At 40.7% G+C, this 72089-nt stretch overlaps 1 protein-coding gene across 3 annotated transcripts; it reads right to left on the bottom strand.

The window, feature by feature from the left end:
- Positions 1–22285: 22285 nt before the first annotated feature.
- Positions 22286–71064, bottom strand: syde2 (synapse defective 1, Rho GTPase, homolog 2 (C. elegans)). Of its 3 annotated transcripts, none has more exons than XM_058637992.1 (8): positions 68816–71063; positions 59459–59769; positions 58887–59262; positions 48760–49874; positions 44145–44271; positions 33146–33327; positions 31901–32132; positions 22286–25876 (listed from the first exon to the last, which is right to left on the bottom strand). In XM_058637992.1, the coding sequence occupies exons 1-8, from the start codon at positions 70860–70862 to the stop codon at positions 25131–25133; spliced, it is 5136 nt and encodes a 1711-aa protein (XP_058493975.1). In that variant the 5' UTR covers positions 70863–71063; the 3' UTR covers positions 22286–25130. The 3 variants fall into 3 exon arrangements, with proteins under 3 accessions (XP_058493975.1, XP_058493978.1, XP_058493976.1); XM_058637995.1 differs by having other exon boundaries at positions 70733–71061; XM_058637993.1 differs by lacking the exon at positions 22286–25876 and adding an exon at positions 25888–27464 and having other exon boundaries at positions 68816–71064.
- Positions 71065–72089: the final 1025 nt, after the last annotated feature.

Raw genomic sequence — 72089 nt, 5'->3', positions numbered from 1 at the left:
GTTTTAAAACCAAATCCTGGGCAACAATGTGAGCAGGTGCTGGGCAGGAGGGGCTGTAAATCTGGCTTGGCGAATTAAGCCATCGCCTCTGCATTGTTGTGGCTGGCCTCTTAGCTGATCCTGCTGGGGAGGGTGTAAGGTCGGGTTGGGTGGAGTGAGGGCCCACTGCGTCAATCTCCCTACATGGGGGCGTCGTCCACTCTGTACACAAACATGCAGCGTCACAAATCATGTGCAAGACTGATATTTAAGAGAGAGACGACAGCACAAGAGGGAAATAGAGAGTTTTTGGTTTGGTTGTTCAGACGTCTCCTCTTTACTTGTCAGAACAACACATTGGCATCTACAGTTTAGGATATTATAAAGTGGAGGAGGCCACACTGAATATTTCCTTTTTCTCAGGAAAGTATTAACACCAGCATCCTTTACACTCTGTGTAAGCAGCTGTGACGCTAAATATTTCCGCCAGTTAAATCGTCAGGCTACATTTCTTCACGAACCACCAACAGGCTGGTGGTTGGTGGTTTCATTAGTTGACCCTTGAACTCATAATAGATCAGGTGACCAGGGCAATGCTGTGGAATGTTCCCTCCAGACTCCTTTTCATTTTCTAATTTCAAAGCTCTTAGCAATTTGGATTCTTAGCATTTTACTAGTGTGTGTGTGTGTGTGTCTGTGCATTCTTGTATTTGTTACAGGACCAGTAGTCCTCATGGAGACCAAAACCTGGTCCCAATGAGGCAGAATCTCATTTCTCAGGATCTGGTTATAGTTAAGGGCTAAGATTTGAATTGTGGCTAGGTTCTGGTTAGGGTGTGTATACTTTTATTTTTATCTTTGTGAGGTCCAAAAGATCTGCAAACCTATGTTTGTGAGGACATTTTGTTGGGGCCCCACAACTTAAGTCAAGACCTGGTTTTAGATTTAGGGTTAGACTTGGGTTTTAGGGTAGGGTTAGGGTTAGGTTTAGTTACTTAGTTGTGATGGTTAAGGTTCTGGTAAGGGGTGAGGCAATGCATTATGTCTATGATGTGTCCTCAAGTGTGTGAGTGAAAATTACTTATACTTCAGCTTCCCAAATCTTGTAAAGTAGCTGTAGTTGTGTCAATTATTCAAAGAAGAGCATTGAGCACATGCTCTAAACCCAGTAAATTCCAAAAACTGGGTCGGGATTAAGGAACATGTCCAAACAAGTAAGTTACAATTCATTTATCAGACATATATCTCTTAGTTTGTTTCTTTAAAAGTGTATTAGAGATAGTATTAAAATTTGCTCTTGATGTCATGATTTCAATTGTGAACTGGGTTGCCTTACAATAGGTTCATATAAAAATGGTTTTGAAACACTAAATAATCACCTGAAGATGGTTCAATCTGAACATTATTTAGTTGGTGTTAACATCTTCGTGCTGACACAGTTACAATAGCATTACAGGCAATATGAGCCAAACTATTGCTGATTATCATCTATTATCATCACCAAAGTCATTAGGAACTATTTTGAAATAGTCCTAATTTAATTATATCCTATAATGTGTAATACTGTACTATACTGTACCATAAGCATTTTAAACAAGATAAAATAGGACATTGTAATTACAGAGAGTATGCTAATTCTAACAGAGGGAGAGATATTTCAATATTTGGGTACGTTGTAAGCTCTTACAGAAACATTTTTTTTAGCATTCTCAATTAATAAAGTGAGATTTCCTCTCACTTTAACTTGTGCCTGCAAGCATGAGCGAGACGGATCAAATGCAAGCCCATCAGTTAAGAAATGTTTCACAATATTTTTTTAACAACGGAATACGTATGGAAGTGATGAAATTTCACTCCATCATCACCGAGGCTTGATAAGTGTTTCATTAAGTATCTTGGCATAAATCCAGACCAGGATGCAGACCCATATTCAGCATCAGAGTGGGATCTGTCATCTAAACCATCAGTCAATGGTATGTATGGAAAAACCCTGCAGGGTTTTTTTCTTTTCTATGAACACAGAAACCAGAAGCTGTAGTAATGTTTATAGTAAAAACATCACCAGCATGGATTTGATTGTCAGGAGTAACAAATGCAGTTAATTCATTCAGTAACATGCTGTTTGTCGGGGGATACGTTTCTATTTATCCAGTACATTTGTGTGTGTGCGACCCTTAAACAAAAAATATTTGTTACATTCAAAAATTTGGAGAATGACTTAACACAATAATGATTTAACCAATCAGCTCCACGTGACTCTCTGTCTGTGTTTCTCAGTATAGAGCTTTGTTGAGATGAAGTCATGTAACAGAGACAATGCCATTTTGGCAGGAATTCTTGACTGCCGACTGGGAAGCTACGAATCTGGATGCCAAACTCCAACACTCACTCACCTTCTCCTGCTTTATCCTCCACATGAGGGTCCCAGGGGGCGCTTGTGCCAATCCCATCTGACATAGGGCGAAAAGTGGTACGGACAGGTAGAGGCAAATAACCATTCACTCTCACATTCACACCTGTGGTCCATTTAGAGTGTCCAAGTTGCCTAATCCCCAAATCTGCATGTTTTTGGACTGTGGTAAGAAACCGGAGGACCTGGAGGAAAGTCACACACACACGAGGAGAACATGCAAACTCCATGCAGAAAGGCCCTTGTTCCACTTGGGTCACGAACCTGGGTCTTCTTGCTGCAAAGGTAAGAGTGCTAACCACTCTGGAATAATAATAATGTCCAGGATAAGTCTGTCAGGTTCTGTGATGTGTTCCTCAGTCTCTGTAGATTTAAAGTGCACAGTGAACTCTTAATCCTTGAAACAAGCACTGGTGCCAACATTTTTCAACATGACGGTGTTATGTGTTCTGTCACGTGAAGTCTGGAATTCTATAGCTGCATGGGTTAATGTCACGACGGCAACATTCATACACCACAACAACAACAAGTTCATTCTTTAATCATCACCCGATCACACGTTAACCTTTTTGTTTGATTTCATGACTCCTTGTATTTTTAGTCATACTTTAGTCGTCTCGCTTTACTATTATAATGTTATTTATAACTCTGTCTGTCCCGACATCAAACTAATCACTTCCTGTGAGCAGCACTGGAATGTAATAGACCTTTGTTTATATTAAAAAAGTTGTGTTTGTTTTAAAGCAGTGTCATTGCTGAACCCCCTGTCTTCAGATTACATAAACTCTTTTATTTATTCTTCATTGTGCCCATTACTTCGAAGCAAAGTCAGTGGTAGTCGGCATCAAGAATAAAAGCCTCCAGCAGCAGGCAAACTAAGTTTTACTGCTGACAGCTGGAGAGTGCTCTGCTGACAGGAGGCGGGCAATAGCGCACACTAAAATACCAACTGTATCACTCCACTTCCTCTCTGGAGGACAAAGTTATCACCGCGCTTCATATCGGCATAATGTTAAAAGCTGGATGAATCGGCACTAAAGGTGTGCCACCTGCAAGTTTATCAAACCATTGATGCCCAAACCTTCCAAACTGAGCTCGACCACAGCTGCTGTCAAGTCCTCTTTTCAGTCTCACCTTTCACATTTTTCTCTCCTATCAAGCAGAGCGGCCTTCACCCTCATCCTGTCCTCCTGCTGAAAGGAGATTGCTCTCTTCTGGAGGAGCAGGGAGGGAGACACAGAGAGAGAGAGAGAGAGGGGTGATGAGCAGCTTACCTCTAGGAGGGATTAGCCTTATTAAATTGAAATAGTCTAGTCCTGAGTGACAGAGCAATGGAGGTGGAGGAGGAAAGAAGCAGGGTGGACAGAGGAGAGGACCTACGTTTGCGTGAGGCCCGGCCCCCTCAGGATCTGAAGTGCCGCTCGTCTGTGTTTGCCCTCCCTCCATTCTTCACTTTCACCTCTCGCTCTCTCCTCATCATCTCCCCCCCTTTTTTCCTCTGCTCCGCTCTCTCATCATCACTGCTGATCTGTCAGCAGTGCGTCAAGAGATCTGCCCCGAGGCTCTCAGATGAGCTGCCAAGTACAGAGGCTGGACCGTAGGGGAACAAAAGGTCCCCCCCACAAAAAAACAAAAAAAAAAACACCAGAGAGGCTGAGACCTTGGTAAAATGTGTTTCATAGCCCTCACTGCATGTATGGAATGTGTGCCCAGGGTCAGTGCATTAACTTTCCCATCAATTATCTAAGCTTATCTCTCCCATGTCCATAAGGAGTGAGTGAATGTATATATACTATAGGCCGCCTACATACCATTAACCAACCGGAGCCTCTTGGACAAGTCCAGGGAAGGATGTCAAAAAGACAAGAAATGTTTTTACACACACATTACCGTAACCTCTGTTGAAAGTATAAACTGAATGAAGTGAGAAATGATGGGTGCATTCCACATTTTATCATTTTATCTGCTTGAGTCCCAACACGACCGTCTCATCGTTGTCTTATCACAAGATAAAAATCTTCTAGAGTAAACAGAAGAAAATTGGGTCCTAAATCTTGTTCTATTTTTATGCGGCGTTCGGTATTAATAACATATTGGTGATCAAAGATAAAAATCAGTGTATAAAAAAAATCTGTAAAGGTTTGTGTGGTTGTGTTTTAATCACAGGATTGACGGCGGCCGACCAACATAAGCAAACAACCACGTCGTCCAACGTAATCAATCAAAAGTTCAAATCAGGCGCTGGTAAAGTCTGATCTGTGCTCAGAAGTATGCGACATACGTTTATGTCAAGTGAGCTTCTCCGTCTTGACAAGACGAAGAGAACAGAAGTAATAACACAGACTCGAGGGGAACTCATCTGTTTGGCAGAATGTTGTACGACCACAATTATGTTGTGGTGGGAAACAAAATTGCTGGCTGGATACAGGTTAGAGGTTGAGATTGAAATTGTACATTTAGTTCAGTTTCAGTGGAACAGAGACATTGGCGTTAACATACTGTCTCCTAAGTTACTGTGGAAGTTGTATAATAAATGTTTTTAGGACAAATTCAGAAACTTTGGCTGGGAATGATGAGGACAGGTGAATGATGATGAGGACAGGTGAACGATGATGACAGGTGAATGAATGATTAGGACAGGTGAATGAATGATTAGGACAGGTGAATGATGAGGACAGGTGAATGAATGATTAGGACATGTGAATGATGAGGACAGGTGAATGAATGATTAGGACATGTGAATGATGAGGACAGGTGAATGATGATGAGGACAGGTGAACGATGAGGACAGGTGAATGATGATGAGGACAGGTGAACGATGATGACAGGTGAATGAATGATTAGGACAGGTGAATGAATGATTAGGACATGTGAATGATGAGGACAGGTGAATGATGAAGACAGGTGAATTGGCGCTAATTAAGGTCCCTGAGTGAATGAGAAAGTAAAAACATTTGTGACCTTTTACCCATTTTGATTCATACCTTATGTGTTTACATATATTATTTTCAGCACTTTAATTTGTAAAGGTTTGCCTTTAATCAAAAACAATTCATGGAAGATTGGTGTTCCCTTGTCCTTTTTGCATGATACAAGAAAGAACCCCAACCTTGTTAAAAGAAAAGTAACTGAGTAACTTTAACTTGAGTAAATTTTTAGACCAGTGCTTTTACTTGTACTTAAGTTAAATGTTACCAAAATAGTGGTATTTCTACTTGAGTAGACTATTTCTGTGTTCTTTCCACCTCTGATGTTATACCAAATTTAAAAAAAACAGTCTGAAGCAAAGATGGTGTGTCTGTGCTGGTCATGTTACTTGCTCAAAGGCCAGCAGTGGAGATTAAGGGAACAGAAGAGAAGGAGGAGGAGTAAAAAAGTTCTAGTTTCACATGCAGGTGGCTGTCAAGGATGTTTACCTAAAGAGACCTGTATCTCTTCTCTCCCAAATTAGAAATGAACAAAAGTTCAGTCGGGTTCACTCAGCCAGACGACCTGATATCGAGTGGTGACCCTGACTGTCCAAACAGACTGTGTTACTCTGTCTGCCTCTGTCTTCATATGGGATTTCACGCTTTGATTTTATTGGCACTGAGAGATCTGCTCTGCAAGTCAAACGTGAACGATTTTAAATGGATGTTCAATACCCGTTTCCGTGCCTGAATGCAAAAATAAACATTGTTCCAGTGGTTTGGAGATACAATTAACTCAGATAGAAATGCATACGGGAGATTGAGAGAGTTATTTATCAGTTAGGTTCAGTGAAGTACCCAAAATAAATGAGTTTGAAATTTTATACACTGTGAAATGTACCTGTGAATCCAGAGGTGGAAATAGCACTGAAAAAGTAAAAGTACCACTATTTTAACATTTTACTTAAGGACAAGTAAAAGTACTGCTCTGAAAATTTACTTAGGTTAAAGTAAAAGTTAGTAAACTCACAAATATCACATTAATTGTTGTTAATTAAAGGCAAACCTTTACAAATTAAAGTGCTGATTTTTTTTTTGCTTATTTTAACGATAAAAGGGCCAGAAAATGTGCTGTGACTAAGTGCTTTTGCCCATTTTTCCATAATAACTTTCAATATCTGGCAGTTTACAATTTACTGCATGTTAACATACCGTTTTCACAATTTAAAATGAAGAAAAACAAAGTTTTTGTGCATGAACACCAGATTTTGTGTGTTCAATTTGAAATTTGAACAGTATAAAACATGTTTAAAATAACATTTGTTTGAGGTTTTTTTTGTCTCAATGTACAAAAACAAAAAAGGACACGATGAACAGGCGTTTTTCCAACTCTCTCATCTCTGGTGACTAAGATGCTGATTTGCCCTGCTTCCTGCAACACTGAGTTTTTCTGATAGCACAAAGCGTTGCGTAATTTCGATAATGCAAAGTGGACTAGTGCAAACGTGTTAAAGGGTTAAGTTAAAGTAAAATTACAAATGACTTTAAAAAGTACAAGTGAATGTAACTCATTACTTTCCACCTCTGCGTAAATTCCCATCTAAGTGTAGCAGGGTTATAATAGAGGAGTGCAGACAGGTATGTGTACATTCTGTTCCCTAAAGTTTCCTCATATCTGTGAAAACAGCTATAATACATGATATGAAGCTACAGTCGTGACATCAAACAGGCCTGAAAACCATTTAGTGCTGAAAGGCCTGTGGCTGCTCTGACTTCTTCTCATGCCGAGCGCCAGAGATGCCTATCACCTCAGCTGGAGCCACTCGGGCACAGATTTTTATAGTCGTCTTTGACTTGTTTTGGAAAATACTTGAATGACACGTCGCTGTTTTGAGTACACGCTGTCCTACGTTTAGAAATGTCTCGTATATGAATCATGAATGTAATGTTGGCCACAGTGAAATGTAAAAAAAAAAAAAACATCAACCTTCCAGCAGTGGATTTTTTACTAGTTGGCTGAATGCAGCTGTATCCTGGGAATGTCCCTGAAGCAGAACACTGCTCTGGGAGATTCCCACAAGCCATCAAGGGCAATTCCCCTACTTATTTATCTCTGCACTGCTGTGGTTTGATGACTGTGCTCCACAGAAAACGAGATCAATGTAGAAAAACCAAAACAACAGTCCCTCTTTCCTGAAGTTTAGATAAACTTTTCCCACAAGGTTTCAATAAAACAAAGATAGTCTTTGGAGCTGTGTGACACCAGCATCGAGCCGATACAACAGTGAGCCTGAACTGGATTAAACTAAACATAAATGATAACAAGACTTTCCATCACTTGCAGGAACAGACATGGTCCACGTACAGATGTAAAATCTTGTACCTTATTATGATTGTACATTTCTCTGGATCGATACAAAGCAGTTCTTCTCTTTTGTTAAGTGATGTGGCTTCTTTTTTCTTTTCTTTTATCTCTCCAAATGACCAAGAGAACATACAGACGAGTATCAGGGCCACATGGAAAAATAAATCGCATAATTCTGACTTTAATCTCAGAATTCAGACTTTTTCTTTAATCTCAGAATTCTGATTTTTTTCTTTAATCTCAGAATGCTGACTTGTTCTTTAATCTCGGAACTATGACTTTTTTCTCAGAATTCCCTGACTGAAGCAAAAGTCAGAATTCTGACTTTAATGTCAGATTATTATTAATATTATTATTTTTTTAAATTACACTAGGCCCTAATACTCTTCCGTACGGACACGACCGACTGATGTAACATGAAAAATAAATGCAGGTGTTTCATATTGGTTTATTTATTTATTTATTTATCATCACAGAACATGAGCCAGATGAACTGACCGATAATGAAAATGTATGTTGCTCTCATATTAAACGTCGTAACAGTTTCTCTACACAAAGTGATGTTGTGGCTCAACACTGAGCAGCTGATTTAAAAGGAATGTTCTGACTAAAACAGACTTTATGCTGCAGTTAGAACTGTTTCAACCTTTTTTTTTTATGTATTATTGAGGACAAAACAATGAACTTTAATTTTTAGATGTATCCTTTGCTACATCTCAATCCCTTTGGAAAAGATCCATTATTTCCATTTATCCATTTATTTAAATAAGGTAAAATGATGCAGCAAATGCTCCACTCTCCACTCTGACTTATTGAAATGAGGCCCTTGTTTGTTTTTGTGTTGTCTAGACAGACAGATGGTGCGACAGGAAACCCTGCTGAAATCAATTTCACCAAACACTCTCTGTTGTGTCAGCAGCAGGCACATACACTATCACCATGGAGCAGCACTATCACAAACTTGCACCATGAAATAAGTATGAAACAGAAGCAGGAAAATGAATTGGGGGAAAGGAAGAGGTTAAGTTTTACTAGGTTTATAGCTTTGTCAGAGTGAAACAGTTTAGGAGCATACAAAACTCTGATTTTGGACGACATACTATACTATGACTTTTTTGACTGTTTTTGGACAATATACTAACTATGACTTTTTGTCTCATTTTGGACGACATACTATACTATGACTTTCTTCTATGCTATAGACAATATGCTATACTATATATGACTATATATATATATGAATATACTATGACTTTTTTGAATGATTTTTGTAAAAATACTATACTATGACTTTTTTGATTAATTTTTTACTCATTTTGGATGACATACTATATACTTTTTTTGTCTAATTTTGGACCACATACTATACTATGACTTTTTTTAATGATTTTGGAAGACATACTATACTATGACTTCTTTGAGTGATTTTGGACGACATACTATACTATGACTTTTTTGTCTAATTTTGTTAGACATACTATACTATGACTTTTTTGTCTAATTTTGTTAGACATACTATACTATGACTTTTTTTCATGATTTTGGAAGACATACTATACTATGACTTCTTTGAGTGATTTTGGACGACATACTATACTATGACTTTTTGACTGATTTTGGACGACATACTATACTATGACTTTTTTGTCTAATTTTGTTAGACATACTATACTATGACTTTTCTGTCTTATTTTGAACGACATACTATACTATGACCTTTTTGAGTGATTTTGGACGTCATACTATACTGTGACTTTTTTGAGTGATTTTGTCAGACATAATATACTATGACTTTTGTCTCATTTTGGATGACATGCTATACTATGACTTTTTGACTGATTTTGGACGACATACTAAACTATGACTTTTCTGTCTCATTTTGGACGACATACTATACTATGACTTTTTTTGGGTGAGTTTGGACGACATACTATACTATGACTTTTTTGGATGATTTTGGGCGACATACTATACTATGACTTTTTTGGATGATTTTGGACCACATACTATACTATGACTTTTTTTGGGTGAGTTTGGACCACATACTATACTATGACTTTTTTGGATGATTTTGGGCGACATACTATACTATGACTTTTTTTGGGTGAGTTTGGACCACATACTATACTATGACTTTTTTGGGTGATTTTGGACCACATACTATACTATGACTTTTTTGGATGATTTTGGACCGCATACTATACTATGACTTTTTTGGGTGATTTCGGACAACATACTATACTATGACTTTTTTGGATGATTTTGGACCACATACTATACTATGACTTTTTTGGATGATTTTGGACCACATACTATACTATGACTTTTTTTGGGTGAGTTTGGACCACATACTATACTATGACTTTTTTGGATGATTTTGGGCGACATACTATACTATGACTTTTTTGGGTGATTTTGGACCACATACTATACTATGACTTTTTTGGATGATTTTGGACCGCATACTATACTATGACTTTTTTGGGTGATTTCGGACAACATACTATACTATGACTTTTTTGGATGATTTTGGACGACATACTATACTATGACTTTTTTGGGTGATTTTGGAACACATACTATACTATGACTTTTTTGGATGATTTTGGACGACATACTATCCTATGACTTTTTTGAGTGAATATGGATGACATACTATACTATGACTTTTTTGAGTGATTTTGGAACGACATGCTATACTATGACGTTTATGGGTGATTTTGGACCACATACTATACCTTGACTTTTTTTGATGATTTTGGACCACATACTATACTGTGACTTTTTTGGGTGATTTTGGACCACATACTATACTATGACTTTTTTGGGTGATTTTGGACCACATACTATCCTATGACTTTTTTGACTGATTTTGGACGACATGCTATACTATGACTTTTTTGAGTGATTTTTGGCAACATACTATACTATGACGTTTATGGGTGATTTTGGACCGCATACTATACTATGAATTTTTTGGATGATTTTGGACCACATACTATACTATGACTTTTTTGGGTGATTTTTGACCACATACTAAACTATAATACTTTTGGCTAACAATGGAGTTGCGATTAATGGTTAGTGTGGCGGTTAACACTCCTGACTTTGAATCAAAACACCAGGGATCAAGCCCCACTTGAAGCTGAAGCTGTTAATAATGATTTGGTGTGTTCTATGACATTTTGGACGACATACATGCCTTTTTTGGGTCATTTTGGAGCACAAACTATACTATGACTTTTTTGGGTGATTTTGGACAACATACTATACTATGACTTTTTGGATGATTTTGGACCACATACTATACTATGACTTTTTTGGGTGATTTTGGAAGACATACTATACTATGACTTTTTTGGGTGATTTTGGACCACATACTATACTATGACTTTTTTGGGTGATTTTGGACCACATACTATACTATGACGTTTTTGGGTGATTTTGGACGACATACTATACTATGACTTTTTTGTTCAATTTTGCACGACATGCTATACTATGACTTTTTTGTCTAATTTTGGATGACATACTATACTATGACATTTTTGGATGATTTTGGACAACATACTATACTATGACGTTTTTGGGTTATTTTGGACCACATACTATACTATGACTTTTTTGGATGATTTTGGAAGACATCTATACTATGACTTTTTTGGGTGATTTTGGACAATATACTATACTATGACGTTTTTGGGTTATTTTGGACCACATACTATACTATGACTTTTTTGGGTGATTTTGGACCACATACTAAACTATAATACTTTTGGCTAACAATGGAATTGCAGTTAATGGTTAGTGTGGCGGTTAACACTCCTGACTTTGAATCAAAACACCAGGGATCAAGCCCCACTTGGAGCTGAAGCTGTTAATAATGATTTGGTGTGTTCTATGACGTTTTGGACGACATACATGCCTTTTTTGGGTCATTTTGGAGCACAAACTATACTATGACTTTTTTGGGTGAGTTTGGATCACATACTATACTGTGACTTTTTTGGGTGATGTTGGACCACATACTATACTATGACTTTTTTGGATGATTTTGGACAACATACTATACTATGACTTTTTTGGATGATTTTGGACGACATACTATACTATGACGTTTTTGGGTGATTTTGGACCACATACTATACAATGACTTTTTTGGGTGATTTTGGATGACATACTATACTATGACGTTTTTGGGTGATTTTTGACCACATACTATACTATGACTTTTTTGGATGATTTTGGGCGACATACTATACTATGACTTTTTTGGGTGATTTTGGACCACATACTATACTATGACTTTTTTGGGTGATTTTGGACCACATACTATACTATGACTTTTTTGGATGATTTTGGAGGACATACTATACTATGACTTTTTTGGGTGATTTTGGACCACATACTATACTATGACGTTTTTGGGTGATTTTGGACCACATACTATACTATGACTTTTTTGTTTAATTTTGGATGACATACTATACTATGACGTTTTTGGATGATTTTGGACAACATACTATACTATGACTTTTTTGGATGATTTTGGAAGACATACTATGCTATGACTTTTTTAGGTGATTTTGGACCACATACTATACTATGACTTTTTTGGGTGATTTTGGACCACATACTATACTATGACGTTTTTGGGTGATTTTGGATGACATACTATACTATGACTTTTTTGTTCAATTTTGCACGACATGCTATACTATGACTTTTTTTGAGTGATTTTTGGCAACATACTATACTATGACGTTTTTGGATGATTTTGGACCACATACTATACTATGACTTTTTTGGGTTATTTTGGACCACATACTATACTATGACTTTTTTGGATGATTTTGGAAGACATACTATACTATGACTTTTTTGGGTGATTTTGGACCATATACTATACTATGACTTTTTTGGGTGATTTTGGACCACATACTATACTATGACTTTTTTGGATGATTTTGGAAGACATACTATACTATGACTTTTTTGGGTGATTTTGGACCATATACTATACTATGACTTTTTTGGGTGATTTTGGACCACATACTATACTATGACGTTTTTGGGTGATTTTGGACGACATACTTTACTGTGACTTTTTTGTTCAATTTTGCACGACATGCTATACTATGACTTTTTTGTCTAATTTTGGATGACATACTATACTATGACGTTTTTGGATGATTTTGGACAACATACTATACTATGACGTTTTTGGGTTATTTTGGACCACATACTATACTATGACGTTTTTGGGTGATTTTGGACCACATACTATACTATAACTTTTTTGGGTGATTTTGGACGACATACTATACTATGACGTTTTTGGGTGATTTTGGACGACAAACTATCCTATGACTTTTTTGTTCAATTTTGCAAGACATGCTATACTATGACTTTTTTGTCTAATTTTGGATGACATACTTACTATGACGTTTTTGGATGATTTTGGACCACATACTATACTATGACTTTTTTGGATGATTTTGGACAACCTACTATACTATGACTTTTTTGGGTGATTTTGGACCACATACTATACTATGACTTTTTTGGATGATTTTGGGCGACATACTATACTATGACTTTTAGGTGATTTTGGACCACATACTATACTATGACTTTTTTGGGTGATTTTGGACCACATACTATACTATGACTTTTTTGGGTTATTTTGGACAACATACCATACTATGACTTTTTTAGGTGATTTTGGACCACATACTATACCACGACGTTTTTGGATGATTTTGGACCACATACTATACTATGACGTTTTTGGGTGATTGTGGAACACATACTGTACTATAACTTTTTTGGGTGATTTTGGAAGACATACTATACTATGACTTTTTTGTTCAATTTTGCAAGACATGCTATACTATAACTTTTTTGTCTAATTTTGGATGACATAATTACTATGACGTTTTTGGATGATTTTGGACCACATACTATACTATGACGTTTTTGGATGATTTTGGACAACATACTATACTATGACTTTTTTGTTCAATTTTGCACGACATGCTATACTATGACTTTTTTGTCTAATTTTGGATGACATACTATACTATGACTTTTCTGGGTGATTTTGGACCACATACTATACAATGAAGTTTTTCGGTGATTTTGGACGACATACTATACTATGACTTTTTTGTTCAATTTTGCACGACATGCTATACTATGACTTTTTTGTCTAATTTTGGACGACATACTATACTATGACTTTTTTGTTCAATTTTGCACAACATGCTATACTATGACTTTTTTGTCTAATTTTGGATGACATACTATACTATGACGTTTTTGGATGATTTTGGACCACATACTATACTATGACATTTTTGGGTTATTTCGGACCACATACTATACTATGACTTTTTTGTTCAATTTTGCACGACATGCTATACTATGACTTTTTTGTCTAATTTTGGATGACATACTATACTATGACGTTTTTGGATGATTTTGGACAACATACTATACTATGACGTTTTTGGGTTATTTTGGACCACATACTATACTATGACTTTTTTGGGTGATATTGGACCACATACTATACTATGAATTTTTTGGATGATTTTGGACCACATACTATACTATGACTTTTTTGGATGATTTTGGAAGACATACTATACTATGACTTTTTTGGGTGATTTTGGACCACATACTATCCTATGACTTTTTTGGGTGATTTTGGACCACATACTATACTCTGACGTTTTTGGGTGATTTTGGACCACATACTATCCTATGACTTTTTTGTTCAATTTTGCAAGACATGCTATACTATGACTTTTTTGTCTAATTTTGGATGACATACTATACTATGACGTTTTTGGATGATTTTGGACCCGAACTATACTATGACGTTTTTGGATGATTTTGGACAACATACTATACTATGACGTTTTTGGGTGATTTTGGACCACATACTATACTATAACTTTTTTGGGTGATTTTGGACGACATACTATACTATGACGTTTTTGGGTGATTTTGGACGACATACTATCCTATGACTTTTTTGTTCAATTTTGCAAGACATGCTATACTATGACTTTTTTGTCTAATTTTGGATGACATACTTACTATGACGTTTTTGGATGATTTTGGACCACATACTATACTATGACTTTTTTGGATGATTTTGGACAACCTACTATACTATGACTTTTTTGGGTGATTTTGGACCACATACTATACTATGACTTTTTTGGATGATTTTGGGCGACATACTATACTATGACTTTTAGGTGATTTTGGACCACATACTATACTATGACTTTTTTGGGTGATTTTGGACCACATACTATACTATGACTTTTTTGGGTTATTTTGGACAACATACCATACTATGACTTTTTTAGGTGATTTTGGACCACATACTATACCACGACGTTTTTGGATGATTTTGGACCACATACTATACTATGACGTTTTTGGGTGATTGTGGAACACATACTGTACTATAACTTTTTTGGGTGATTTTGGAAGACATACTATACTATGACTTTTTTGTTCAATTTTGCAAGACATGCTATACTATAACTTTTTTGTCTAATTTTGGATGACATAATTACTATGACGTTTTTGGATGATTTTGGACCACATACTATACTATGACGTTTTTGGATGATTTTGGACAACATACTATACTATGACTTTTTTGTTCAATTTTGCACGACATGCTATACTATGACTTTTTTGTCTAATTTTGGATGACATACTATACTATGACTTTTCTGGGTGATTTTGGACCACATACTATACAATGAAGTTTTTCGGTGATTTTGGACGACATACTATACTATGACTTTTTTGTTCAATTTTGCACGACATGCTATACTATGACTTTTTTGTCTAATTTTGGACGACATACTATACTATGACTTTTTTGTTCAATTTTGCACAACATGCTATACTATGACTTTTTTGTCTAATTTTGGATGACATACTATACTATGACGTTTTTGGATGATTTTGGACCACATACTATACTATGACATTTTTGGGTTATTTCGGACCACATACTATACTATGACTTTTTTGTTCAATTTTGCACGACATGCTATACTATGACTTTTTTGTCTAATTTTGGATGACATACTATACTATGACGTTTTTGGATGATTTTGGACAACATACTATACTATGACGTTTTTGGGTTATTTTGGACCACATACTATACTATGACTTTTTTGGGTGATATTGGACCACATACTATACTATGAATTTTTTGGATGATTTTGGACCACATACTATACTATGACTTTTTTGGATGATTTTGGAAGACATACTATACTATGACTTTTTTGGGTGATTTTGGACCACATACTATCCTATGACTTTTTTGTTCAATTTTGCAAGACATGCTATACTATGACTTTTTTGTCTAATTTTGGATGACATACTATACTATGACGTTTTTGGATGATTTTGGACCCGAACTATACTATGACGTTTTTGGATGATTTTGGACAACATACTATACTATGAAGTTTTTGGGTGATTTCGGACCACTTACTATACTATGACTTTTTTGGATGATTTTGGAAGACATCTATACTATGACTTTTTTGGGTGATTTTGGACCATATACTATGACTTTTTTGGGTGATTTTGGACCACATACTATACTATGAAGTTTTTCGGTGATTTTGGACGACATACTATACTATGACTTTTTTGTTCAATTTTGCACGACATGCTATACTATGACTTTTTTGTCTAATTTTGGACGACAAACTATACTATGACTTTTTTGTTCAATTTTGCACAACATGCTATACTATGACTTTTTTGTCTAATTTTGGATGACATACTATACTATGACGTTTTTGGATGATTTTGGACCACATACTATACTATGACGTTTTTGGGTTATTTCGGACCACATACTATACTATGACTTTTTTGTTCAATTTTGCACGACATGCTATACTATGACTTTTTTGTCTAATTTTGGATGACATACTATACTATGACGTTTTTGGATGATTTTGGACAACATACTATACTATGACGTTTTTGGGTTATTTTGGACCACATACTATACTATGACTTTTTTGGGTGATATTGGACCACATACTATACTATGAATTTTTTGGATGATTTTGGACCACATACTATACTATGACTTTTTTGGATGTTTTTGAAAGACATACTATACTATGACTTTTTTGGGTGATTTTGGACCACATACTATCCTATGACTTTTTTGGGTGATTTTGGACCACATACTATACTATGATGTTTTTGGGTGATTTTGGACCACATACTATCCTATGACTTTTTTGTTCAATTTTGCACAACATGCTATACTATGACTTTTTTGTCTAATTTTGGATGACACACTATACTATGACGTTTTTGGATGATTTTGGACCACATACTATACTATGACGTTTTTGGGTTATTTCGGACCACATACTATACTATGACTTTTTTGTTCAATTTTGCACGACATGCTATACTATGACTTTTTTGTCTAATTTTGGATGACATACTATACTATGACGTTTTTGGATGATTTTGGACAACATACTATACTATAACGTTTTTGGGTTATTTTGGACCACCACATACTATACTATGACTTTTTTGGGTGATATTGGACCACATACTATACTATGAATTTTTTGGATGATTTTGGACCACATACTATACTATGACTTTTTTGGATTATTTTGGAAGACATACTATACTATGACTTTTTTGGGTGATTTTGGACCACATACTATACTATGACGTTTTTGGGTGATTTTGGACCACATACTATCCTATGACTTTTTTGTTCAATTTTGCAAGACATGCTATACTATGACTTTTTTGTCTAATTTTGGATGACATACTATACTATGACGTTTTTGGATGATTTTGGACCACATACTATACTATGACGTTTTTGGATGATTTTGGACAACATACTATACTATGAAGTTTTTGGGTGATTTCGGACCACTTACTATACTATGACTTTTTTGGGTGATTTTGGACCACATACTATACTATGACTTTTTTGGATGATTTTGGAAGACATCTATACTATGACTTTTTTGGGTGATTTTGGACCATATACTATGACTTTTTTGGGTGATTTTGGACCACATACTATACTATGAAGTTTTTCGGTGATTTTGGACGACATACTATACTATGACTTTTTTGTTCAATTTTGCACGACATGCTATACTATGACTTTTTTGTCTAATTTTGGATGACATACTATACTATGATGTTTTTGGATGATTTTGGACCACATACTATACTATGACGTTTTTGGGTTATTTTGGACCACATACTATACTATGACTTTTTTGGGTTATTTTGGACCACATACTCTGCTATGACGTTTATGGGTGATTTTGGACCACATACTATACTATGAATTTTTTGGATGATTTTGGACCACATACTATACTGTGACTTTTTTGGGTGATTTTGGACCATATACTATACTATGACTTTTTTGGGTGATTTTGGACCACATACTATACTATGACTTTTTTGGATGATTTTGGAAGACATACTATACTATGACTTTTTTGGGTGATTTTGGACCATATTCTGTACTATGACTTTTTTGGGTGATTTTGGACCACATACTATACTATGACTTTTTTGTCTAATTTTGGATGACATACTATACTATGACTTTTTTGGATGATTTTGGACCACATACTATACTATGACTTTTTTTGGATGATTTTGGACCACATACTATACCACGACGTTTTTGGATGATTTTGGACCACATACTATACTATGACGTTTTTGGGTGATTGTGGAACACATACTGTACTATAACTTTTTTGGGTGATTAAGGAAGACATACTATACTATGACTTTTTTGTTCAATTTTGCAAGACATGCTATACTATGACTTTTTTGTCTAATTTTGGATGACATAATTACTATGACGTTTTTGGATGATTTTGGACAACATACTATACTATGACGTTTTTGGGTTATTTTGGACCACATACTATACTATGACTTTTTTGGGTGATATTGGACCACATACTATACTATGAATTTTTTGGATGATTTTGGACCACATACTATACTATGACTTTTTTGGATGATTTTGGAAGACATACTATACTATGACTTTTTTGGGTGATTTTGGACCACATACTATCCTATGACTTTTTTGGGTGATTTTGGACCACATACTATACTATGACGTTTTTTGGTGATTTTGGACCACATACTATCCTATGACTTTTTTGTTCAATTTTGCAAGACATGCTATACTATGACTTTTTTGTCTAATTTTGGATGACATACTATACTATGACGTTTTTGGATGATTTTGGACCACACACTATACTATGACGTTTTTGGATGATTTTGGACAACATACTATACTATGAAGTTTTTGGGTGATTTCGGACCACTTACTATACTATGACTTTTTTGGATGATTTTGGAAGACATCTATACTATGACTTTTTTGGGTGATTTTGGACCATATACTATGACTTTTTTGGGTGATTTTGGACCACATACTATACTATGAAGTTTTTCGGTGATTTTGGACGACATACTATACTATGACTTTTTTGTTCAATTTTGCACGACATGCTATACTATGACTTTTTTGTCTAATTTTGGACGACATACTATACTATGACTTTTTTGTTCAATTTTGCACAACATGCTATACTATGACTTTTTTGTCTAATTTTGGATGACATACTATACTATGACGTTTTTGGATGATTTTGGACCACATACTATACTATGACGTTTTTGGGTTATTTCGGACCACATGCTATACTATGACTTTTTTGTCCAATTTTGCACGACATGCTATACTATGACTTTTTTGTCTAATTTTGGATGACATACTATACTATGACGTTTTTGGATGAATTTGGACAACATACTATACTATGACGGGCCACACGGTGGTGTAGTGGTTAGCACTCTCGCCTTGCAGCGAGAAGACCCGGGTTCGAGCCCCGGTTGGAACAAGGGCCTTTCTGCATGGAGTTTGCATGTTCTCCCCGTGTGTGCGTGGGTTCTCTCCGGGTTCTCCGGCTTCCTCCCACAGTCCAAAAACATGCAATGTGGGGATAGGTAAATTGGACACTCCAAATTGACCATAGGAGTGAGTGTGAGAGTGAATGGTTGTTTGTCTCTATCTGTGTGTGGCCCTGCGATGGACTGGCGAACTGTCCAGGGTGTACCCCGCCTATCGCCCGATGTAGCTGAGATTGGCACAGCACCCCCCGCGACCCTCTGGCAGAGGATAAAGCGGTAGATGATGACTGACTGACTGACTATACTATGACGTTTTTGGGTTATTTTGGACCACATACTATACTATGACTTTTTTGGGTGATATTGGACCACATACTATACTATGAATTTTTTGGATGATTTTGGACCACATACTATACTATGACTTTTTTGGATGATTTTGGAAGACATACTATACTATGACTTTTTTGGGTGATTTTGGACCACATACTATCCTATGACTTTTTTGGGTGATTTTGGACCACATACTATACTATGACGTTTTTGGGTGATTTTGGACCACATACTATCCTATGACTTTTTTGTTCAATTTTGCAAGACATGCTATACTATGACTTTTTTGTCTAATTTTGGATGACATACTATACTATGACGTTTTTGGATGATTTTGGACCACATACTATACTATGACGTTTTTGGATGATTTTGGACAACATACTATACTATGAAGTTTTTGGGTGATTTCGGACCACTTACTATACTATGACTTTTTTGGGTGATTTTGGACCACATACTATACTATGACTATTTGGATGATTTTGGAAGACATCTATACTATGACTTTTTTGGGTGATTTTGGACCATATACTATGACTTTTTTGGGTGATTTTGGACCACATACTATACTATGAAGTTTTTCGGTGATTTTGGACGACATACTATACTATGACTTTTTTGTTCAATTTTGCACGACATGCTATACTATGACTTTTTTGTCTAATTTTGGATGACATACTATACTATGACGTTTTTGGATGATTTTGGACCACATACTATACTATGACGTTTTTGGGTTATTTTGGACCACATACTATACTATGACTTTTTTGGGTTATTTTGGACCACATACTATACTATGACGTTTATGGGTGATTTTGGACCACATACTATACTATGAATTTTTTGGATGATTTTGGACCACATACTATACTGTGACTTTTTTGGGTGATTTTGGACCATATACTATACTATGACTTTTTTGGGTGATTTTGGACCACATACTATACTATGACTTTTTTGGATGATTTTGGAAGACATACTATACTATGACTTTTTTGGGTGATTTTGGACCATATACTATACTATGACTTTTTTGGGTGATTTTGGACCACATACTATACTATGACTTTTTTGTCTAATTTTGGATGACATACTATACTATGACTTTTTTGGATGATTTTGGACCACATACTATACTATGACTTTTTTTGGATGATTTTGGACCACATACTATACCATGACTTTTTTGGTGTGATTTTGGACCACATAATATACTAAGACTTTTTGTTCAATTTTGCACGACATGCTATACTATGACTTTTTTGTCTAATTTTGGATGACATACTATACTATGACGTTTTTGGATGATTTTGGACCACATACTATACTATGACGTTTTTGGGTTATTTTGGACCACATACTATACTATGACTTTTTTGGGTTATTTTGGACCACATACTATACTATGACGTTTATGGGTGATTTTGGACCACATACTATACTATGAATTTTTTGGATGATTTTGGACCACATACTATACTGTGACTTTTTTGGGTGATTTTGGACCATATACTATACTATGACTTTTTTGGGTGATTTTGGACCACATACTATACTATGACTTTTTTGGATGATTTTGGAAGACATACTATACTATGACTTTTTTGGGTGATTTTGGACCATATACTATACTATGACTTTTTTGGGTGATTTTGGACCACATACTATACTATGACTTTTTTGTCTAATTTTGGATGACATACTATACTATGACTTTTTTGGATGATTTTGGACCACATACTATACTATGACTTTTTTTGGATGATTTTGGACCACATACTATACCATGACTTTTTTGGTGTGATTTTGGACCACATAATATACTAAGACTTTTTGTTCAATTTTGGATGACATGCTATACTATGACTTTTTTGTCAAATTTTGACAAAAAATTAGACATGACTATGACTTTTTTGAGTGATTTTGGACAACATGCTATACTATGACGTTTTTGAGTGATTTTGGACGACATACTAAACTATGACTTTTTTGAGTGATTTTGGATGACAAACTATACCATGACTTTTTTGTCTAATTTTGGACGACATACTATACTATGACCTTTTTGAGTGATTTCGGACACCTAACTAAACTCACTATTGTCACATTTTGGACACCTTACTATTCTATGACTTTTTGGAACGTTTTATCTTACTTTTTTTGTCACATTTTCTTTAAATTTTTTGTTTTTTACATGTGCCCCTCATACTCTTGCGTACAGCTGCACCAAAGTGAGTCACTGAGCATGGTAAGTCCTCTGGAGAAAAGCTTGCACAATGCAGTTATCTGTTTATTGGAGGAAACAGGGTGACACATGAGCATACATTACAAAATAGTCTTTTTACACATAAATATGAAATACAAAGGCAGATGAGAAAGAGCCTCATTTATACCGGTAAAGCTTTTGACCATGCGACGTTCAGTACCTTTCAAAAAAACATAAACAAACATACATAAACATAGCTTAGTCCACCAGCAACGCTAAACAATGTCAAATATACACGTATACACAATATAACAAAAATAACAATATCACTTTTTTTTTTATCTGCACAGAGCACGATTTCATCACATATTATACAGCTTAAGTTGTACCATTAGTCCAGCACATTAAGATGTGTACAGGTAGCTTGAAGGGGGAAAGGAAAGCGAACTATTGCTACAGATCAACATGACAAGGTCATCAGAAGTATTTAAATATACACCGTCGGGAAAACAGAATGTGTAAAAAATAATACACTCCAAATACAATTATATAATTTTATACATATACATAAAAGGTTAAATACTGATCGTTCTGAATCCCTGGATTGATGAAGACATCCTTTGTCGTTTTTTTAAGAGGTTCTGTAACTCGGTTTTGTTTTTGTTTCACGGTTTGAGGGAAGCAGGGATTTCAAAGAGGGAAGAGTTTGATACTTTTATTTAATAGTTTATTTTCTTGCCAAGAATTAAATGAGAGGTTCAATAACAGTCCGATGTGAGTAGATCAGCCTGTAATATTTTGAATTACACAAACACACTTTAACATGTGAGGCTTCAAGAATTCAATTTTCTTCTTTGGACTTGATAAACCTACAGGTTTTATTCAATCATTTTATTTCTATATAAATGATGTCATGTCCACATGCCACAAGGAACGTAGCGGTGATACTTAGGAAATAAAGTTATTTCAAATTGACTTAAGGCAACAACTAACACCTTATCCTGTGTCTATTATCCAGACGACATTATTTCTGTGTCGGAAATAAAAAATAATCACTTTATTTAAGTAAAACTTGTGATATCAAACCAAAGATGCAAGATGTTAATTATACTACTCAAATATTACACTTTAAAATACAAATCATGTGCTTTTTCATAGCCCTGGAATAAATAAACTGTTACTTTTTATGAGCCATCTTGGGACGGCAGCCAAAAGAGACAAAAAAAAAAATGACATACCAACACCAATCTTCTCGAATCAGTTCGAGCACAGTTATTGTCTCATTGCAGCATCGGCTTGTATTACTGTCCACTGTGGAGACATGAGAGTGATATTGAGCTTTTCATCCGAGTCTCAGCAAAAAAGGGGGAGAAACAAACGATGTTGAACTATTCTTGTAGAGCTTAAAATGAATATGTTTCACTGATATAATGAATAAATCTTGACTGTACATTGAGAGATCATATCAGGTCTGACAGGTGAGTGTAGTTATGGAGTCTTAACATTGACATTGACAAATATGCACAAAGTTCAACCCAGATTGGATCATTTCAGTGGCAGCTGTTTGAAATTCAGTCCACAGCCACAATATTATTATTTTTTTAAATGCATGTTCAACAATGACAGCCTGTACTACCACACATACCTCATAAGTGCATTATTGTTGTACAACATTGAGTGTTTCATACCTCGACAGAAAATGCAGCTCTCTGCTGCCTTAACACAGAAAAAAGAAAAGAAATCCACCCTGAAACAGGACAAACACACAAGTTCCTACTCAAGACAATTGTTTGCACTAAGCGAACAACACTGATGACTTTACTCACCAGAAGGCATTACTTTAGAAAACAGTTCTAGGAGGGAGGTTAAAAGAAAAGGGTTAAAAAATAAAATAAAAACCTCAAACATGCTTGTAAACATCTATTTTTTTGAGCTTCTGACGCTGCAGTTTCAACCACACTGTTTTTTCAGTCTGCTCAAGGTTTTCTGGGAAAAGCGATTTGAAATCCCTCGAGTATTTTAATTTAATATTTAATAAATAGCACGAGCACGAGCCACAGAGTGGATAAAACCAGAATCTTGAAACAAATCCATCGCGTCCAAAAAACATCAGAGCAGTTCTCCTCTATTTCCAATCATAATAATAAAGACGCTGCCTTGACCAACACATTTCTTTTTTTCATTAATTCAATTATTTAATCACATACTTTCACTGGGAACCAATTCTTAATCAAGACGCCTAATGATTCCCAGATTTTTCCTGTGTCTGCTCTGTCAGATTCTGCCAAGAAGGTGGGGAAACTCCTGAATAAGGATGTTTTGGTTTGAAAATGAGAAGATTTAAATACAATTTGTATTACATTTACAAGTGCTGCCATCAGTATCACTTATTACTCACTCACAAGTCGTACCTGCTAAAAGAATAATATACTTTTTTTTCTAAGTCTTCACTAATCTGAGAGGTTATACTGTAATAGAGGAGGGGATGCGTTTATATCCAGGGTGGATTTTCATCTCGGGCGTACCACCTTCGCACAATTAAGGCACCTTTTTAAACCCCTCAATGAGGGTCAATGGGTTCTTCTAATAAGAAGAGAAGCAACAATAACAACAACAACAACAACAACACGGAACACAGAACTGTGGACTGTGACAGACCTACAACGACATGAAGTCGGAGAGTTGACAAAATAAAAAGGAAAACAAAACATTAGGAATGTCTATGGGTACAAACAGACCAGAGGTGCCCTGTTTACATTTCCTCTCATCTCATCCTTTAGGTTCTTAAGAGCAGCAACGGCAGGTCACGCAGCCACGGTGACCTCACAGGATCTCCATGGAAACACTGTGACTGTACGAGTGTGTGTGTGTGTGTGTGTGTGTGTTAGTCTGTGTGTGAGTGTGTAGTAGTAGTAGTCAATATCCGATGTTGAGCTTGTTCTTGTTGAGCTCCCTTTCCAGGTTTCCTATCAGAGTGTCGATGCTCTCCTGCAGGTCTCTCAGGTTCACCCTGTTGCTCAACACTGGGCTGATGTCCTGGATCTTCATGTACGCCTGGTACGTGTGCTCCTTGGGCAGCCGAGGCAGCAGGATATGGTCGCACACCCTCTCCTCCTGCTCCTCGTCTTCTAATCCCTGCCTGCTGCTGTTGCCCGAACTATCGCTTTCTCCTTGCTTGTCCTCTTCTTCTTCTTCCCTCCCTTTCTCGTCCTCTACGTTCACCGCATCCTCTCTCGGAGGTTGCTCCTGCTCGGAGGGATCACACAGAGCAGGAGAAGATGTGACCTGCTCCTGCTCTGCTTTATCATCCTCATCTTCAGACTTGTGCTGCTGCTGCTGCTGCTGCTCCTCCTCCTCAGCTGTCTCCGTGTCCTCTGAGGGAACGTCATCATAGTCCGCCTCCTCTTTGCTGGGAGGCAGCAGCATCATCATCTCAGAGGGGAAGTAGCTCTCGCCGCAGCCGCTCCAGTCACCGGCGTAGCGGTTGCTGGGGCTGTCCAGGCGTCCCGGTTTAGGTCGCAAAACACCGGCTATCTCGGCTTCGCTGAGGTTCAGCACCTGGGGGCGCTCTTTTCTCCGACGTAGAGGAGGAGCCGAGAGCTGATCTGGTGACACTGAGGCTGCAGGAGGCTGAGCTGATGACGGCCTGTGTGGGTCCACGACTGCAGGAGCAGAGAGAAAGAGACAAAAAAGACAGACAGAGTTAATAAAACTTACAATATAGTGGGTATTTGAACTAGAAGCCTTACAGGAATACTTCAACATTTTGGGAAATGGGAGACCTGTCTTGCCAAGAGTTGGATGAGAACACTGAAACCTCTCTCATGTTACTAGGCCAAAATGATGAATTTAATTGATTTAGCTTATCTTGGATATTAGACGAGATTGTACGGAACTCCACGAAATGGGTATAACATGAAATTATTGACATTTAGTACTAATAAATAATCAAGAACATATGACTGAGTGGTGTAGTATCATGAACAGTACCACTGTGACATTTACAGAATGTTTAATGACACTACACTGTATTAAAGTGAAGTTGTTGACAATTGTTACTAATAAATATCCAAAAAATCATTTAAAAGAATATTTTTTTGTAGTACAATCCAAAGGAAACATGTGAGGTGAGTTTAATGGCAGTACGCTGTATCACGATGTAGTTACTGAATTATTATTATTTTATTTTTTTCAGGTGTTGCACTTTGTAGACGGTCCCTGAGCTCTAGCCTTAAGTAGAGATTAATGTAGTTTCTCTGACTCTTTTTGAGAAAAACAATGTTGTAGCTTGTTGTCTACATCACTATGATTCAAAATATGTATAACACGTGTTTCAACAAAGTTTTGTTGTTTGTAAATGTTATTGATCGTGCATGTTTGAAATCTGTGAATATCTTTCTAACTTTACTTACTGTCACAGTTTCAAGCGAGGGTGCGCTCCATTTGCTCACCCAGCTGTTGGTGGGAATGATACTAAACCCACAAATTAGTATATCGTGGCCACAATTTAGCATTTTGTGCCCAAAAATTAGAAATGACAAATGGGAGAAACTGATATATTTGGAGTGAATGTTTCCCAAAATGACAAAGTACCCAGATACTTAACCCAAAAAATGAATCACAATTTGTCACTATGGTAACGTCTAGCCATGCAGATATTTTTAGGTATTGCCTGGACACATTTTTAGACGTCAGTCAGTTTGAAGTAGGTAATGAAAAGTGTGGAGGAGTGAGGATTGTCTGAATTAAATTCTTTTTCATGGGACAGTCAACAACACGTTTTCCCAGCGAGCACAAACGAGGCACTTATAAGCCCCTTTCTTGACAACATAATACTGCGTATCATTTACAGAAGGATAAACATTTCTTCTAACATTCCTCTCTAAGTACGCAGCAAACTCACTAACCCTGATTTACCGTTGTCACACACACACACACACACACACACACACACACACGAAAAACAATCCAAACGGGAACATGCCATGCCATGCCTCGCTCCGAGTCAAACACGTGCTGAAGTCACACCAACCAAACAACAACCTGCGACTGTGGTGCCAGCTGCTTTGACTGCTTTTGACTGAATTAAAAAATGGAAATGGGAACACTACTTTTATGACGTCTGCCACAGACACAAAACTCTCTTCGGAAACAGCACTGCAACACAACCAGCACAGTCTGGTTACCTGTCTCTCTTTGTCTCTGTGTACCTACACTTGTTGACACCGCTAGCCCTCCCTCACTCCCTCGCTGGATTGGGAAGGAACAAAAAAACAACAACAGGAAGTGTTAAAGGTTAGGGCTTTGAGTCACAGAGAGCAGATACAAGATTAAACCTAAATGAAAGATATTCTGATTTGTCCATTTAAGATTTTTCCTGATCTGTGACTTTTTGTGTGTTTGCCCTTGATGGCTGAACTGTGCTGCTAATGTTTTTACTCTTAATGTGATTTAACATTTGAGTTTTCAACAGAAAGCTGCATTTGTCCAGGTTTCACATGCAGAGGTTAATTGTAAACTTTAACACCTTCTAACACCTAACCGTCAAAATGTATGTCTGGGCTTTTTTTTTTAAAAAAAAACCATAAAAGGGTCAGAGAATGTCCTGTAACTAAATGCTTTTGTCCATTTTTCCAGACTAACTTTCAATATCTAGCAGTTATTTACAATTGACTGCATGTTAAAATACTGTTGTATGTGATTTATTTAGAAAAACACTGCAGTTGTAAATGAGTTCAATTTGAAGCGTATTTACAATAACATTTTTGTTTGTTATGTGCAAAAACAGGCCAAACTAAATTCCCACTCTCTCCCACCGTCGTGTAACTACTAGAGCTGAAACAATTACTCGATCCATCAATTATTAATCGATTACTGAATTAAGTAACAAAGAAATCGACCCCGCGACCCTCATGTGGAGGCTAAAGAATTGAATTGTACGCACTGTACCTTAAACTCATTACTTTCCTGATGTTTTCAATTTCTCTACAAACATGAGCGAAGGTATTTTGTCTCCAGGGATTTCAAGGAGGACCTTGATACTTTTCCTTTTTTAAACTAACAGCGATCACGTGTGATGTATAGAATGTTGGATTATCAGACGCGTCGGCTGCAGCTCACTCATCAGGAGCTGCGGTCGTTGATGGAGTATATTTACATGCAGCAGTAGCAGTAGCTCTGTATCTCTCCCGAGGCGCTAAAGACTCGAGCTATTACCGACGAGAACAAACACAAATTATCCTCCTCAAAGAGACACCGTGTTATTTAAAATTCAGACATGATTCACCGAGGACGGGATTAAACGATTACCCGCCAGCCGAGGAAAGGGAGGCTGAGAGAAGAGAACAAATACTGCAAATTGTGTTACAGTACAAAAACATATACTTAATGTGCATGTCTTCTTTGTTTTTTTGAGGGTCTGTGGGTTAATTCATGCTGAAGATTGTGCACGTGGTGACGAGACGCTAACAAAGACAAACTTCTTCTTCTTTTCCTTTTGGCTGCTCCCTTCAGGGGTCGCCACAGCTAATCAACCTCCTCCACCTCTTTCACTACATCCATAAACCTTCTCTTTGGTCTTTCTCTAGACCTCCTGCCTGGCAGTTCCAACCCCGGCATCCTTCTACCAATATACTCACTATCCCTCCTCTGTACATGACCAAACCATCTCATTCTGGCCTCTCTGACCTTATCTCCAGAACATCTAACATGTGCTGTTCCTCTGATTGACTCATTGCTCATCGCGCTAACAAAGACAAACAAAACTCATAAAAATTTACTAAAATGAGGCGACAATTAAGTTCCGAGGACTGTGCTTTATCCTTGGCTTGGATACTATTACATTAACTCAACGAGAAAACACACAATATCCTTCACTTTCACATCTCACCTTTACTTGAGGGATACTTGCGTAAAAGCAAAGGTATCTTAACAGAAAATAACTTAAGTAGAAGTTGAAGTCACCTTTTACAATATTACTCGAGTAAAAGTCTTAAATTATATGACATTTACTGTACTTGAGTATCAACAAAAACGATTTTCTGATATAAAATGTACTCAAGTACACATGTAAATGTTGTACAGGTGACAGACCTGACATAATTCACACTTAAAGCCCCCCCCCCAACACACATGCTCTCTCCCACTTCCTGTAAGAAGTGTTAGTTTGTGTTGTACCTGCACTTCCCCGAAGGTATGCACATTTGAAGCGTGAGTAACAATGCCTCGGAGGGTTAAGAGTGTGTGTGTGTGTGTGTGTGTGTGAGGTGTGAAGAGGCGGCTGAAAATATCCCATAATGATTGTGAAATGTTAGGGTGAAGCTTCAGGGGCTGAGGGCTAAGGTTAAGCCTGGAATGTATTTAATTATAGTCCAGGCGTCCCACGCTGTGTGAGCGCGGGACGAGGACAGGCAGTAAACAAAGGCATGAAGTTAAAGTTGAACCTGGACCTGAGCGGTTTGTTGTTTTTTCAAGGTTATTACAGGTCGTTCAGGCGCGAGCCGGGAACATCAGGTGCAGACAGGACACACGCGATTGAGTCTTTGCATAAAAGAAAACACCACGACTTTCGACTTTCACTCTCCACACATTTAACGGTCGACTGTTAAATGTAAAAATACCCTTTCTTCCCCCAGTTGCCCCGACAGTCGGAATGTCAACATGCCATTTGAATAAACAAACAAACAAATTACTGTGTTAGTCCAACTAAAACTGGACTTTTAAAAATACATGAAAACGTGACTGAAATTGCGCTAAATTAAAGTTCTCAAAGTCGGACCTCGAGTCGAGGACGATGATAAGACAACATGGTCATTTTACGCTTTATCACATTTAAGAATTGGGTATTTTTACGTTCATTGACGGCCTTATAAAAACAAGCTGGAAACAGGACGTGATCAAAATGTCTGCATTGTCTTTTACTGGTTGTTTTAATAGTTAGCCCTGAGGAAGGGATGCACAATATTGGACTTTTTGTCAATATCAGATATGCCAAATAATCAATCTATACATATATACAGTATATGTTTTGTAGTTTGGTCTCCTTTGTAGTGAAATGAACATAATATTAATATTAACATAATATAAACATAATATTCACATACGCATGTCACAGCAGATGTAGACATACATTTCCTTCATTGAGCCAACTAAATAAACAGAAGTAACTGCCTATTTAGCCTAATGTTGCAGTCATTAGTCAGATCTTGGTGTGTTTGACGACATCTGATACAATACAATACAATACATTTTAAGGCCAATATCTGCCGATATCGTGAGGGATTCAACATGGCCTGATATGAAACTTTAAATTTCAGCTTCAGGGACCAGCCCTGTGCACTGCAGCCTCTGCTAAATTCTATAACTTGTCAACAAACATTCTTGGTAACTTCTGCAGACACCGACTGCAGAACAAGTGACCGTGCACGTAGTAAACTGAACCGCGCGGCTCGACTATAGTACAACTGTAACCTCAACTTGACTGTGCAAGGAAAAAAAAATGCTGACACTGTCACTTTCTACTCAGACATTCATCAGCAGATCTGGTTAAATCTGCAGGTCACACACACCTTAATGATGTAAGAGAGGAGATGTGAGAGGTGTGTGCTGTTTAAAAAGTGTGAGCCTGAATCTTTTAACCACTATCATAATCCTAAAATTTGTAAAACTCGAGGAACCCAACTCTTGCCTTTACAGCAAGGAGACCCGGGTTCGAGCACCGGTTGGAACGAGGGCCTCTCAGCATGGAGTTTGCATGTTCTCCACGTGTGTGCGTCGCTTTTCTACGCGTTCTCCGGTTTCCTCCCACTGTCCAAAAACATGCATATGGGGATTAGGTAAATTGGACACTAGGTGTGAGAGTGAGAGTGAATGGTTGTTTGTCTCTATATGTGTCTCTGTGATGGACCCCGCCTATCGCCCTATGTCAGCTGACATTGGCCCAGCTCCCCCCGCGACGGAGGATAAAGTGGTAGAAAATGGATGCATGGATGAAGTAACACACCCTTATTCAAACTAGGGAAGAAAAGGTAAATATAAAGAACTGCAGTGTGGGTATTTTTTTCCAAAATGGTAATGGTGCAACTTTCTGAAATGAAATTAGACTAAAAGTGCACTAAGGCAGCGGCTCACACACACAGATTTTTAACCGACAAGTTCAGAACGTTTGAAAATGAGTTGCCGTGACCAACAGTTATTTTACACCGCCGCAGCTCGTTTCATCACTCTCAGCTCTCTCTCTTGAATAATCCTTGGATTCCTTCATGCCTCACGCCGAGCGGACAGCTGCAGCCGGTGCAGAGAGCGGCTGTGCAGGCAGACAGACAAGCTGTGCTGGGAGAAGCTGGTACTAGCCAACTGTCCTCGGTGTCGGTGATTTATCTTGAGATGGGAGGCGCACACGCCTCCAATGTTTGGTTTACATTACTGGCTTGACTGCGATTGGCTCGGCGCTCCGCGGTGAAGCACTCTGCGGAGTTTCATCCCTGGGGAGTTAACAGATGGTGGCCAATGGCTATCAGCTGTACTTGAGCCAGGAGCGGATAACCCTCAACCATCAAAGCAGCTCAGGCCTTTGTAGAGCCTCAACCACAAGAGCTGGTGCTCATCAGTAAAAGACGGTCAGGATAAAAGGCTGGTGTATACAGTACAGACCTGACACCTGACAGAAGAGACAAAGAGCTCATTACCTGGCCATAGCTGCAGGAGGTAATGCAGGACTTCGATGTGCTTCTTGAAGTGCAGGGCACTGGCCAGCTCCTCGGAGTCGATGAAGACTCGGTTGGTGTGACACGACGCCTCCTGACGCTGGCTGAGCAGCACCGGCCCGAAACACACCGCCAGGTTCTGACAAGTCATCTTGTTCACGTCCTGGTAGGAAGCCACCAGCTTCAGGTGGTCCAGGAGCTTCCGCAGTGTCATCTGATTTGTGTACGCACACACAGAGACAAACACAGATAGGATGATTTAGCTGCAGCTGGAGTAAAACACAAAATCTACTTCTAAAAATGAGTTAGTGTAAGAATACGATTCTAAACTAATGCTCCACTGACATATTTTGGTTGGCCCCATTATAGTAAGAACTGTGATAGTAGTAACAACAAAACTGTGTCTCCCAGATATCTCTTCCATCCTATTTTACATCAAATTTCATTCCAAAACACTGATAATAGCATTGATCAATAAGTTCAGATCAGTCATCTATCATTAACCCTTAGAACTGCTTTTTTTCCATTACTATGTTTAAGCGTACAGTATAAACAGAGGCTATAAGAATGTGCAACATAGAGTCTTATATCCTTTTTTTAGGCAATCTGATGAAAAAAAAAACTAAATAAACACACATGAGCAGTTAAAATCGGATTGAATTTGTGAAATTTGGAAATATGTCACAGTTCAAATTTCACTTTCACTCGTTTCTTTATGAACAAAAAGAAAATAAAACGCTCTATTTTGCAACTTCTGCACAATTATTTGCTACTTTACATCACTACCAGAAAAATGCGATATAAAATGAATCGTAACTTTGACTCAACAACACATAAGAACTCATTTCTTAAAAAGCCTGAAGATGTGACCTATAAACACCCCCCCCCAGGATGTCCATATAAGGAGTTGTGTATTATTCCCACGGCAATTTACCATGGATGAGCACTAATGGTTAATCTGAAATTTCTTAAAATTTGAAAATAATATTGGAAGGACGTGCAGACACACGGTGGTGCAGCGATGCGGGCGAGTGCACAACCACTAATATCCCCTGATGTAACAGCGTACGTAACAGAAATTTAACAGTAGTAATCTTTGTATCACCACCATTATTATCTACACCACAATTATCCCTTTCACCACCACTTCTGTTCTGTGACACTATTTAGGCTCGATAATAACCATTAGATCCATGGGGGGGGAGGGGGTTAGTTTATCTTCCTCACCCTCTCCACCTCCGGCAGGTTCTCCAGCAGGCCGACGGTGTGCTCCGAGTCGGCCTGGTCGTTCTCGCAGCCCGCCGCTCCGATACGCAGAGGCCGCGTGGCCATGGACTCCAGCACGGCCTCGTAGAGGTGCTTGGTGATCAGAGGGTACGGCAGCTCTCGTAGATAGTCCTTCAACACGCCTGCAGAGAGGGAGACAACGGGAGAGCGGAAACATGCAGCATGAGAGAGGGAAGGAAGGCGTGGAGGTTTCATTTTAGGACATCTGTTATTCAAAATCAAAAAATAGAACTTCTTTTTTCTCTTTCTTTCCTTGAACGACACATAATCTTGATTTATACTCGCCACAGCACGCCTGGTGCGAGAGTGTGTGTGTGTGTGTGCACCAGAAATGACATCATCTCTGCTGGCGTGCTGGGTGCCAGGACTCCAGAAAGATGTCATGGTGCTACGTGTGCGTCGCGCACCGCTGAGTTTTTGCAACCGCACACAACACAGGAAAGACGTGACCTGTGAGCTACAAAACAAAGACTTCCCACATTTGTCTCTTTTGGTGCATTAATGTAGCTTATTTAGGTGTGGACGTGGTGAATATGAAACTCAAATGAGCGACTGTTGTGTCTCTTCTTGTTTGTGTGTCTTTTTTGTGCTGCCCCTTGGCCAGGTCATCGCTGTAAATGAGAACTGGTTCTCCACTGACTTACCTGGTTAAATAAAGGTAAAATAAATAAATGTGTAAATAAAATGCTATAATTCTAACTATATACATCGACATAGGACTGTGCAATGAATCCAAACTTGTGTTTCGATTACAATAATGGCCCCCGGATGATTACAAAAACAAAATGTTTATTACAAAACTAACAAATAACGCTTTTAATTTGACGGTGTCCGACTTCCATTGAAGTGGAATCCCCGGGTTAAACACACAATGTGAGTAAAGATAGATACAATAGATAATAATCAAGTTATATTAAGGTAAATTCAAAAGGTGCATACAAAATTTTGTGCAATAAATTCCAGTAATCGTTTGATATAATCGTGATTTAAATTGTTTCCGTATTCGAGCAGCCCCACATCAACAGACGTTATCTCACTCACTGACTTCCTGTCCATCCTTATGATTTTCTACGATTTTCCGCCCATAAACGCCTCCGTGGCTGCTCGTCATACATGAGCCGCCTTTGTGCCGCAGTGCCTCGCACGAGTGTAAACAAGAATTTCTTATCTTCCCCGCTGGCAGCTGCTCCTGACAGATCACTGACAACATCTTTTTTTAAGGGGCGGGGGGGGGGGGGAGTCTTCAACTTGTGCCTCTCTCTTGAACCTGGTGCAGAGGAGGTGCCATTGTTTCCCACAGGCGACCCTGTGGCGTCTGCTGGGATGCCAGGTTGGAGTCTGCAGAGCCAGAAGTGTTTGCAGGCCTTGTGTCAGTGACGGCACATTCACACCTGTGACCTGTCACGCCCACAGTTCAGACAAAAGCGACGGGAAAACATGAAACCCACGCTGTCTGTCTCTGCTAAGCCCCTCAAATATCGCTGGCATGTCTTTTCATCAAAGGCAAAGAGGGTTTTTAAAAAAAAAAAAAAAAAGGATAAATAGGGGGAATAAAAAAGGCTCTTGGCAGTGTGACAGCTCTTTGTGGTGAGTGTCTGCTCTCTTTTCCTTCTGCGTGAAGACAGATCAGTTTTCAGTCAAGGCTGCAGGCAGTGTTATCAACTAAATTGGTTATGCTCCAGCGTAACACACACTGCGCTTATGAAGAGTCACAAAGCCAGTGAGTTTGTCTCTTTGGAATTACCATTATCAAATGACCCTGAAATGGAAGGATGTGGATTGTTTAAAGCATTTAGAAAGTGCAAACATCACACTGTGAGATACAAAAAAATATATATTTTAAAGTGACACTGATGTTTTGTTGAGAATTGTAATCACTCTTTAAATCCATTTCTTTTTAGGAGGAAAAGAACATTGCAGTTTGCATAATCCACTTTACCATTCTCTACTAGAAGGAGATATTCTGTCCTACTTTTGTTTTTGTTTATTTCATTTTATTGTGTGTATTTGTCACTAATTCATCTAACTCATCTACGCATTGCCATTCGGCCACTGTGTGTCTCCTCATAAAGCGTAAACACACAGAGGAACTAAACAACACAACTCCCATGACCCTCTGCTCCTTACAAATCATCATTTTGTCATTTTGTCATTCTTTGACTGACAAACAACCCCCAGTTGCAGAAATTACACACTGTGTATAAACCTGTAGCATTTTTATCATCCCAAATGTAAGTTTAATGTCAGTTTTTATCAAAGGTTTAAGGTTTAACAGAAGAGATATGTATACATTAGGGAAGCAACTAATGATTATTTTTCACCATCAATTGATTTGTCTCTTATTTTCCAGAATAATCGATTACTATGTCAGAAAAAGTTGAAAAATATTGATTATTGTTTACCAAATTTGGAAATGGTGATTTTCTCCACCAGTTTTGATGAATTCTTTATTATATGGAGCAAAGAAACCAGGAAAACATTCACATTTAAGAAGCTGAATAATCAGAAAGCTTGTTGTAATATTTGAAAATATACTCAAACAGAACTGGACACACCAGGATAGAGGATAACCATATTATCCTACATAGTGAAGAAATGCATTGTACCCAACTGTAATCAACAAAGACGCCCCTACATCTAAGCTGTTATTGTCCGAAATCCGAGTCATATCTGTATGAGTATATCTTCACAATTACAGGGTCTGTGTGTGTAAAGTCTTGGTCTCAAACCAAAGCGAAGACATGTGAGATTATTACAGAATGATCAGAATCAAGATATGTGTTACAGTAAATTAATCTGGCACACGATATAGATATTTTAAAATTGTATCTCCACCTAAAAAAACACACATTAACTGGAGTGAAAATCACCTTTGAATGATATGACAGAAGCCAATTTTTTACAATGACTGGAACAACATATATATATATATCTTAAAAAATAAAGGGGAACCGCTGACAACCATCTAACGTGGTTGGACATGCTTGAATTCCATCTACAAAAGAGAGATATGATTTGTAACCAGTGCCCGATTTGAGTTAATTTGATATTTACTGTGTCTTTTGTTTTCTGTTTTATTCTACACTCGATCGCCCTGACACTCAATAATCAAAATAGTTCATGGACTAATGGTTGCAGCCCGAGTATAAATAGATAAATAGATTTGACTTCTGCCAGTTTATGTCCATGACAATGAGCTCCAAACAGAAGACACCCGTCAGCCAGTTGTGACAGATAACTTTGCAACGCTGCAGCGTACAGTGCAGTTACAGCAGAGCACAGCATGTGTTGTGCTCGGCAGTGCAGCTGCTCCCCTGCTCCGTCGCAAATGCTCCCAAACTGCTGATGCTTGAACAGCGGTCAAATCTCTCTCTGCCTCAGGACCGTCTTTGTTTGAGGAGAGTAATCGCGCCGCTACAGCTGCCGATGTTCCCCCAACTTCATGTTTCACTCACTTATCTTATCCGCGCTTATGTTCAAACAAAAACCTGAGGCCAGAAGAAGAAAAAAAAAAAGAGATTTTCTTTCCACTGGCGACTCTGGACCGTGACGACCGCTGAGATTTCTTGTTCCTTTTTTTTTTTTTTTGTTACATGGGTTGCTTGTGCGAGCACGCTTATCATGACATGACACACCGCCCCGTTTCCCTGGAATTCCCAAAGTAGTCATAAAATCCCTTAAGCTTGTATAGAAGATGCTGATTAGGATGCTGTAAATAAAGGCACCCACATCACCGCTTCTGCATTGCCAGATACTTGTGGTGTTATTTTTTTTACTTGCCTGCTATTTACAGAGACACACAGGAAAGACTCGTCATAAATCCACTCAGATCCACTTTGGCCCAGGAAGGAGAACAGAAAGCACAGTTTAACACGCTAACTTTTTAATCCCTGTAAGTCCCCACTCTGCTCTTAAGTGAGACCGAGGCTTAACACTTTTTACTCGAGAGGCGTCAGTCCATCAATCATCGGCCTCTGAAAAGTAAAGTGAAAAATCTCAAGAGAACTCAGATGATGGCACACTTTCATTCCTCGTTTTCTTATTCTTCAACAGTAAAAAAAAGACTCTTTGAGTGTGTGATTAGGATCTAAATTTAGTTTGGTGTGACACTACAAAGTCTCAGATAAGCGTTAGGTTCAGTGTCTTCACAGCGACAGTCAAAGCTCTAACAGGACGTCGCCACTTATCAGGAAAGGGACGGGTCGTTCTTATGGAGTATGAAACCACTTCACAGTCCATAATACCACGGATACTTTTTCAGGTGGAAAATACAATTTGTAGCTTGTAGATTAAAGCTAAAAGTCAAGATACACTGGGTTTACATTCTGAATATGGACTTAAAAACTGGGAATTGGGATTTTTTAACAACGTTATGGTGATCTGCAGATGGTAAATCCTTATTATAATAACAATAACATTAATAATACTGACAAGTGTGACTTTTCATGTCACTGTACTTGTCATTTGTGTAATTTTTTGATTATGGTAAAAAAAAAAAAACAGCTTGCGAAACATTGTTCGCCCTATGTCAGCTGGGATTTGGCACCAGCTGACATAGGCAGGGTACATCCCGGACAGGTCGCCAGTCCATCACAGGGCCACATAGAGACAAACAACCATCCACTCTCACACCTATGGTCAATTAAGAGTGTCCTATTTGCCCAATCCCCAAATCTGCATGTTTCTGGACGGTGGGAGGAAACCGGAGAAGCTGGAGAAAACCCACTCACAGGGACAACATACAAACTCCATGAAGAAAGGCCGTTGTTCCAACCACATCTCAAACCTGGGTCTTGACTTAAAGCACTTGGTCGCGTTACGATTTTGATTATTTTTCACATAACTGTGCAGCTTTAGTACGGCTCTACACACGCACGTACTCTGGAGAAAAACAACAGCATAGCCATATAATGCCAGCCCTCTCACCTCAGGTAGACAAACATAAAGACAGCTCTGTGTGAGTGGGATCAGACTTTTAACAGTTTCAGGCAAACATGCTCTTAAAAACACTGATAAAAATGTCACAGCAGTGACACACGTCCCCACGTGCTGGTGCCATGTCAGCCAGCGCAGCTCCTGCGTTCTGCTCAGATTCTCATTATCAAATGCTTGTCTTATCTTTCATCTCCACCAGGTTTGGAATGAACTGTGCTCCCGGATTTGTGATTAAAAGCCCATAAACGCATGATACATTCATTCTACACGAAGCCTTTCCCAGACGCTGATTCCCAAAACAGATTACGCAGGAATGCTTTGTGAACATCCTCCTGCTTCCTGTTGTCAATCTTTCCCCAGATAATAATAATCTGCTTGTTTCATCGCAAGGGGAACACAATTTAACACAATCTTTTACAAAGTTGCACAGAGATAGCGTTTATTTGTTGTTTTTTTCCTCAAAATGGAAACTCATACCCGGCGGACCCTCTGACCTTCCCTGTGCTGTGAGGCACATCAACCTAGACACAACAACACATCTGTTCCACGTAAGCAGCGCCTCCTGAAACACGCCCACCCCATTTTTAACTCACACCCCAGTTTATGAAAACGTCACATGATGAACATGTTAAGACTTTTTCTGTTGTCATCATTTAAAATAAAAATAAAAAAAAGAACTCCGTCCACTCAGTCCCCGCTCACATACGTGCCTGTGCACATGTGCTTGTGTTAGTCTGTAGTGAGGATAATACAGCCATTCAAGTAAATCATTAGCCTGCTATGAGTCAGTGTTAGTGTTTACTTTTGTGTCTTAGCTGCTGATCAGGACACACACACACACACACACACACACGCAGGCTCACACAGCTATCCTTTAAGGACTCTCATTGACCTCCACTCATTTCTAAACAAAGCCTCATCCTTAACTAAAGCATTATTCCAAATGTTAGCCCTAAATTTACCAATTTCTTTAGAAATTAGCTGCTGCCTCATTAGGACTTTTGGTCTGTATGAGGACAGTGTTTATGCCAGAACACAAACACACACACACACACACAAGGTCATGGGATGAGGAGTGAACAGGTGTGCTTCCTCTTCAGGTGCCGAGCTGACAACAAGCCCCCGCTGAGCGTCCGTCCTCTCACATTTAAAGTGCTGGAGGTTTGGAGGATTGAAATCATAAGCAGTTTCAAGGACAAACAAACAAACAAACAAACAAAGACTACAGCTACAGACGACAGCCGCTTTTTCGTTTTCCCTTAATCGATTCAGACCGTTTGATTCAGTCTCCAATGTGCCACCAAAGACTACATGGCACACAATGCACCGGTGCACGGCTCTACCTTTGACCTGTTGTTCAAACAAAGCGGAAGGTCATTCCTCCTGTCAGTGCTGCAGTCAACGCTTCGCCCCGGAGAACAATCGGGGGTTTGTTCTCCGTCCTGCCCCCCTCCCTGCTGTCTTCCACGCCCCCACAGCACTGGGTGGGAGACGTGTGTGTACTGCTGCCTTGTCCGATGGCCCCATAAAGCTCTGCAGTGTGTTTGCTTTTCACTCCGCAGCACAGCCCTGTGTTCTCCCCCCCCAAAAAAATTTTAAATAAGAAAACTCTTGAGTTTTAACTCAGACGCTCAGATGCCACGTGTGAACACTCCGGAATACATCTGCAAAACTTGGGAATGCTAACCTGCAGTTAAAGAAATATCCGGACACCCACACAGGCCTGGAGGTCATTGTAAAGTGGTTCCCTGCTTCTCTGGACGGCCCAGGGTTCAGCTAATCCCCCATGCATGAGCCAAATACCATCTGTGTTTGTTCGGCAACAAAGGGGGCACTTGTTAATGACTTTCCTTGTCTTCGCTGAAGTACTCCTGAGGGCCGGGGTTTGGGGGGGTGAGGGGGGGAAGTAGTCTATGGAAAAGGCAAATTAAAATAACCACAAACTAGGATCAATAACTGTCCAGGGCTCTCCACCAGCAGAGCTTGGGACACACAGGAGAGAGAGAGAGAGAGAGAACACATAACTGAACCAGTTTCCCATCACTGCTTCACTATAGAAGCTTTGTTTCTACACTAAGGCCAAACAGGATGAGCTGAGAGCTTAATCATTATTCAAAGTGACCAAACAAACAAACCCTTCCCAAGGTGATTATATGTTTACTTCTCTTATCCACTTGTGGTTATTTTGTAATAAATTGTAATTTACTGTAACAGTTAAGGGTTTTTTTAAACAATGAATGCTCTCTTTGCTGTGGCTGAAGACGCCGCTGACGTGACGAAGCCCCAAAACATAAACACGGTATTATGGGATGTCACTTGTCTGCTTGAGTCAAGTGTGCCTCACCGATAGAGAAACATCATCTGGTATTATTTACAGATTTTTACAAACTAACAAATATTCCAATAGAGCTACAAGAATTCATCATTTTTATCATTATTATTACAACAAGCCAACAAGATTTTTCATCTTAAATGTGAATATTGTCCGATTCCTTTGCTCCACATAAAGAAATCGTTCAAACTAAATCATTTGTAGACAAAACAAGACACCTAAGAACTTCTCTGACATTGTATGGACCACACAACTCATCTATAATCTATAAAAATGGAAAGATGAATCTATAAAATAATAAATAGATGCATATACTCCAGGCATCTTTCGGGTTCCATGATCTTGTTTACTCTCTCTCTGCTCAGCTACAAACCGGACAAAGGTGAAACAGTTCGCCAAGCCATGTCCAAAAATAACAACCACCACCTCCCAGCGCCTTTACAGCTCACTAATATTTAACACATTAAGTCTTGTTTATTTCGATCTGTGTATAGATGTCACACTGCGGTTCAATGTTCCAGACTCACGCCCATGACTTAAAGACTGTTGCATTTCATCTCCGCTGACAGACGTCCCTTTCAAATCCAAATACACAACGTGCCTGCTGTAATTCCCCCTACTGACCCAATGAAGAAATCACAGTGTTCAGTTTCTGGGACATTAAGTGCAAAGTGCAGTTGTTGAAACACTGAAAATGTTTTCACAATAAAAAATAATGTCAAATAAGTTGATACCAATAACTCTGGCAACTATAGCAAGTATGTGTAGTGTGTCATTATACTGATGTATATCAGACCTTTCAGGACAATTATTTTGCAATATATATTTTTTTTATTGAATTATTGCAACAATTTCCAGGAATTCTGTAGCTGATCTACAGAAAGAATTTCCTCTGCCTGCCGTCTAAAGTGTCCACAGAGCGTAATAATGCACAGATCAACTCCCGGAGGAGAACGCTGAACACTGCCGAGGGCAAACTGCCGAAGATAATGTTGTTTGCCTTGATTTTTCACAGCTTGTTGCTCGTGTTGATGACACATTTCTGCCTCCTTTGACTGGATTGTGATTTGAAACAATGGAAGGCTGCACACTGGGCATGTTTTGCAAGCTTTGGATTGAACTCTGACCTCCGGATAATCCCTTTCACTACCTCTGCTTTTAAATTAGCCACGTGACACGCCCGCTCTCGCTGCTCATCCACTTGCTTTTTGCTTATTACTGAGTGAAAAATACAAAATTATTTTTGAATCTACATTTTTAATTTAATACTACAAAAAAATATATAAAAACCATGGATTTAAAATAAAAGTTATTTCTTGAAAGACACACGGATTACATGACAATACAATTGCTATTCATAGAAAAACCTGTTTTTAAATCATCTTACATCATGATAATTACTGATAATCGACTGATTTGAAAATGTTTAATGTGAGCCCCACCGCCACCTACACTCTGTCCTCTTCCCTCGCTCGGGACAATCTGCGACAGCAACTCGCTTGGCAGAGCAAATTTAGGCAATGAGCAAAAACCAACAATCCACGCTGGTGCTGGCCCTTTTTTTCTAGCCCACTCATCTGTTAACTGTGTTCTTTGCCCTGCCAGGCAAATGCAAGTGGATCAAAGCAGGCATGATAGGACAACGCCTATACGGGGCCTCTTCCCAAAACCAACAGCAGTTCCTACAATGTGTAGGGGTTTCCACGGCCGTCCTCTTTTTTTGTGAGAGAAAAAAAAAAATCATGACTACATCATTTTCTACAACCTCTCCACCCGCCCACCCTAAATTCTGCTGCACTGCTGTTCATTACGTGGCTAATTTAGGTGACTGCAAAGATGTGCCGCAACTACACGATTCTATTTCAATTTTTTACAAAAACGAGAGTGGAAACAACATGAAAATGACATTGGATGTTTGAGAAATGACTGCAATGACGTGTGTGAAACGCTTTCACTACCACCATCATCTTAAAATAATACCATAGAACCTGTGTGAGGCTGTGTTCATAATTGGCATTAATATGTAATCACAAGTGGACAACTCACTTCATCAGTTCACACTTGGATCTAGTCTATATAAATAAATAAATAAATAAATAAACCAGGCCTTCTCTTCATTTAACTTAACTTAAATTCCTTCTCTGCGTTTAACCCATCCTCTACTAGAAGTCACCCAGCCATTTTTTGAGCTGGTGGTGACTGGAACCGGCAACCCTCCGGTTACAAGCCAAGTTCCCTTTCCATTTGACCAACGTGCTGCCCGTGCTTAAGAACTGGACAAAGCCTTCTTTGAAAAGTGAAGCCCCGTGGACGTAGGATATATGGTTGCAAAAAGTCTATGAGAGCATGAGTGATAACGTCAGTACACATTTTCCTGAGGAGTTAATGGTCTCCATTGCTAGTTTCGGGGGTCTTCCTCAATAGCAACATGATGTTCATTTTGTAAATTAAGTTTTCATTTAGAGGAAAATGGACAATGAAGCATGGAGAGACTGATATCATCACATATGATCCTGGCTGCAGGTGACGTCTTCTGAACTTCCAGTTTCAGAGGGTGACATGGCTGAGACGCACCTGAGAGTCATCGCATTTACACTCTCAGTGGTCACAACACGTCTCCGACCACCGCCTGAAAAGGTCTGACAGATCAGATAATAATCCGTCCTCGATGTGTCTCGGGTGTATTTACACCTGTACTTACAAGTGGTCAGGTGCTCTCCGATCACGGAAAACACATTTTAATGCCACGTGTAAATGGGGCCTTTGTCCATGACATATTCCTTTGTGAAGATCAAACACATGGACACTAATAACCTCGTCCTTTGTGAATCAAAAAAAGGGGAGAAGAAATCAAACAGTGCACGCTATTCCTGTGTGTTCCAGGCAAATAAAATCACCCAAATGTTTGACACGGCCATAATACTGTAGATTTCAAAAGGGTTTTTTGACATTTTTTGCACAAAGCCAGCATAATTAATGTGCACGACTTGTTTACATGTACAACTTCTATAACACAGAGGTTTTCTGTAGAGCCTGTGCCTTCAGCTCGGCCCAGGACACATTCACGGACACGCTGCTCAAACCGTGTGCCCTCATTGCATCCTGTGTGTGGGTGTGTTTACACACGTATTAGTCATGTCCACTTGTGATCACATCAGCCATGATGCATCTTAATAGCCTTTATGAAAACATGAGCTAACCTGTTGGGAGCAAGAATGACCTAAAGTGTGTGCTTGTGTACGTTAGCCCTTCCCTCAGACATCAGTCCATACAGGTATGTTGACTACTGGAATGCTTTTACGACAGAAGGCTGATTCTGAGACAAGCAGCCAACACACCCATTCAATCACATTCAAGACTGGATCAATACTAAACCCAGACTTCAAATTAATATATATGTTATGCCTCCAGCTCAGCTCAGAAACTATTCTCATTTTTACTTAAATTACATTTCAAATCCCTCTTTTATTGTACTGCAGGCTGCATATGCTTCTCTACTCATTATTCTGTTTTAAACATTTTAAGATTTATTGTAAAACAAGTGTAGATTATTCCATAGAATAGGTTTTTTCAGTTATGTTGTTTTATGTATTAATAATGATAACAGTATTTTGGAAACGTAACTCGAGGACAACAGTGATCTGTGAGGGGTGACCTTGTGTGTGTTTTTACCTGTGATCACGTTGATGTCGGGATACGTGTTTTCACACAGCTCCACGCCGTGGCTGTCTCTCTCGAACGCCTCGCGCAGCTCCTTCTTCACGGCGGCGGATCCGCACAGACGGTAGAGACCGACCACCTGGCAATGCACACACACAAGTAGGTCAACTAAATATGCATGGCTTTGGGAGGCAAACAGTGGACAGAGAAGCAAGTGATGGACAGAAGCCAGAGGGAATTTCACAGAAGAATCCAATCCACTCACCTCAGAACTCTAGTCTGTTTTCTCTCTACAAAACAACAGCTGATTTGAATAACTGACAAAAAAATTTTTTTTTCAAAATCAATAGGGCCAGTGTGACACAGAACCAGGCAACTACAAGTTGCCGACTGAAAAGGAAGATTCAGACTCAGTTTTATACTTGTTGTCCTGCAGAAAAACATCCTTTCCTTGCCTAAGCCTCCAGCGTGTGACCTGAAGGAACTACTAACTATTTCCTCAGGACTTTCTGACATTTGATAGTTGAAACTTGGCACCAGTGGAGTCTTTGTTATGTTAGGATTAAGCCCAGCGACAGACATACCATAATTTCTCCTACATGTGTCTGTCTGGTATGTGGCATAGCAGGCCAACTAGTGTGGTTGCCCCAGTAACGTGTTAAATCAGTGGGCTGTGAATGGCGGGTCGGGTCCAGAACACACACACACACACACACACACACACACACACACACACACACAGTAGTGGCCTTTCCGGGCTCCAATGTAGGAGCATTTTAATGTCTCCCCATCCCACCACGGCGAGAATTCGCAAGCTCTGCTCTTCCAGTTGAGCAGTGTTTTCTAAACCTCACATGAGAGGGAGAGAGGAGGACAGATTAGGCAGGGATTTGGCTTTGTGTGAGAGTAAACACAAGTCATTGGGTACAATGAACAACAAGTCCATTCAGAAAAAAAACAAAAAAACAGTCTCTCTCTTTAGGGGGAGAGCCCAAGTGCAGGCGGGCAACAGCTGTTAGCGGAAAGAGGGCTCGCACTTATGCACTTTGGCTGCCGGGCAACACAACAAGCAGCACCAGCTAAGAGCCATATGTAGAATGAGGCGGAGACAATGACCAAAGCACCAAGCGAGACCCATCGACCTCAGAGCGGATGCACGCCGACTGAAGGGCCAATTACTTACTTTGACAATAAATTGTCTTTAACTTCCACACAACTTCAACTTCAACTTTACACTTTACAGGTAAAATGTAAAGGTTCCCCATAAGGGCTGAACAATTTATCGAAATATTATCGAAATTGCGAAAGCCTACTGCAATATTGAAATCGCAATATTTGTTAGGTCAAAATATAATTTTAGATGAATTATTGTCTTGATCTTCTTGTCACATCTTATTCTACAGATGGACGAGAGTGTCTTTGTTTCTCACAGATCTGCACAAATATCACAAAGTAATCATCTTAAATGTGTTTTTCAAATGAAAATAATGAGGTAAAAATGTACCATTCCCTGTCGTTTGACAGGAGAACAGAGATTTATAATTGCAATCAGAAGGGTGTGATTTTAAATACATAAAAAATATGCAAACAAAACAAAGAGCGACAGCAGCCACTGCACTTGATGCCTCTTTTCTAGATGAACCTGGAAAATGCCAATCACACTCTTCATATTTTGTATAATAATCCCCACAAGACAAAGACGAACACCACAGTCTGCAGCTATATATTAGTCAACCTGTGACAATATTGTCATAATTTAACAAAGACCTTTTTGACCTTTGCACAACTTAAAAGCCCAAACGTTATTCCTGAAGCCAATGAAACCAGCAATGTAATGAATTCCATATAAGATAACAAAAGCATGTTGCCTATTTGAGCCTCCGTTTTTGACCATATTATGAATTTTCAGCTCATTTTCAGCTCAATTTTTGTCTGTTTTACTGAGTATTGTATATCTTTAAAGTTTAGACTCTTGGTCAAAGAAATCACCTAAAAATGGTAGGTCAGACAATAATCCCATTTAGTATAGCTGCAGTCTTGACAACATAACAAATTCCGTTTTGTGATAACAGGTCACAACATGTGCTCCACTTTTTCTGTCATGTTTGACAGAATGTATGTAGGTTACTGGGATAGCTCCTTTTTTTTTTTTTTTAATATAACTTTTTAATGGGCTCACTAACATAACTCCTGCATCTGACACAGACATTATCTGCAGTCTTTTCAAAACACCCACAATCACCCAGCGTCATAAAAGCTAGAGAAGGCCCCGAGGACACACAATTCCTCTGAAAAAGAGACTCCATCAAAGATCCACATAATCATTTGTAAAGGCGCACAGCTACACGTCTGACTGAGCGTGCTTCGGTGACACAACCTGAAACAAATTCCTCCGGGATCTGGTGTCAACCCCGTCCTAACCTCTGTCTGCCTCCAACCTGGAGGAGCACTTACACTTGATCTCTGACTGATACCCTGATACCCTCCCTGTAATTAAAGAAGGGGAGAGTGATTAGGAGAAAACACTGTGAGGGACAGGAGTCAAGACTGAGTAGAAAAAAGAGGGAGACAGAGGGAGAAACAGACATAACACAGGCAGACGAGGCGAGACAGAAACAGATGGGAATCACAATATGGCAGGATGAAGCAGGGTGAGCTAGGCAAACAGAGGAAACCTGAGTGAACCGACTAAATGGATAACTTGTGAAAGCTACAGCCCATGAAGAGGTCAAATAGGTGAACTTCCCCACAGTGCATCTTAGACAGCTTCCCTGAGGCGACAGTTCCAGCCCACCAAAATGATGGAAAGTGCACAATCAAGGTCATGTAAATGGCTAATGTGTTGAAGCACAAATATGACAATCGTCAGCGAGATTGATGAACTATGAGAGTCCTTCAGTAAGCTAAAAAAAGAAAAAAAAGAAAAGAACTGTTAGTTGAACTTTGGGTTTTGGAAAACTGTGGTGAAAAATACACCAAACTATTTCATTGGTTGTTGTGTGAAAAAATGTTTGTATCTCCTCACTGGTCTGAGAGCACCAGGGAATTCCCTAGTCAGAGTTGGACGATGTGTCCAGGGAAAGGGTAGTCTGGGGCCTCCTGCTAGAGCTGCTACCCCCACAATGTGATCTCGATAAATGGATGGATGGATGGATGGATGGATGGATGTTCATTCCAATGAATGATGAAGCAGCAAAGTGGAAAACCTATTTGTTCCCACTTCAGTGCAAAAATGGCAAAAACAGCTGAGTGTTCTACCACATTCCCACCAGTCAAAAACCCTTTTAATCCCAGGTTTAAAAGGGTTTTCAACACTGCGAACGTGTTGAATCATAGTTCACTCTCTGGTGAAGTACATGCAATCCACTTTTTTGATTTTTAATGGCTTCAGCTCCGATCGGCAAAAACATGTGATTTCTGCCACAACAATACAATGAGATCAGGCCATGAATGTTTTATAGCGAATCTCACATATTAGGTTTAGGGTTTTCTTGGTAGCTCCTTAAAATTGGAGGACTTAAGTAAAACCCCAACAATCCCAAATATACCCACTAATTCCAGTGTGAAAGAGGCTTCTGCGAGCAGACTGCACAAGTCACTGGCTGCTTGGAGAGGTCTAATGTTTTGCATGTTGGCTCCAGGCATCCACTGCCCCTGGCATGCACCCCCTGCCCAGAGTGATCAGTCAGGAACAGTGGCCAGACACTTTTACTGCCCCTATCTCAGCTCTAATTAGGAGGAACACCGCCACCTCTTTCTGGGCTTCAAAGGACACAAAAAATATGGAGGGGGAACAGGGGGGACCATCACATGATCTACTCCAACATCATCACCACCACCACACCAGTCTCTTAAAAGTCAGTCTTTCTTCTCTCTGAATAAAGGAGCCCGTCGCCTCAGGAAAGCTCAATGTCATCATGAAGTGTAGCACATATCGCACGTCCCTTGTATCTTTTCTGCTCATGCCAGTCATGCGGCATTATTACTGGCTGCAGGGCGAACACATGGAACACAAAGCTAAAAGGATGCTCTGAATGTAAGATTACTTCTCTCCCTGTTCTTTCAATCCACACAAAACATGCATTATATAATTGTACCCTGCTCCTTTTCAAATTAATCCCCTTGTATTTTTAATTTACAGAACAGGTTGAAAGCAGCTTTCTACCATACATGCTCTTCCAACACTTGCCTTTATACATAGCATGTCAAGATATTAAAGTTTTTGGCTGACTGACTATTGTTATAACCAAACAATCAAACAATTTATTATTTGTGGTTTGGCAAAGTGTGGATATTTTTCAAGTTTCACATCATGGTACATCTTCTGTTTGTGTTTTGGGGTTAAGACTTCAAGGGAGCTCACTTTGAGCTCTGGGAAATTACTTTAAAAGAATAATACGATGAAAACAGAGCATTTGCAGTCCTAAGTGTTAAAATAATCTATCTAACTCACTAACTAGTATAAGTGATCCCTCATTCAAGTCCTTCTATAATTTAAAAAAAATTATCCTTATCCCACATCCTTTGACATGGACACAAGAGGATAGACGGTTATGCTTTAAGACAAACCAGACCTTTGGCCTGGCCTGTCTCCACGTCAAACACACTGAATCATACACAGACTCACCTGACAGCCTCTCTTCTCAATTTCATTGATGCACTTGCTTATGAGCAGTGGCACCATCAGTCCCGAGTTCTCCTTCTCCACCACCCGCCACGCCTCCACACCAAACACCTGGGGTTCCCTGTCTCCACGTGGCCCGCCATCCAGTGAGTTCTGCCACTGCTCCATCAGGCTCAGCTTGACGTAGATCAGCCCCCGCGGCTCCAGTTTCACCGCCAGCTGGTGCGATCGTGTCACCCGGAATAGCGCAGGCAGGACCACTGTGCCGTGGCAGCAGACGCGGTTGCGTCTCGGCGTGGGCTCCCAACTGAACACCACCAGCTTCAGATGCTGGGCATTCTCCAGTTCAATGTTAAACGTGTGGTCCATGTCTAGGAAGGTGGTACGACATGTGAGGAGAGCGGTTCGTGCTTTGTTAACGGAGTCCACTTGAATGGCGCAGTATACATCTCGAGAGTCAATACGTGGAGGTTTAAGGTCCTCAGCGCCATAAAAGTGCAGGCTCATGAGTCCAGAGATGTACTGGCTGCACTTGGGCTGCTCTGTGAAGCTGTAATGGCGGAAAGCATCAATGTCCAACTCTGTGCCATTAACTTTGGAGTTTCCACCTCCTTCCAACTCCTTGCCTTTCCCTCCCTTCCCTTCTGAAGAGCCGTGCTTCCCAGATTTGGCCACCAGCTCTGGAGAGTCACCGTCACTGAGGTAGCCACCTTTGCTGGCGGACTTTGAGGTGCCGTTACTTTTCTTCTTGCTGAAGCTGTGCTGTGTGGACACACTGCTGTCCAGATGGTATCGGGAGATTACGTTGCGGCTCGCCTGACCACTCCCAGGGGCTGCCAATCTAGTAGGGCCTGAAGTTTGGGGGACAACCTCTGAACCACTGGCGTTATTTCGAGGGGAGTGGGCTCTCGGTTCCAACTCGTTACTACTTGGGGTCCCTTTAATGCTGAGTTTACGGCTAAGCTCTGGGAGCTTCTTCATCTTCATGGAGATCTTTCTGACGGTACGTGGGGACTTGATCTTGTCTGGGAATGACCAGTTGATGGAGCTGCTCTTCTTGGCTGGATTGGGACTGGAAGGAGGGGAGAAGCCAACAGCGTTGGGCAGATCAGCAACATCTAGAAGAAATAACAGAGCAGGAAAAATTTTTATTCCAAATTTTCTTTCAAGTTGAAACATTTTGTAGCCATAATCTTTACTCTAAAGTATTTTTTGTTGGATTACTCCCAGAAATAAATGGCTACTGCCAGCTACAAGTTCTTTAAGTCAGTTTAATCACTGGCATCACTAGGAAATCTACGTTATTGTTGTGATTACAAGTAACTGTCCAGTGTAGACATACAGGAAAGACAAGACAGAAAACCCACAGGCAAAGTGTGCATGAGCCATAATTTACAGTCTCCAGGAAAGAACTACACCTCTGCAGCCCATCATCAAGACATTAGGTTTACATGCAACCCAGTAATCCACTGACAGAGATACATTGAACGGGCAACACATCATATAAACATTTCGGCGCTATATAATAAAGGTATAGTCTATAGATGTAAACCTAGACCTACCCTAATTAGGCTAATTGATGGTTTTTAAATAAACAGATAAATTGTCCACCAAGAAGTTTTCCATGAGGTGTTTTAAAAGTGAGTTTCATTCGATCAAACATTGGGGAAACTGAAGTGGAATGTCATTAGTTGCTCCAGGAAAAACAGCAGCCTATAGGCAGGGAAATGTCTGAACAGAGACACCAACTAGAGCTAGAGTTACTCTGTGATTATTCAAGTTGAAAAATAACCATTTGGACCGGACCTTGAGGGCAGCTCTTACCTAAGTAGATGTCTATGCCATGAAATTTCAGGGTCTAGATGTCTATGCCAGAGTGTCGGCCGTTGTGTCGGTCGTTGTTTAGTCTACAGTAGAGAACTGGCAGTCACGCTGACATGACATGTAATCACTTTTGAAGATGTTAACCCGCGGTGTCACCGGTGATCCCCGTGGTAGTAAAAGGGTTAAGGTAAATCCGTTAGCAAATATTTGGAGCAACAACCATGGAGCACCGCTGACATTCCACTTGGAGTTGTGGTGATGGACACTTATAGCTCTCTTTTGGTCTCCATGTGGACATGTCTGATAATTGCTAAAACCTCGACTGACATGTTCACCATTTACTCACTAAAGCCCTGTTTCCACTAATTGGTACATTTCGGTTGAGTTTTTGTATGCTGCGAATGTATTTCCAATTCCATTTCCAAGTTATCTGATTGCTAACCCATCCCACTTTTTGGCACCCTTCTGTTGGGGGTGCCAAATGGGTGGAGGGTGACACTGCAGTCCAAATATATGGAGCATTTGGACAGAGTGAGGAGTCAAATTGGTTGTGATTTGGTTTTAACGAATAATAACAGCACGCAGCTGTGTTTACAGTATCACATTTGCCTTCATTGAATTCAGGACTGATATGACGTCACACTATTTACAAATGGCAGCTGGTGCCTACAAATCACATGGTGGAAACACACACCGGATCAGGGTTTATTGTTCCAAACTGTACCATGGCGAGCTGAACTGCACTGGACCCCCTTGGTGAAAATGCAGCATGGCCAAGTGTCCAGATGGTGCCGCACACAGATGCAGCGGCTTCAGCTCTCTGGTGTGAGATATGTCTTATAATTATGATATGTCTTCCGTTTGGTTATTATTTGTGTGTCTTATGTTTGATTCCTTTTTATTGTAGTGGTTTTCAGAAGACGCACCATTCATTTCATAGTCCTGACCAATGACAATAAAGGCTTTCTATTGTATTCTATTAATAATCAAAAGCACAAGCACTAGTGGCTCCAAATGCAGTTTAGTGATGGCAGATAGCATACAGAGGGTTTTTCAATAGATAATAAAGTAACAATGCATTTCACTTTGCCTGTTATAGCCAAGTAAATACACAGATTCAAAACCCGGGATTGAAAAACATTTACTACACAACTAATCTTATTCTACACACTTAAAACACGTAGAAAGATTGCCATCGCTGACCTAAATGCAAAGCTTTCACTCTTCTTCTAGGATAAAAAAAACACCTGCCAGCCTTGGTGTGAGTGATCAAAGTGGAATTCTTTAAATAAGAGGCATCTCTGCTATTTTCCCACAAGGAGGTGTGGGCCTTTCTCAAACTGGAAAACAGCCTTTTCTGTATTCAGTGCTCCTTTTATATGATTTCCTCTGTGGCTAACCTGTGTCTGAGTCCTGAATGGTAACACCTCACTGCGTGAGTTAATGGGAGATTAAGGCTGGACCACATGACTCAGTAGGAAGAATTTACATTTTGAAGATGTTTTGTATAGCGTTTTAAGACGCTGGCAAGATTTTACATAAGACACGATGTCCAGAGGTTGGTGAGCTATTTAGACAAAAAATACTCTAATGATGGGAGCTTTTAACCTGTAGAAAAAGTTTGGCTGTGAAACTTCAAATGAAAATGCACTTGTTGTTTTTTTGACGGGCTAATTACTTTGAATAAATCTCTGAAACAAAAGAGGGATTCTGTAAAGGGGGGAGAAAAACACAAGGAGAGATACAAAGTGGAAAGAAGAGTGAGGGAGAGCTTGACCCTGCCAACATCACCAGCTCTATTTTCAGAAGGGACCTGCTGTGCTATTCTGGGACCAGGGTCCGCAAGTGAAAAGGGAGGGAGGTAGAGGATGGAGAGAAGGGAAAGATGGGGGGCAGGAGAAGGGCAGGGTGTAGCCTGTAGATGGGGGACAAAGGCACCCCTTGTCCAGGCTCTCAGAGGTCTGGATGGGCGACTGGAAGGCTGGCAAGCTGGTTGGTGAATGTACAAATGAACACGGCTGTTCTCTCACATTCCTAACCAAGCCATGTTTAGCCTCCCTTTCCCTCTTAGCTGAATAACTTTCCCTGTGACAGCTTCCTGCCAATAATATACACAAGAGGTTCTCTGAGAAAATGGGTGGAGGGCACTAGAGGTGCAAATTCACCAAACAACATCTGGGGAGGGTACACAGAGAGCGCCGGTCAAGGTCTGAAACAAGGTTTCCATGAGCAAAGTATTGACTGCAGGGCTTGGCAATAATGGGCTTACTCTTGCTCTAGAATTGCATATTGATACGGTTGTTTTTAAAAAAAAATCCAAATGAAAGCCTTTAATTAAAGTCAATTTAAGTCCAACTGTGATTATATGAGTTTGGGACATTAGGAGCATTGAATATTACACAGTGAGGTGTTAATTGGAGAAAATAATTGACAATGAAAACAGATATCAAAAAAATGACTTGACTGGAGCCCACGACACTTGCTGCCTACAATTATGTTACTACACAAAAACAGTAACTCTGACTTGTTTTAATCTATATTAATAGCAAAGGGAATGCATGAATAAGAGAGAATAAGAAGAACCTAATTCAGTCAATGCGTTTCCACGCACAGTTATGGCGAGCTATGGTTGTAACTTTTAATTGAACTACTGTTCTTATATATAAAATATGAACACTAGTAGGGAATCAGTTGATTAAATGAAGTGTGTCTTTCTCTGCTACACTGCCCCCTTTCAGCTGGTCAGTATTAGCTGGTTTCTGGTTGACCTATTACATCACACACCAAGTTTTCATACCATCTATTAACTTGAAAATGTTAATAGATGGTAAAGCTGACAGAGCACCAGACAGAGCACCAGACAGTCTGAATTTCTCCGTGTCTGTCTTGCTGCAGTTTTCTTCCGAGTACCAGCTTCTGTTCCGGGTCAAACCCCAGGGGAGGGAACTGCTCAGAGCACTTAGGCCAGTTTGGTAAAAACTTCTAGTTCAGACTAACACAATACTACTACATTTTTTCATTGCTTTGAGATTCAGCATGGACTGGGGGGGTGGGGGGTGACGTCCACCAGTATCTGACAAAGTTAATGACTGTTGCATTGTTAATGACGGTGGCTTTACACACACACAGCTGTGTCTTCTGTAGCCTTTGGCCTTGTGGCAGCAGCCAACAGAGTAACGCGACACCTCACTAGCTGAGGTTCAGGGGCGATGGCTTGACACCCAACCCTCCTGGGCCATGTTCCGGGGGTCAAAGGGGAAAAGGGTCCGAATTCCTCTGGGTGACACCTGAGCCCGGCAACAGTGTCCGACCCCCCCAACACTTAAACATGCACTTGCACTCACCATATTACTGTAACACAAAGAGAGAGTGCCTGTAAATATGCATTCATGAAGAAAAACACACACGGACTTGCCCTCCCTGACCCCGTGGCCCTCTCATGACACCTCTTAACAAAGCCTAGGAATTTATGACAAGGGCTTTTCACAACGCTGGCACCAGTCAGGTGCAGAGCAAGGGTGTGTGTGTGTGTGTGTGTGTCTGATACAAACTCATTATCAGATATGCCGCACATATTTTTGCACCCACCAAATTGTCACTCTCTCAGATGTCAAAACACTAATAACAGTCAGATAAAGTTAGACGTTTTCTGAATGTTACACACCTGACTGAGAAGAATGTTAATCTATGTGTGTGTGAGAGAGAGAGAGAGCGAGCGTCTTTATTCTGATAAGCCTGGAGGGTAGACAATAATCTGCTGTCCCTGATTACCCATGTAAAACCGCTTGTATTCACTTGAGTATGCATGTGTCTGTAAAAGCATGTCTGCCACACGTGTGTGTTACATGTAAAAACAGAAAGGACCGGGGGGGGTGCTGACAAACAAGAGGAGTGTAAATAAAGGACTGAATGGCATTCTTGTCCAGTAGTTTCTTCACTCTGCAACCGAGGCCCGGCACTGCACTGCACTGCAGCGCACTGCAGCTTCCTCTCCTTACAGGTCTAATTCAGAAGTGTTGGAAGCACTTTCAAGGGCCACGGGAGCCCGGCCACTGCATTACAATGGTTACAAAACCCCTGCTAATATATCCAAGCATGCAGGCCTTCTCACTAGCACAACATGGCCCCCTGCCAAAGAAGTCCTCGTGTCGTCTTAACTCGCCCACTGCTAGAGGCATTCCTGCTCTGCTGTAACTCAACCGACAGAGTGGCTGCTATTTCTAGGCAGCAGCCACGGCCTCACTGCAACGCCAGAGTCAAAGCGACAAAGCACTGATAGGGAGGTAATAATGTGTTGACAAATGACTTACTTCTATCTGAAAACCAGCCAAAATAAACATTGGCAGAAGGTAATGATTAATGGAAATTTGATGCTAATGTATTAGGTTTACATGGCAGCAGTGCCAACAGTAAATTGATTGACCAGAAAATCTGATATTTGATGAGATGATTTGTCAGCAAGGTCACATAAGCCTGAAACTGACTACACTGCTGCTAACCATGAAGAATCAGGATGTGCTTGATTAAATTGAGTTGCTTTTTATGGTTTTACGGCTTGATGATCACCACTTGGACAAAACTAAACCGATTTTGCTTGAAGGTGAAGTTTGTTTCTGAAGAGCTGGACTGGGATTGACTGGTGTGTTTCCAACTCCAGCACATGATCAAACGCCCGGGATCAAACGCGCTACCAAATAAACCCCTGATACCGTCAGGAGCTATGACCTCCAGTTTATGTCTATTGCGTTATAGTGAGAAAGGATTCTGCATGAGAGAAAAACAGCAGTTTTATCATTTCTAGAACTGCTGCTATTGATGACTCGGGGAACAGACCCGAGAGAAAGAGCTGTGAGAAAACTATGTGATCTGAGATTGAAGTGCTATGTTCTCACAATGTTGCTGTCCGGAGTTGTTGACTTCCTCCAGACCTAACCGTGCAATCTCCACTCAAGATTAAATTCCAGGTTTGAACTCGGAGGCTTGAACTTGCATGTAACTTTAGCAACCGGGCCAACTCTAAAATGCAGCAGCCAGCATGACCAAAACAACCCCCCAGAAATAGCTCTGATCCCACTCTGAGCACCAGCCAAGTCAGATTCCCCACACAGGCGCTAAAGGGAACAAGAGATTGGGAAGACATCATGCTCTCTACCCCCAAAGTCCATCAATCATTATTCTCCATACAAATGGAGCATTCAGATGGACAAAAAGTCAGTCAATAGGCAGCGCATGAGGAGTCTGGAGTGTATCCGGTGAGGGCAAAAGAACCAGCCAGTCGAACAGAGGGAAACTAAAGCCACAGAGAGTCATCTACATCTGCACTGCTTCATTAATTCAGCAGACGCTCTTTACTCATGCTCAATCAACGAAAGGCCTGTCAAATTTCTAGCCCCGCAGATAAAGTGGAGCCTGTATGAGCTCGCATTCACGAAGAGTCAGAGAGAAATCAGAGACGATGGGATGAAAATAATGGCGTTCAGCACTGTGGCTGCACATTGAAGACTTTGTCATGGCCGAGATCAAAGTCCATTATTCGCCTCAGAGGCGTGGCACCTTTACAAATATAGCATAATGTGATATCCTGACATATGTACAGAGGATGTATAAGTATCGCTGGAGAAGTTTGCTGTTTCGTGCAAAATTCACACTATTCTGCTGTTTCTGTGCTAAACATGAAGTAGAGTAGTATTTAGTTTAGTTGACAACTCACTTCAACCAAATTCAGAATTTTTCACAGTCAACAGAGTAAAGTAAAGCCGTGATGATATGAATTAATTAATTTTATTGTGATGAACAATCTGCTCATCAATTTCATATCTGGAGGGAAGTTGGACTAACATACCTAGATAATTCAATAATTTCGAATTCTGATTGCTCCTGCATGTATATGCTTTGAGAGACTGGTGTCGGACTTCCCAGGTCTTTGACCCTGAAGTAGATGGAGACGACGTATAAACTGCAGTAGTGTTGCGGGAAAATAGCAAACAACAACATGGCATGGGCTAGAACGAAAGCTGCGGAGAAGACCAACTTTTGGACAGACGAATAGACGACATTCATGCTTGGGCAGCTAAAGTAACCAAATATTCCATCTCAACGTTCGCTGTTTGTTTGTCCGTCCGTGGCGTAAAAGGTCTACAGGAAACTGATTCAATTGCTCTATCTATAGAGCGATACAGCGAGATACAGAATAAATCTGATTGTCCGATTGCCTGACTCAGTCGAGCTACGGCCGCAGCTCAGCTAAGCTGTGCGTGTAAACGTAGTGATTGACTGCAGAGTGAAGTGACAGCAGGCTGTTGTCCTTTTCACTCCTGTCCACCATCCCCCAACACTCCCAACCAGTTAAGAGAGCAGGAAGGAGTTTGGTGTCATTATGCAGCCAATACAAACAAGCAGCAATAGTTTGAGCAGGTTTCTGACTAAAGACAAGGGGAAAAAAAGCAGTCAGTCTAACATTTCCTTTTGATTTAAAACCAAAGTGCCCACAGCTTCCACAACACAGACATACACAAACACACAACCAATAATGATTGTTTCCTCTTTGATGACACGTACAGTAGGTGGATATGTTGCCTTGTTTTTGTCGTCGCTGTAGATGTGTAGTGTGGGATGGCGGAGCCAAACTCACAGGAATCAATTGCAAAGTCAACAGACAGGAGTGAGAGAGAGAGGGAGAGAGGGAGAGAGAGAGAGGGGTGGAGGGGGGATCAGTTCCGGAGCAAGAGGGAAAGAAAAAACATCACTGCTACTCCCACTATCACAGCTTCCAGTTAGAGCAGCAACACAAACTATCACAATCACAGAGCAGAAGCTAAACATTCCTGTTCAAAAGAGCTGCTGTACAAGATGTAAAATGAGGCCCATGTCTGTGATGGACACCTCTGATTTTGTCCACTCATCTTCTTACCAGGCACAAAAAGGCTTTAACTGTACAACAGAACAGAAATAGCCTAAACTGAATTAGCTCTGTGTCTTGATTAGTTGCTGGGCAAGTGCATTTGGGACTAGTTTAATCCTAATCCCACAAGGAAAGTTTCCCAGGAGGGAGAGTTTTGATGAGCCACACGTGATGTCAGCAAAAGCCAGGAGTTCCATGCCAGTCAATGACGATCAGGGAGTTTGTTGGCCGTCAATCAAATCAACGTCCTTGTCAAGGGCAGATTAGTTTAGTGAGATAATGCAACACCTCCTGCTGTTAAAGACGTTCCTGAAACTTTTTTTTCCTCTGTACGTAGTGACTGCCGTTTCAAAACACGCACTGCTTCATTTTCTTTTTACACCCCTGCAGTGTTAAAGGCTGGAACTTATTTCTGAGGCTTCTTCCCTGCAGTAAATCTGTACGCCGTGAACACAGCAGCGAACATATTAGATTTCACAAAGCAAACCCCAAACCATTCAGCCCTGCTTTGTGCTCCTAAAACTACAAATGGCTGTTGCGTGCCACAGAAGTGTTGTCAAAAGTTGTAATTATAGGCTCAGCTCAAGATGTGCCACTTGATTCAAACTACTGTGTTGCCACATCAGAGAGAACAAAAAGTCGGAAGTTAGGAAAGACAGGCCGAGCTTATTAAGAGACAGGGAGCCGTGTGCTGGCTGTCATCGTTATGCCGTTGCTGTAGACCGACCAGAGTTGTCAACCATTTGCATGCACACAACTATTTGAAACTCCGAATCTGTATTTCAAGGTGAGAGGATTTATGTTCGACGGAGAACTCGCAATCTCGAACCAGCGGTTTACAAGGTTTGCGGCACGCACCGTGCAGTCACATGTAAACGGATATTCCTTCCTCTCAGGAATGCCGGGCCCTGAATTCCTCCTGCCTAATGTCTGTATGAGTTTAACTAATGAGGGACACCGATATGGAGCGATACGATGACAAGACTACAGCTCCTGTTTGCGCTAATCAAACATGACAGAATAAGAAAGACCTCAGCTGGTACAGCCACAGCATATTTTGTGAGGAAACTTTTAAACCCAGTGGACTAATATCTTAACACGTCTCTCCTAAATCCTTAACATAGACTGTATTTAATGATTTACTGGTAAATAAAATTTGTGTATCCTTCAACTGGTAACAATTTCAACACTAGCTGTAATTAGTGCTTAAGGTGTGCACGACCACAAAAATCTGCCCAGAGTGTCTGAGGGCTGAGGAAGAAAACATCAGATAGTAATTGGCCCTCATCAGCCAGAAAGAGTAAGAGAAAGAAGTGAATGAAGGAGTCGACGCAGAGCAGGAAGGGAGGGGACGTAAGAATGATAGAAGGTGTGGGTGGCTTTTCTTTTTTTTTTTTTGCTTCACCTGTGGCTCTGCTGGTGGAAGGCCCCCCCTCCTCTTGAGGTTTGCACGCATGCATTTGTCTGTGCAGATGTAGTGCCTCTGTGGAATGTACAGCATTCCCCTGACTCCCGTCTCCTGAAGCGCCATCACCTAGTGCCTCCGGGACGCCGATGCCCTCCAGGGTCCTGTGAGCCACATCTCCTCCCCTGCTGGGCCTCCTCTCCAGCTCCGTTCGAGGGGGGACCAGCAGCCGCACGGTGGGTCTGCGCGACGCCTCAAGTTCGTCGTCCTCGGGGATCGGGTTGTACCAGATCTCTCCTTCATCGTCTGCATCGTTCTCCTCAGCTGGGTCTATGCGCCGAGGGTGTGGAGACACCTTAGTTTGACCAACGCTGACCTTTTGAGGAGATTGTGAGACACAGACCATTTGTTTCTCAAGTGAAGAGCAAGATATTTCATTATAATGATGCTGTGTCACATATTAATCGAACAGTTGCAGTGTCTTTCATTGTAGATATTGTTCTTGGTGTGTGGCCCTTAACAAAACACAACATAAAACCCGTCCTTGTAAAACAGAAAATGCTGAAGCTAACCTGCGGCAGCTGAAGGCGAACTGGCCGTAGTGGGGCTGGGGCTCCCCCCGAGGGTCTCAGGTGGTCTGGGGAGGGACTGGAAGGAGGAGGAGGCTGATGGAAGCACTGGCCGCCCTCCTCGTCAGCTCCCAGCATTCCTTGGGGCTGCTCGTCCTTGGGGCAGTGATTCCTCCCGAGGGAACTCTGCTGCAGCCAGTTGCGCTTTTTGGAGACAGTGATGGTGGTGAGCGGCTGCCTCCACGACGAAGGCTCGGTGGACCTGGCCACCTCACGGCCATTAGCACACGGGGTTTGGACATTCTCAATGAGAGCTGAGGGAGGGACAGAGATGCATGTGAGTGCAACGCCATGATAGGAGACACAAAAAAATCTAAATATTAAACTGTTTTCATGATCAAGATGATTTAAAAAGGTCCAGTGTGTAAGAATTAGTAATCTAATGGTGAGACTGCAGATAAACGAATGATAGACTCCTCTGCTCAGGAAACTACAGTGGTCTTTATGTACCAAAAAATATGGCTTTCTTCCTTATTTGTGGGTTAGGGTTAAGGACCCACTTAAAAACATGAAATTCACACTCTTTCTGGTTTGCCTGTTTGTAGAGACAAGGTCTTTGTCTAAAGTACATATAAAAGGCTTTTTCTAATGCTACGAAAAAACTATTTTATTTTTATTTTAAAGCAAATATACACCTATACAAACATACATAGGGGTATTATATTCAGTTTCTGCCAATACAACCTACTAAATGTTACGCACTGGACCTTTAAGTAGTTGCACTGAATAAAACACTCAATCTCAGACTATTTGTGTCATATACCATTGAAGAAAACATCTGTATCAAGAAACCAGGTGTAAACAATGAATGCTCTCTCAGTTTTTCCTCTTATAGCGTATTTCCACCGGCTCTACTCACCTCGGCACGGCACGATTAGGTTGCTTCTCCACTACAAAAAAAGGTCCTACTTAACGTGGGCGGAGTCATCACTGCACGGCTGAGTGAAACTGTGGTGACTTTGTTTTATACATCACACACACACACACACACACACGAGTGACTAGTGACTTTACACCAGGCTCCTGTAGCTAGTGGAAACGCCACTTAAACCGTGGCGTGGTGAGGAAAGTAGAGCCGGTGGAAATATGCCATTACATTTTCTGCCTTTTTAGTCACCGGAAAAGAACCCCATTTCTGCTCAGTCACATGTGTCCGTGGCATGTTTTTGGATGGAAAAATCATAAAACCGTTTTAAAGGCAAACGTCAAAGTTTCCCTCCACCGCACCTCCCCTCTTTTTCTCCTCAGCGACGCATGTATGAGAGCTGTGATTTCAAGAGAGATCACAAGAAGACGGAGGGCCTGGGGATGCATATCTTCCATCGGAGCAACTTGGAAAAATACGAGAAACCGCTGGCATTACAGCTGTGAAAATAAAACAGAGGGGGGAGCTGTGTGTGTCTGTGTGTGTGTGTGTGTGTGTGTAAAATAAGTAGAGCTGGTGGCAACATGTGCATGGTAACAAAAGGACAAATAATAGCGATGTGGAAGTGGTACCTTAAAACAAACACCACACAAACCTGTCTGCATAGTTTCAAAGGTGAAAGTAGGAATTTTGTCTTTGTTCTACAAATAAAAAAAAACTCAGCTGCAGATCACTTGACGTGATTTTAGAGAAACATGCTTGAAGAAAAACAACCTCAGTGCATGTGTGTGTGTGTGTGTGCATGACAGAGAGACGTGCTGAGGGCAGGGTCTTGCTGTAACATGCACAGCCGACTCGTGTTAAAGACTGTTTTGATCCTGGGCAGCTCCCAGACGAGCCCCTCCGCATGCTATAATGACAACTTCTCCTTTTTCCTCAAGGAAACGCAGTTCGTGTATGTCAACCTGCGACTAAATCAACCAAATTAGAGAGAAATATTTTCACTTTACAGAAGTACAAATGTAGCACGGGGCATCAAGTGCGCGCAAGACTGTGTCGTGAATACAACAACGCTTTTCTTGTGTTATTAATTCATGGCAGTGCCATGGAAGAAAACAGGAGCTCTACTTAAAAAAAAAAAAAAAAAAAAAAAAAAATCACATGGTTTCATATTACATAACGTCTGCTCAATAGATTGAGAAGAATGTAGTTTTTTGCTTGGCTGCTTTTATTGACAAAGGCCTGAAAGTGGCACGTAGAGAGCAGTGCGCTTCACTGGGATTTACTTTCCTCTGGAAGTCAAACAGCTTTCAGTTTTACTGTGATCTACAAGGCAACAGTATAACGCAACTGTTGACTCACAATAATTGCCGCCACAAAATCCCTCAAATGCCAACTCTACAGTTGCTCTCATGATTTTCACGACATGGAATCGCCGCTGCTTGACCTTTTCGCCACGAGGGAAATGTAACAAGCACGGCATAAAGTAAAGAGGAATCGAACGGATTCTGTTGTTATTCCTCTGCCTTCCGGCTAATAATATAAACTGCCTCTGTGTATAAAATGGCTCTCTGAGGCAACATCAGAGACCACTTCTCAGGCATCACTAAGCCACACAGTGAAAAAAAAAACAACCTGAATGACGACAACACGACTAATCAAAGCTTCTCTGTCCACTCCGGCACATTGGCTTCCATTAGCCTGGATTAGAGGTCGATGTTGTGTTTGCAGACCTTGAGCTCAGCAGCTTTAGCATGTGCACAATCCTGAGTGAGGGAGAGAAGTATGTTTCTGGCTCTGTACTCTGTACTCCCATGAGATAATGTGTAGGCCCACGCTGGCAGGCTATAATAACCAAGCATGGTTTGTTTTCAGCTGTTTTGGCCTAACCGGTCCTTGTAACGCTCTAAAGCATGAAAACAGAAAACACGAGGAGATGAAGAGACGTTAAAGTCGGATACGTTTTTAAGACAAAACCTCGCCGACAACTGCAGGCTCCTTGGCAAAAATAATAGATAGCGAAGGGAACTTTCTTTTCAGCAGAATCAGCTGCACTCTGCATTAGTTTTAGTGACTGTGCATAATTGGATATACATCAAATTTAAATAACTAAGTCTGAAAAGATGCTACATGTAAAAGGCACATGGGCTATAGACCTAAAGTAAGTTTAAATATTCATTTTGGCAGAAAATGAAGATAAAATTACTATATTTAATTTAAAGTATACAGTCACCTGATTGTATGAATTAAGTAGCGAAGGATTAGTTTGATGTGTAAACAGGCGTGACATCAACTGAAAGAGAATTTTTAAGAGCGGAAGGGGGGAGAAAAAAAAATGTGCCGCGGCAAACTGCTGCCACCAACATTCAGCCTGGTAACACAAGATTAACAGAGGTGAGATAGCTATGCGTGGAGTTGTTGTAGGCAGGCCATCTTTTTCAAGGGGTCTTTCATAACTGGAAGAGGAAGCGTGTACCGACATGAGCAGCATTCCAGGCCACAGCTCCAGATTTACTGCCTCACCGGTGTCACACTCCTCCACGGGAGAAACACCTTCCACCAGGAGCAACAGCACGCTGCTGCTTTGACTTCACGAGGGAGACATTTTTTCACTCCTGTTACGAATCAAACCATCGCAACCATCTGCTCGCAGCTTGTCAGTATTTCATCGCTTACATACTTTAGACACGAAATATAGTAATGGCAGACTTGAATGTTCAGCCTGATGAAAAACAAATATTAAAGTAGGCATCTCTGCGTTGGTTTGTCCCTAGAGATTATCATTAAAAGTCATCTTATTTGAAACGCTCACAATCCTAACACACAGCCACAAAGAAGTACTAGTTTGACATGTGAGGTTAAGTAGTTTTCCAGCCAGTAAAAATAAGAATAGCACTGTGAGACAGACTGATGACCATCAGGTGCCTCTAAGCACAATGAAGAGCACAAGAAAAGCTCGGTCTATTAACATTTCATAACACAAAGCCCATGCTGCCATGGTATGAAAATGATCTGTTCTGTCAGAGCACGGAAAACTCAAACCCCTGACCTGGAGGTAGCAGATGGCCAGAGCTCATAGTAGGGTGCACGTCTGTGGGAGGAATAGAGAAGAGAATCTGGTGGGGAGATCGAGGTTCTTGTCCGAGGTGCTGAGAGGAATGCAAACTTAGAAAGACAGATGCTGATTTCCTGGATGGGCTGCTAGAAACCTGCGCCATGTGAGCATGACCGCAAATCCAATTATATTTGTGTGTCTGATCTCCTGAGTGACTGAATCTTTTTCCTCCTCGAAGACAGCAACAACACGCTATCCACTTTCCCATAGGCTTTTCATTTCTTTCCTGAATTCCTCTTTCCTTCATAGAGGCTCCTCTTTTTTTTATAAGTGCAAAACACACACCAGCTAGTTTTCTCCTCAATACAGACAACACTTTGTTGTGAAAACAGAGTTCCAAGCCCCCCCCACCATCCCTTCAGAGGGAATCTTTTGCAGTGTGCCATACATTCCTGCTGACGCTCATTCATATGGTAATCAGGATTCTCTGAGTGGATTTTTCTTTTTCTCTTCTGACAGAGCCGAGATCGTGCAGGGTTGCATCACATGTCAACACTTGCATCGCACTGAGGCGTCACGGCAGCGCGGTCTGCTAATGCTAATAACGCCTAATGGTTTTAAGACCAAATTCTTCAAAAATCAAGTCCCTGTCTTGTCCTGTTGTAGAGCTGAAAAAATGCTTTGGGGGAGGGATGAACCCAAGAAAAAAAGGACACAAAATGACCCAAATGATGTCCAAATGCCTAATAAAGTCATTCAACACACCTCTATAATGCAATTCAATCCGCACAGCATCATGTGAGTCATGCGTCCTTATAAACCACCCTGGTATGAACCCTGATGCCTAAGGTTTCTGCTGCATCACCTGATCCATCTTTAGAGCTGCCATCCTCCATAAATCTGTTCGACACCCCAGACAAGACAAATTATTGTACTTCCACCATGTGTGTTTATGTGAAAGAAAAAAACCAAACAAAAACAGCAGCTTGGTAACCAGGGCTTTGGCACAATGCAGAGACCAAACACCATGTCGTCCTGACATGACTTGACGGCAGTTCAGGAAGATAGTGTTACACGCTCTACTCGAAGCTATTGTGAATCCAGTGAGCAAGCAGGAATTAATGTAATCATAATGTTGAGCAACGCTCCGTAAACTAACACCGGAGCACGCATGTGTTTTCATGGTTTTTACAGGAATTGTTGGGACTTTTTTGGGGAAATAGAGTCTTTGAGTTTGTTTCAGAGGGATAGATGAGAGCCGGTACGTTACCACACACAGTTAAGACGAGCTATGGATTAGTTGTTATGACTACGCCATTTAATTGGACTGCTGTTCTTGTCCCAGTATACAAACACTAGAGGGGAATCAATTTATTAAATGAAGTATGTGTGCAACTGTACGTAGCGTTAAAAGCCTTTTTAGGCATTTCTCAGTCAATCTATTACATCATACACGACAAAAACATTAGCCGGTGGCTAGTTGGTTGCCTTTTGAGTGGCATTCTGTGTCTTTCTAACATCCATCTACTTCAAAATACTTCATTCTTTAGGCTGACAGACCATTCAGGATTTCACTGTGCCTTTCTCACTGCTGTCCTCTCCTTCTGTGTACCCACTTCTTCCTCTATTTACAAGTCAAATCCCAGGGGTGGGAACTGTGGAGCACAAGCAGAGTGCATAGGCCTGTCTGAGTCGTACTCGTATATTGACTGGTATCGCTTAATTTGAATTTAAAAAAAAAACAGAAACCTTCTGCTCAGAAACAGCAATTACATCTGCCTCATCAACACTTACATTCACCATTTTACAAGGCATTCATACAAAAATGCAAGCAGGAAAGTGAAAAGGCAGTTCAAGACCAGGTGCCAGCCAACAAACACACACTCCTGGCTGTATCTTCATATTTACATGCCAGATATGAGACAGGTATCATGTAACGCTGCCAGAAAGCAAATGGATCCAATACGTCTTACCAAAGAGTTGAACTGTTCTTTCAGAAGTTCTTTCATCTTAGAGGCATTAGACAATTTCACCGCTGTCCTTCCTCCCTGAAGTGCTGATCGCACAGTGGACGGTATTTGTAGCCAAGGACGAAAGTCTCTGCCTCCAGGGACTGAGGAGATCTGTTTGTGGTGTCTATGGCTCAGTCTCAACTTCAGTTTCAGCTTCAAGTTTGACTGACGCGCCACTCCTGAGTTCAGCTCTGGCCAAAACATGACTTGTATATACTGCCTGCCTGCTGGCACGCCATTGTTCTGCTGCAAAACACAACAAAACTATAAATCCTGCAACTGCAACGGCAAAACATGCATGTACAACATGGAGCTGTGCATATGCACAACATCCCTCTCCCGTGCATTAACTTACATCTATAGCAGAAGTGACACACTCGGATGATGAGACACCGTTTTTACAATGAGGAAAGGACAAGTCAGGACAAAAATAAATAAGCTCCTGTCTAATTAAACCAGAATTTTGTCTTGTGACTTAATAGTGAGGTTTCATTTCCAACAAACACCCCAAGGGAGAACCAGGTCTATTTTAGTACGTTTTCAAATATTCAAATTTTGTGCATCAATTAGCGCCAGACCATGAACCCAGTGATGACAAGCAATTCATTGGGTTGTGTTTGAAAGCTTCTGGTATTTCTTCTTTTTTTTTTTTAAATGGCTTTTTGTGAAGCGCTGAGAGGCCCACGGGGGCGATAATATAAGCCCGGGACTGACCTTAATAAATACCTAATCACCCTTCACTTTGTTCATTCACAGCGAGGAGTTAAGTGACACAACGCAAACAGGTTAAACAACAGGAATGGCATCCTAAATATTCAATCCAAATCCCCTTTAAATGCAAGTTACCATGGAGCTGTGCAGAGCAAACGACTGGGGAGGACGGCGACATGACAGCCACCCCCCCACCCACACCACTACCACAAAGAATAACTGCAGTGGCTTCTCTCCTGCTTTGGATTCCTCTGGCCACAGCTGTGGAAAAGTTCACTAAGGGACAGAGAGTGGGGGGAAAGCTGAGCAAAATGGGGAAAAAATGCGAATCAAGCGGGCAAGAAACCTTGGAAAGTAATATCAAAAAAGAGCCCTGTCTTTACTTTAACCAAAAGAGAGTAGAGGCAAGAGCTGCAGATGTACGCTGAGCCAGCGGCGGCTGGAAGTCAATCAGAGGCCTTTTGCTCTGCAGTCTTACACAGATCACACTCTATTTCTAGCAGCAGTGCAAACTGACAGTCAACAGCCTGCGCACATGGCAAGTCATTGATTTATAACGGCATACACACTCACAGGCGCGCACGCTGCCACTCATAAACATCCAAAACTATTACAGAGGGCATGGGGGAAAAAGTGGTAGAGAGCAAAAAGTGAGAGGCTGTTGTTTTTGTTCCGTACAAAAGGCAGCCCGTTTCCACATCCACTGAAACAAACGTCAATAGGTTTTCCACACAGGCAGTTTCCGAATCCTATGATTAAACTGGCTAACTGCCTCATTCGCAGTCAGTTCGGGTCACCGGAGACTTGAATAAAATTTATTCCATAAAGCAAATGAAATGGTAACGGAACATGCAAAGTGCAGTGCATCACTGCAAGGTTGGTGGCCACACATGTTCTAGCCAGTCAAAAAAAAAAAGAGGACCTTTGTGCTCCTGCAGAGCAAAACAAAAGTGGGGAAATGGGAGCCAGAGATGGTAACTGGCACATTCTGATGGTGATTCAAGTATTGTTAGGGGGGGAAGAAAGATTCAACCATCATGTGGGGTTCTGAATGGGTTTGATTAGGACAGTAAATGAGAGACCAGCAGAAATGTTAAGGCCATTGTATGGAAGTAACATGTACCAGAGGCAGCATGATGGTGATGTATTCTTAACAACATAATTACATTGTCAGGAAGAAGAGCTGGCCAGAACAGCCAAAGAGGACAAAGTCAGAAGACCAAAAATGTTTTTTAAAAGTTCTACAATAAGGTAACAATGAGTTGCTGCAGTAACACATGACAGAAAACCGCTGAGAGTGGATGCGGCATGTTTGTTTAGGTCGCTCGGTTTCATTTTGGCAGGTTCTGACATTACTTGTGCTGTCTCACAAAGAGAATACAACTATTGCTTTGTCTCGCTTGCTATTGATTTTAATGCTTGTTTCCATTATGGTCCGGTTGGAACGCAACAAAGCAGACAACAATGGAGGACAACCAGCAGCTCAGTTTTTTTCCCCTGCTCGGTTTGTGGCCGTTTGTCTCGACAAGACGTCAAGTGTTGTATGAGAATAGACTGCAGGCGTGGAAGAAACACAGGTCACAAGGATGTTACGTTTTTCTGTCTCCCAATCAGCCGACTGTTGTACCATTTCACTCGGGAAGGGTGCCAAAAATTGAATGGTTGGGGCCGGTCTTTTTGGTACCATTCCTAATGGAAACGCAAAAAATAATTACAGTAAGAACTGTTCCACTCGCTGTGTTAGCTCTGGGAAATGTGTCCAATTTACTGTTTACTGTGTTTGTGGGAAGGGATTTATAGCCACGGAGATCTAAAAATCACAACTTTGCTGTCAAAGTGGATTCAAATATTACACCAGGTATTACTTCCTTACTTGTCAGCTAAAAGACAATCGATGCAGTATGTGTGAGTGTTTGTGTGTATCTGCATGTGGTGATTGTGTTGAATATTGTGAGTTTTTTTCAGCAGTTACTAAGCATTTGCTGTGATGCTTCCTTTTATCCTTGTTCTGTTGCTGTGGAAGAAAGCCTCCATGAAAATGAAAATTTAGCTACAGCTTACAGTCAGCCTGGAAGAACGGGTGGGGGGGCGAATTGCTGGATGATGATTGAAATCCCCAGAACAGCTACTAAAAAAGACATTCTGCAGATCCCACAATTCTGCACATTATAACACTTGGTTTCATGACACAGATGTTCATACCAAATCACAGAATAATCAAAGCATTTAGAAAAGACTGTCATTTTGAACATATTCCAGTATCATATACACACACACATAGACTTAAACCCGCCACCATCACCTTGAAAAACACCACTGCATCTAGCAGAGAGGAGAGTGAGTTAGTTGTTACTGATCTAAACTGTGAGTGACTAAACCAACAACCTGATGTGTTATTAATTCAGTGTTAAAAATGCACCTAAATTAGTGTGAAGGACAGAACCCGCCACCAGTTAAAAAAGGAAAGCAAAGAGATCTGAGGTGTCCCGTCCCTTTGCTTTGCATCCACAGAAGGAGAAGAGTGCAGGGTGGACCGCCAGCAGACGTACTACGAGTGGAGGAGGATGAGAATAATCAAAACGTGAGAAAGGAGGATGACAGGCCTCTGATTTTAGAGGATCCACGAGAGCTGAGGCCACTCCGTGTAGCCTTCCTACCTGGCTGCTGCTGCTGTTGTTGTTGTTGTTGTTGTTGAGGCAACTTGACCGTGGGTGATTTTGCCTTGCCATGTTTAGACCCACTGAGGTTAGCCAGAGAACAGGACCCGGCCTGGTTTTGGCCTCCACCGCGGTGTAGAGATGAGCCCTCAATACGCTGCTTCATCTCTGAAGACAGCAAGCGGCCCTTGTGCATCCACTCCTGCATCTTATTGACGGTGACACCGTGGCCCTTGTTGGTGGAGTTGGCCACCTGCGCTCGGACTCCGGTCATCAGCTCCTGCTTGTTGTAATGACCCTGATGCGCCGACGCATCAGTGTTGCTGTCTGAGGATCCTGTGAGGCTGTTGACCGAGCCACTGCTCTCATTGAGCTGCCCGCCATGTTCCTCCTCATGGCCGGCATCATTTAGCAGCTCATCACTGCTGTGAACATTGTGGTCAGACAGGTCGCCATTGACCTCACCTCCTTCAGCCTCTTTTGACTCTTCATCGTGACAGATTTCTGGACACGGTACACTTTCGGGAACCTGAGTAAAGCCTGAGGGTCCAGCTGCATGCCTAATGGCTCCGTCACTAGCAGAGCGTGGTAATGTGGGTCTTGTCTTGGTCACAGACAGGTTCACCATACTCTTAGTGTTCAGCCTGCTTTTAAGCCCTGACTCAGTTTTACCGCTGAGACAGAGCAGGAGCGAGTCGGTGTCAGATACCTGCTGCGGGCTGTGGTCTCCTCCTGAGGACCAAGAGTCACTGTCAATGTTTTTGGCGGACAACCTGGAGCACAGACTGTCTCTGGAGTGGCTACTGCAGGAGGAGGTGGCCTGCTGCTCAGTTAAACCACCACTAATCTGTTGGACATCCAGGTTGATATCATTCATAGCATTAATGAGCAGATAATAAGCCTCTTTGAGCTGGTTCCTAAGCCTGTCTGTTTCCTGAGCACTGTTGCCATCATCAAGCTGTCCTTTGTCCTGACCAGACTGTGGCAGCTCTGCAGCCTCTGGTCTTACCCCATCACTTTTGACTCTGATTGTTTCATAAAAGGGCAGAATTTCATTGTCATAATAATCATCATCCTCGCTGTCTAAATGGTATCTGAGTGGGCCCTGTGTGGCGCACAGGGATGCCATGTTGATGTCGCATATTTCTAACTCTGTAGGGAAGAACGTCGGACTCTGCAGACCGCCGACACCGCCTTTAATATCAGCTGTATACTCTGGCTCGTAGCTCTCAATATCTCTGATTAATATGTGTTCTTCCGTGTTTGCTGGCGGGGAGTTTGGACGCACAAGCGTCGCGCAGTTCGTCTCCAAAGTTGGGCTGTTGTCAAAACTCCGGTTGACGCTGTGCTCATGCGGGGACAGCGAGGCTCCTGCTGCCATGTGCCGGGACTGTCCCCTGTCCCTGTCTTCTGTCCCCTCACTATGAGTAATACTAACCAGGGCTTCTGATGGTTTACTTCCCCCGGTATGAGTCTCTACTCTTACTCGGTACAAAACGTGGTTTGAATTGTCCCCAAACCCGATTGAATCCCCGACGCTGTACTGCCGCGGCACCGAGACGAAGTGTTTTCTCTCGGCATGCGGTCCTTCAAGCGGGACCTGAACCGGCAACCTGATTTTATCCGCGGACGCGGGCCCTTGGTGGCTCCCTTCTCCCTGACTGAACACACGTCCACTAAACTGGCAGTGTGTTTGAAGTGAGACCCCCAGGCGCTGCTCATTAACCCGAACCCTGCCCCCGCCGCTGTGCTCCAGCTCCGCTACGCGACTCTGCCGCACTACCACAACCCCAGCTGTTTGCACCGTGGCCGCGTTAACACAATTCTCGTACGTGCTCATTCTCTCTGTCGTACACTCCAACACTACCGGGCGAGCCTCGCCGGAGTCTCGCTGCGTATGCAAAACTTTTTCTTTACCTTCTCGTCCCCCATTCACCGCCGCAGCAGCAGAAGCAGCACAGCCGTATCCACTGCCGACCGTCGCTCCTTTCCTGGCTTTCTTCCCCCGGAGTTTCGCTAGTAAAGTCCTCCGCAGAGGATCAGCCATTCCTTTCCTTTCTCCCCAGTTAATTCCTCCCGTGTTCTTTCAGCACACCGCTTCCAGGAGGAAAAGTGGACCGAGTGGATTCTTCTCCTCGCTCGCCGCCGTCAAAGCTCGCTGGGCGGACGAACTCAACTCCATTCTCCGCTGTCACCTCCGCTCTGTCGCCTCACTTCGCTCACTCCCTCTCTTTCTCTCCCACTCACTGCCGGATCACTGTGCTCGCTCTCTCTCCCTCTCCCTCTCTCTCTCTCTCTCTCTCTCTCTCCCTGTCTCTCTCTCTCTGTCTCTCTCGCGCCTCACCTCCACCTCGTGTTTGCAGCTCAGATGTTTGGAATAGTTTCTTGGCTCAAAGTTCAGGGACTTTGCCCATAATTTATTGGGAGAAAACAGTATTCACAATAGCGTCCATGGCATGCACGAATGTTCAGCTTGGATTTAAAGCTGAGCCAATTTCACTTGCTCAGTCAGTGGAAGTAATGTAAACAATCTTCACATTTTGTATATATATATATACATATATATACATATATGTATATATGTATATGTATGTGTATATATATATATATATATATATATATATATATATATATAATATTTGGTGAATAGTAACCAAAAAGTTCATCAGTTAAATAAAAACAATGGTCATTTAATTACATTTTTGGGTCATAACAGATTTATTCAGATGGCACTTTTCTTATCAAATATTACAGTGCAGTCATCTGCCTAGGTCGGTTGGGGTGGAAAAACATATCATCATAGATAAACCTAAACTGATACAAATGAGAAGCTGTAACTTCATAAGTGAGTGTGGGTTGCCAATAATAATTCCTCATACTGTTGTTTTTCTTATTAATAATGGATTCTAATGTTGTAAAAGGGGAGTTTGGGTCAATAATGCGTTAACGATTCATCATGAGAGCGTGGGAGAGAGTGAGGTGCGAAATAAAGGTTCAGGTAACATTGCAGCCAACATGTTTTTGGTTAATTAATCTTACAGTAAGTAAAGGATATTTAAAATTTTAATGAAGCCGTTGATTCCTAATAGAAAGTCATTATGAATATAACACTGCTAATAAAGTACATATCTTTATAAACATAAAAGATAAATCAACGACAACAACAGTTTTTTTAGTTGTAGGTTTGTGATACGATGAAATAAAATGTGTTACAATCAAAGCGCTGAAAGAACAAAATATGCATGACATTTAAGGTTTAAAACGTAAACAAAAG

The sequence above is a fragment of the Solea solea genome, chromosome 9 (assembly GCF_958295425.1).
Source record: "Solea solea chromosome 9, fSolSol10.1, whole genome shotgun sequence".
Taxonomy (NCBI): domain Eukaryota; kingdom Metazoa; phylum Chordata; class Actinopteri; order Pleuronectiformes; family Soleidae; genus Solea; species Solea solea.
Note: the sequence above shows the minus strand (reverse complement) of the source record. Positions and strands in the feature narration are given on the sequence as shown.

Bases quoted from the DNA above. Each gene is read 5' to 3' on its own strand.
- syde2 (XM_058637992.1), bottom strand. From the start codon at position 70,862: ATGGCTGATCCTCTGCGGAGGACTTTACTAGCGAAACTCCGGGGGAAG. The intron at 33,328-44,144 runs GTAAAAACACAC...CCCTCTCTGCAG, and splicing joins CGACATCAACGTGATCACAG to GCGTGTTGAAGGACTATCTA. The intron at 25,877-31,900 runs GTAATGAGCTCT...CTGCTCCTGCAG, and splicing joins CCTCCTGCAGCTATGGCCAG to TCGTGGACCCACACAGGCCG.